The sequence below is a fragment of the Pleurodeles waltl genome, chromosome 5, assembly GCF_031143425.1.
Source record: "Pleurodeles waltl isolate 20211129_DDA chromosome 5, aPleWal1.hap1.20221129, whole genome shotgun sequence".
NCBI classification, from domain to species: Eukaryota; Metazoa; Chordata; class Amphibia; order Caudata; family Salamandridae; genus Pleurodeles; species Pleurodeles waltl.
Genome location: NC_090444.1, coordinates 529,362,539 through 529,434,627, shown reverse-complemented (window position 1 = coordinate 529,434,627; position 72,089 = coordinate 529,362,539).

The following is a 72,089-nucleotide window of genomic DNA, read 5'->3' as shown; positions in this document are numbered from 1 at the left end:
GCCACTTTAACATACCGACCGCCAGGGTGGTAACGGCTGCTGGGCTGGAGACTTCGGTCTCCAGCCCGGCGGCTGTCACATTCCCACCCTCGGGATTATGACCCTGCCTACCGCCATGGTTTTTGTGTCAAACTTACTGCAATGAAAACCATGGTGGTAGGCACTATCAGTGCCAGGGAATCCCTTCCCTGGCACTGATTGGGGGCTCCCCCACCCCCTCCCCACAGTCCTCCCCACCCGCTCCTGCCCCCGCACATATACACACCCACACACACACCCATGTACACACGTGCACACACGCATACCCACCACCACCCACGCATGCACACATACATACCCACACACCACAACACACACCAACATAGTTTGTCACACACACGCATCCACAACACACAACACTCACAATCACTCATTTACGCATGCATCCAATGCGACTCACATCCCAAAACATACACACACACCCCACCACATAAACACAATGCCCCCCACCCCCCTCTCCTGTCAGAGAACCAGACTTACCTGCTTGCAGGGGGTCCTCCGGCTGGAGACGGTCCGCAGCGCTGCCGTCAGCAGCAGCGTCCTCCAGCAAAACACCACCAGGCTGTATCATTGCTCATGATATGGTCAGCTGTGTTTTGCTGGTGTGGCGGTGCTGCTGTCAGCAGCGCCCCCTTACCGCCGTCCGCCGCCATGACCGTCGGCGGTGTTCCGCCAGATTTCTGACGGAATATCATTGGTGGTCATAATGCACGTTGATGGCTGGTATCTACAGCGGCGGTATGTTGGCGGCCGTCGCTGTGGCGGTAGGCAGTCAATACTACCAATGTTGTAATGAGACTCTATATCATTACATACTATTTACTGCCTCCTGACACATGCCCACACCCATGCTTCCAACCATGAAACCAGGGCACCACAGTTACCTCATGGTGTCTCCCACTTCAAGCAGCAAAGACATACAGGGAAAAACCCAGTGATAGATGCTCTACAGGAGACTTGATGCTCGCAGGTAATACAACCTGTGCATGAGGCTGAATAAATCCTAACAGCCTCACTCGAGAACAGTAAAAGCTGCCAGAGTTGATTGCCAGCTCCAGCTTCTGTGGCCAGAACAATCCCATTTAGAGACTGACCACAAATACTGCCCTCCCTATCACCATCCAGGAGACATGCCTGCTTATAACAGTATTGGCCCATATGCTACTGCCCCCCAAGTGGCCAGAGAGCAACATCATTCATCATCACGACATCAAACATCTCTGGCAACACTGCCAGATAATACTGTTGTATTCCCACTGCCTGCCCAATAGCAATGTGTCTACAATCATTATCTGGCATGTCTCCCTCATTTTCTTCTTTATGGTATACTGGGACCCATGCTATATCTGTTTCCCCAACATGTGTCCATAGCATAGATTAAATCACTTGTTTGAGACTTATCACCCAACCTTTTTAATTTGACTAAGCATTGTGGGTCTGCCTTTTCTCCAAGCCTTGGAAGCGCAACTATGACATTATTAATCACTTCCACTCATTGTACATTTGCTTACATCTATCGCTCCATTGTTACTGTACACTTGAGCAGATGGTGTCTGTCCCTACACCAACCCTTGGATCATCCTGCACCTTTGTGGTTTCTTTACTCCAACCACAAAACCATCACAACTGGCGAGAAAACTATTAACAAATCATGGCACTATTTAGTGGATTAAAACTCAACCTGCTTTTCACATCCATATCCATAGTGTCAATCACTATCTGAATGGGATTCCAGGAAGGACCCCCAATATGGGGCATTAACTATGCAATGTTATGCAGATTTGTAGAACACACTCTCACACAAAGGGTATCCCATCACTGATGTGTATACATCACTTCACGAGGTTGCATCACTTACTTTACAAACTCGCTATTCTTTCAAGGTATTTTATTGGTTGTAGTAGCTGTAGGGTTGGGGGCCCTAGGCCCTCATGCTTCCGAAATAAGGTGACACAGATACAGCATAGTGGGTTCGTATAACTGGCCCAGAGTACGTTCGCTTGGCCCGTTTTATTAGCAGAGTCACCTGACTGGTGACTTCTGTGATGGATTGGTGTGGGTGAGTGTGGAAGCCAGCTCTCAGCAGAGTGGCTGGTGGAAACACTAGAATGTGACCTCCAGGACACTACAGTAGCCATTACAGGTTCCAACGTCCTCATGGTATACGCATCCACGTGTATAAATGCATGTGTGCCCAGCATAATTGCTTACTCCTATTTCAGTTGACATTGTAAAGCAGTTATCAGCAGAGTATCTAAAGCAAACCATTTGAGTAAGCTGTGAGAAAGCTTAAATGTACTCTTTATTTCACGTCAATTGAGTCATTATTGAATCATTTTAGCAAATTCCTCAATGGAAGTTAACTTTGATACCGCTAGCAACCTTTGATGTAGTTTCCAATGCAAATGAGGGGGTCATGTGTAAACAATTGTTAGAACAGTTTTCGATACAAGCCAATAGAGGCATCTGTTAGCAGTCTTCAGCGAGGCCCTCAAAGGAACACATTGGATTCATCAATGAACAGTACCTACATGCTCGTTAATGCATGGCAAAAGTCATCTGTGAGCTGTCTGTAGTGCACACCACTTAGACTGTAGTTTACAGTTCCATTATTAGAAATCAATGTCCCTGTCATCTTATCAACACGTCGTTTGCTCATTTAAATCACTGCCAAAAGTAATTTGATTTAGAATTTTAATAGAGTAGCATTTGGCTCAGATGTTGACTCAAATTTACAAATGACAAACTTGATATTCCTGATAAGCCGGAGACCAACACTCAAAAAACCCTAGCAGCATAATGTGATTCTGAAAAATAAATCACTCTAGGAATCGCTTTCGGGGGCTACTTGTATTTTTGGGGCAAGAATTTTCCTTACCAAAATCCCATGCAGGGCAGCCGAAGGTATACATTAATTAACTAATTGTGGATGTCATGTCTGAAAATGAACATAAAAACCAACATAGCTCCACAGCTAACCACAAGCATGTATCTTGTATTTGCAAAACAACTGTCAATAACAAATATTCCCAATATGTGTTAGTTCTCATAGGGCACAGGCAAGGAGAGACCATGGTGCAGTAATGCTTTGTATTGGTTGAGCAAGAAAAAATGATCTATACTAAAAGGACTAATTCACACTTTCGCACATCAGGAGCATTACCCTCTGGGTGACCTTACAAAATTACACATTTCGAAAACGTGCACAACACATTAAATAAAGTGTGGGGTGGTGTGAGTTGGCTTTACATGGTATGCTCATCCTTAACTCACTTGCAGAATTACCATCACAATACAACTGTTTTAACTGTTATAAAACAGGCTCCATTTAAAGAATGTCATCATACCACGTGTTTTGGGGGGTATTTTACATCTTCCCTTTACCTTGCAATGCAAAGAACATGTTCAAAAACTGTGCATTCTGGGATAAAAAAAAAAAGATATCACTAAGATACCTCTTAAGCACTCATTCTCCAGTGATGAACCGAGGACCAAGTCTATTGCTGTTCTGGTAATTGATCAAAGCCGGGTTCTTTCGTTTAGCTTTATCTGCGTGAATTTCTGTTTAGGATTTTACTTTTTAAATGCATCAGTACATTTACTTTTGGGAGGTGTTTTGATGCCTGCCCCCTGGGACGGGTTCTGTTTCATCTAATAATTGAGAAATAAATTATCAACACAATACAAAAGAATGTCAATTCAATCTACAGTACTACAAACATTAATACAATGATACATATGTGGTCTAATACAAGAAACGATTATGTTGATGTGATAAAAATGTGTACAGAGTAACAGGTTGTTCTGCTTTAACTTAGCTGTGTGCCGTATGCTAACTTTTTATGATAATTCATGCCAAAACTTCCGTCACACCCCATAGATTCCTCTTGGCCTACAGCGCTCTGTTATGTTATATTGATTTGTATAGTGCAGTAATCACCCAAGAGGGTTTCCAGCCACTTTGAAATGTGAGTAGTTTTGTGGTCCCCAAGATGCTTGTACGAAGAGCCGAGTCATCAACTTCCTGCAGAACTCAAGAGGTAAGGAGTAGGCTCTGATGTGCAGAGAGAGTTCGTTCCATGTCTTGGGTGCTATGTAGCAACCCCCAGTTTTGATTTTGCGGATCCAGGGAATATGTGCGAGTGACAGTGATCCAGAGCATAGGTGTCTGGTGGGTTGGTGAAAATGCATGCAGCTGTTCAGGCATTTTGGTCCTGTGTAGTGTAGGGCTTTGTATGTGTGCATGAGAAGTTTAAATTGGCTGAGCTTGTGAATGAGGAGTCAGTGAATCTTCCTGAGGTGCGGTGTGATGTGGGTGCGGAGTGGGAGGCTGAGTATGAGTCTTGTTCTGGATGGTCTAGAGCCTGTGTAGGGGTTGTTTTGTGATATCTTGAAGGAGTCAGCAGAGATGAGGAATGGAAAGGCCTCCCATACATACAACAGAAAGAAATACCATTATTGGGACCTAGAATCAACAAGCATTTGTAATGCAATAGGTCTCGCATTTGCTTGAGTTAGATCTAATGACCAATGCTACATACATTGGTCAACCCTGAATCATCATTTTGTCTTTATTTCCAATGGCCCTACATATAACTAAAGCACTTCCATTTACCTTCTTCCTCTATCTGCAGCCAAAAATGAAAATGTTTCCATTTAGTATCCTAATTTAAATCTCCCATGATAATTCCATTGGAATACCACTTTCACCACCCCACCATCAGAGTTGATGGTTGTCTAACAGAATTCCCAAAACAAAAGACACAAGACAGCCATGGAGGAGTAACAAGAGGAATAAACTAGAAGGGTCACCCGAACATATCAAAAGTGTTCAAACAGTAATGGTGTAATAAGGATGTTAAGTTGGCCTGAATCATGGTCATAATTGCAATAAAGAGAGATTAATAAAACATATACAATTATCATGTAAATCCAATAAAAACCTTTATCAGAAATAACATTTTGCCATTAGACTGTAATACTCAGAATAGCACCTAGAGACCCCACAATGAAAATATCATTTGTAAGAAACATGGCCTTGTAACTATATAGTTAACCCCTGGAGAGCATAACCATTTGTGGTATTCTAGGTTAGAATGGGGTTTAGAATGTGAAGGTCTCCCAGGAGACAACGAAAGTTGGTGGACTAGAGAAGGAGAAAGAGAACAGGGAGAGAAACTGTCTGTGGGCTGTGGTGTTTCTGTATTACGAATATCTTCTAAAATAAACGTACTTTACCTTAAGAAAGATCCGTGTACTGACGAATCTTTCACTGGCGATGACGTGGGATCAATTTGTTTTGAGACGTGCTCGAAGAAACACGAAGAAACACCTCAACCAGGACTACGTAATCGCTTGCGTCTTTGGCTTCATTGCTTTTGGGCACTTGGAGCGGCTCAGCGCACCTCCGGAGCTGCTGTATTTGAAGTCCCTGGGTACTTTTGTTGTTTTCTGTTGTGGGTGTGCCGCGAGCGTGTGGAGCAGACGAACAGACTCTCGTGCCATGCTCAGGTAACGAGCACACGCGCTGTTTTTTTTCTCTCCCTTCTACTTCCTGTTTTAACGCACAAAGCGTGTCAAGCCTCGCTTTCACCCAGACATTGTGGCAGCCATCTGTTTCGAGTGGTTTCAAAGCTTACAATTGCATTTAAGTAATCATCCTGGCAGACATATTAGAACGATTTTTTTTTAGGATCAGTTTCACAATTACTGTGACTGTTTCTTCTATTTTATAGAGTTTTTTACATCTAACTCTGTAAAGATTTTACAAAATGCAGAATGTTACCTGCCCACTGTTTTTTTTGTCTTCACCTGGTGAACCACTGATTCCATGGAGAAAATGGAAAAGTGTTTTTGCACACCATGCTCAAGTTTGTGGCACATCCTTAAGTGCAGAAAGAAAAATGTCTCTTCTGATGCATTGCTTAGGTCCTGAAGGACAGGAAGTTTTTGAAAATCTACCTGAACTTACAATTGACGATGCTGGTGACCTCAATGATTTCGAAATTTGCATAAAAAAGCTTGACTTACACTACCTACCCAAAATTTCAACAGTCTTAGAGAGATATCATTTTGGGAAAAGACTGCAAAGATCTGGAGAATCTGTTGAAGAGTACATTACAGTACTCAGAAAACTAGCTTCCACATGTGGTTTTGGCAGTAGTAAGGATGAGCGTCTGAGAGATCAATTCATGTTGGGCTGTAACATCGACAAAGCAAAAGAATCCTTTTGGACTAAAGACAATCCGTCACTTCATGAAGTTGTATCTATTGCAAAAACACATGAACATAGTTTAGCTTGCCTTGATGAAATCAAGAAGACAAATTCTCAAACAAGGGATGATGAAGTCCATTATGTCAGTCAAGGATGTAGTCTACGAGATAAAATGGGCTCTCAAAAAGGAGTAAAAGATAATTTTAGTGACCCAAGAGTTAAGAAAAATGTACAGGGAAAATGTTATAGGTGTGGGGAGTTTGGTCACTATGCCAATTTCAAAGGTTGTTTAGGTTGGAAGGTTGTCTGTAAAATTTGTGGGTCATTTTGCTTCATGTTGTAAGAATATTAATTTAAAAAAGAAAAATGTTCAAGAAATAACTTTGGAAGATGAAGATTCTCCAAAAGAGTTTGTTTTACAAATAAAAAATGGAATTAGTGGGCCAGTAGAAGTTGTGTATATTGAGGGAGTTTCTATACCTATGATGTTTGATTCTGGAGCTAAGATCACTCTAATTCCTTTGAGTATTTTTGAAAAACATTTGAGAACTGGTGTTAAGTTGTTCAGACCAGATATTTCTCCAAAAGGATATGGGGGTGAACCCATTAAGCTGTTGGGTTATTTCATAGGTTCCATTCAGTACATGGATAGATTCACAGCTGGTAAAATTTACATCTCAGTAAGAGGAGATTCTCTTATTAGTTGGTCTCATCAGAGAGATTTAAGGGTTTATCTTGATCCAAATGAGTCTCCTTCAGTTAGGTTGAAAGATTTAAACTGCATTAATTCTGTGGATAAAGGTAGACCATTTTATGAACAAGAATTCTCTGGTCTTTTTCATCCTGAACTAGGCTGTTTGAAGGGATATGTTCATGAGATCAAGTTGAGGAAGGGTGTAATTCCAGTTGTTAGCAAAGTGAGAGGTGTTCCCTTGATGGTGAGAGAGAAGATGAAAAAAGAATTAGAAAAACTGGAACAAGAGGGAATAATTGAAAAAGTGGAAGCCACTGAGTGGTTGGCTCCAGTGGTGATGGCAGTAAAGGCTAATGGTGAGCCAAGACTATGTATTGACTTGAGGGAGCTGAATAAATGTGTGATAACAGATCACTATCCCTTACCTAATATTAACGAAATGTTAGCTCTTCTTAGTAGTGCTAAATGTTTTTCATCCATTGACTTGACCTCCGCGTACCATCAGATTAAACTTCATCAGGATTCTCAAGACTTGACTGCTTTCATAACGCCTTTTGGTACTTACAAGTTTCTTCGGATGCCTTTTGGTTTAGTTTCTGCAGCTGCAGTTTTTCAACGAGCTATGGAGAAAGTTCTTGAAGGAATCCAAGGAGTCAAAATATATCAAGATGACATATTAGTGTATGGTGAGAACATTTCTGAACACAACATGCGAGTTCGCCAAGTTCTTCTGCGATTAAGGGAAAGTGGCCTAACGTTGAAAGCAGAGAAATGCAAGTTGAATCTGGAAGAAATTGATTATATAGGTCACAAGATCTCTGCTCTTGGTATTGAACCAAGAAAGGGCTTAGTGGATACAATTGAGAATCTTGCAAGTCCTACGTCAAAAGAGGAAGTAATGAAGTTCTTAGCGATGGCCGAATTCTACAGTAAATTTGTAGACAACTTTGCGGAAAAGACCAAAACCATTAGGGAATTAGTAAGGAAGGGTGTTACGTTTCAGTGGGATAAAACATGTGAAGATGAATTTAAGAATGTGAAACATCTCTTGAGGTGTGCTCCGTGCTTGCAAAGCTTTGATCCAAGTCATCAAACCATCATCATGGCTGATGCTAGTGCAAAAGGTCTTGGTGCTGTGTTACTTCAAACTATAATGGTGTAGAAAAAACCATATTGTTCATCTCAAGGTGTTTAAGGGGAGCAGAATCAAATTATTCGGTAATTGAGAGGGAAGCGCTGGCTGTATTTTGGGCTGTGAACAAACTAAGGAAGTTTGTTTGGGGTAACAAATTTCTTGTGAAAACTGACCACAAACCACTGAAGGACATTTTTGAGAAAAAAGGGCTAGATATCATTTCGGGTAGGATCAGGAAATGGGTAGTGGCTCTTCAGGAATTTTCTTTTGAGGTACAATATATACCAGGTGCGCAGAATCTTGTTGCTGATTGTTTTTCTAGACTTGTGAATGAAGTCTCAGAATCTGAGGATCAATATGTTGAGAATCTTGATGAATTTGATGTTTGTCTGATTAGGGAAGGAATAATTAGAGAGAGTGAATGGAGGAGTAATTTATGTAATGATGCAGTGGTACAAAAGGTTCTTAAAAAAATCAAATATGGTTGGGATGGCACTGAAAAACAAGATCAGCATTTATGCGGTTTTTGGAGGGTCAAAGACGAGTTGTCCTCTCAAGAAGGTTTATTACTGAGAGGTACTAAACTTATTCCTCCAGAGAAATTAAGGGATGAGCTAATATCCTTAGCACATGAGAGTCATCCAGGGATCTCGAAGACAAAGGAAAGATTGAGACTTGCATATTGGTGGCCGGGTATGGATGTTCAAATTGAGCGGTGTGTTAGGAAGTGTGTGGAATGTTCCAAGGCTGACAAAACCTTGATGTGTAGAGTTCAACCCATGGTGGTGAGGGAGCTACCCAGTAAACCGTGGCAGGAGGTTTCTTTAGACATCCTGGGACCTATTAGATATTCCAGCGTTGACAAGTATGTTTTGGTGTTGATAGACATGTATTCTAGATGGCCTGAGATTGGGATCACCTCTTCAGTAGAAACTCAGGTTGTCATAGACTTTCTTAATCAGATCTTTGATAGGGAGGGGATTCCTTCTTCCATTCTCACTGACAATGGTGTGCAACTTGTTTCTCAAAACATGGAGAGATTCCTTAGTAACAAGGGAATTATACATAAGAAGGCTTCTCTCTATCATCCTGAGACTAATGGCATGGTGGAGAGATTTAACAGGGTGTTAAAGGAAACCATTCAATTGGCCCTGGCTAATAACAAATGTTGGAGAGAGGAGATTTTAAACAAAATCAAGAATTACAGACTAACTCCACATACAAGTACAGGTCTTACACCTTTTGAATTGTTTAGACACAGAAAACCTAATACGCAGATGTGTCCATCTTGGGTTAACGACAAGGTGGGGTTAGAGCAAAACCTGGGGTGTAGCTTAGAACATAAAATAGACAGGGAAATTAGGAAAACTCTTGAAAGAAAGGCGGACTTTGACAGACGGAAGGCGGTAAAGAAAATTGTGATTTCAGTGGGTGATGTTGTTAAAGTGAGAAGTCCGCGATTTGGTTTATCTAACACTCATTCTAAATTCTCTTCTCCTCTCAAAGTGATAAAAGTCATGAAGAATGCTGTAAAGACAGAGGATCATAGGATTTGGAACATTGGGAGAATTGTAAAAATCTCTGGGGATGGTGATGGAAAATCTGGGAAAGTGAATGAAGAGAAATGTGAGCAAGGGGATAGCCATACTGCACTAAGAAGAAGCTCAAGGGTCTCTAGACATCCTAAAGCTCTAGATGATTTTGTTTTCTCAATGTAAAGAATATGTGCAACAGAGTTATTTCATTACTCTAGGGAGAGTTGCATTTATTATTTTCTTACTTTATATGTGTTCTAATGAATGCACTGTATTTAGTATTATTTAATGTTTCTATTTTGAATTTCAATTTCTATAATTGTACTGTATGTTGCGGGTTTTTGTAGCATTGTGTTAAGAATACATATTTGATTTTTTTAAAATTTTGTTAATGAGGGGAAGATGTGTGGTATTCTAGGTTAGAATGGGGTTTAGAATGTGAAGGTCTCCCAGGAGACAACGACAGTTGGTGGACTAGAGAAGGAGAATGAGAACAGGGAGAGAAACTGTCTGTGGGCTGTGGTGTTTCTGTATTACGAATATCTTCTAAAATAAACGTACTTTACCTTAAGAAAGATCCGTGTACTGACGAATCTTTCACCATTCAAAAAGAAAACATCAGAAAGTAATGCACTGTTACCATTTATTTAGCCACTAAAGGGCATAGCGCAATATACATTTTTAGGGCCAGCAGGCCTACTGTAATGACATTTCAAACATTTACAACCATGAGAGCGCTTAAAAGATACTGAATGGTGAGAGGGGTTATTATTTTGTGGTCCCCACTAATCTAACCCAGTGTCGGGACCCAGAGATGATGAAGACAGAAAGAGCACGTTCTCATCAACATTTTGGTGGTGGTCTCATTGTCCTAGGATTACCATAGGTTCAGTTATGAACAAAAATGTTTTCTAAAAGTAAGGGCCTGCAAAGCATTATGGGGTGAGTTTCTCTGAATATTGTAGCATCGGCTTGCCTGCTGTGTCGGGAGAACCACTTTGAGGATTTCTGTGTTTTTGCAGAAAGCATTTATCAATTAGAAGTGTTTTTGTGAAAGCTATGGAGCGTGAAAGGGAGAGCCAAAACAAATGGGTCTGATTAGGTAACAGTGTGAAAAGTGTGACCAGCTCTTCAAAACTGCCAATGGAGTTCGCGCTGTTCTGCGCTGCAAGTGCAATGGCCACCATGGAGCACAAAGGGCAGAGAGGAAAGAAAAAAATAGTTCACCCACACTGAAGTACATTGGCAATCGTGCAATAATCCATGTAACAGGGTCAGTCTGCAAGGCAGTAACAAAACTTCCCCAAAGTGTAACAAATGTAAAGGATTTACCAATGACATCAAGGGATTTTTGAAAGGCAAGCCCACGAATGAGAAAACATGATGGGCATGAGATGGGTGTGGTTAAAATCCCACAGAATACTTATAATAGGTCGAAAAAAGTGCTTGCACGCTCGACCTAAAAATGATAGAAACTCAAGCTGTATTTTTAGGTGAGCTTCCCATTATTGAGCGCTCCATCGTAACACACAGTAAGTGACTTTTCTACATTAAACACCAGTCTATTATAGAATAGGTGCTAAGGCTGTATTGGGAACTGCAAACAGTAAAACAAGTAAGCATACAAAATCTATATCCCAAACATGACATATGTGAGCATGTATCCTAAAGTAGCGGGGGTTGATTTACAAAGGAAAACTTACTTTTTGTGTAGGTTTACAATTGTTTGCCACTCACATAAGCATTTTACGAGTAGTACCTTTACGACCGTGGAGTATCTGCACATAAAAAAATAAGACTGTCCTATGTGTTTACATTGCTGAATCCTTTACTGGAGCAAACTAGCATAGTTGCATTATTACTTCTGGTAGATTACAATCCACCCCAACTAATAATCCACTTTCTCACATCTGACATTTAACGTAATTACGCAAATGTGAAATATACATACATAAATAGATAAAAACCCATTATAAATACTTACCTGCGTGGTACTTACCTGTGTGGTAAAAAATGCAGTGCAAAGGCTACATGACCAAAAATATCCACCTGCAGCAAATAGACTGAAAGAAGTAGCCATGCACAATAAGGTCAAGGTAAGCATACATATTGTGAGAGGAGGCCTCTTTTTGCATGGTTAGCCCCCACTTTTTGCCTTATGTTGATGTGTCCTAGAAGTTGAAGTGCCCAGGCCCCCTGCTAACCAGGTTCACTGGGCCAGAACCCTTTCCCTAAATCTGTTGTGATGCTTGGCACAGTTGGATACACTCCTACATATGACTGTAAGACCCTATTAAATGGGTACCCCACTGATTGTGCCACCCTCTAAGGCCTTGCACCCAGATGCACCCAGCACTGCCAGTGCAAGTTGAGTGTACTGGGGCAAACCTAAAAAGGCAACCTCCACATTGCACACTCCCTGTGTGCCCTGTGCACCCTACACCCCTCTGGTAGGCCTTACAGCCCTAAGGCAGGGTGCACCATACTATATGTGAGGGCATAATTGCATGAGTGATATTCCCCCACTGGGTTCTTGCCAAAAATGGCACATACTGAGTGAACAGAGCAGCCATTTTAAGTGCATGTACTGGACACTGGTCAAACACGAGTTCCTCAGCTACATGATGGGTTGTTTGGTATTAAACAGCTCAGGATGTTGAATCCAAACTGGTACCAGTATTGGATTTAACCCCAAAAGTGCCCAGGGGTAACATCAGAAGTGCCCCCTGCAAAAGCAAACCTAAGTGGCATAGTTGCTGACTGGTTCCATCCAGCCTGCCACTTCCAGACAGCCAATATACAAACCTGGGGTAGAGCCATGGCTCTCTGGTTTGTAAAACAATGCCCTCCGTGGGCGGAGGAGCTAACACCCCTTCCCTCAGGAATGTGCACTCTCCTGGTGATGCGCTTAAAAAGGGCTACTGCCCTTGAAACTTGAGCCACCAGACCTGCTGCTAGCAGCAGATGGCTTCCCCTTTTACCAGCCCCCACTTTTGGAGGGAGAAAAGGCGGAAAACACACAAAGGGTAGGAGGAGGGGTTTTACTGAGCATGCACCGCCCCTAGGGGCTTGCAGGTGAAGTGGACCCCCCATTCCATTTTCCTCCATGTTGGACGCAGGAAAATATCCGATGAGTCTTAGGGAAGTGACCCTTCCTACAGGAAGTGGTCACTGTAGTGGGTATAACCACCCAAGGGTAAGTGCCCTATTGGGCTCTACCAGGTTCCCCCTAAAACGCCCACTAAATTCAGTATTTAGTGGGCTCCCCTAGACCAAGAAATTATACTAATCTGGAAGAAAAGAAGACAGTACCAAAGAACCCGCCAGGACGAGAACAGAGAACCTGCTGCACCAGAAGAGGCTCCAAGTCCCCTGCTTGTTGCACCAGAGTCCCGACAATCCCCTCTGCCGAAGAGCTGACCACTGGATAGACCTCAAAAGACCCGAGGAACTCCAGGTTTTGCAATTAGCCAATACCGCTCTCCTGAGTGGAGGTAGCACTCAAGAAACCCAAGGAAGCTGTAAGGCACCTGCAAACCAGTGAAGGAAACTCCACGGACCGGATGATATCTCTGCAACCGGAAATGGCAGCAGGACCCAACAACAGCCTGGATGAGACCTGCAAGTGAGCCAGCTTTGGTGGCACAGCACCCTCCCATGGCCGAGTTATGCCAATACCCCTGGTACTGGTCAGTGCACATTGGGCAACCCCAAAAACAGCTCAACCAGAGCTGCAACTGGACCAGGAGGAAGCCCCAGTCAAGGGACTTCAGTGAAGCCCTGAACCTTTTGCCAGAGCACCCACGACGCCCTGCAAGACCCACCAAAGAAGACTTACCTCCAGCTCCAAAAGGTCCCATTGCGTACAGCATCCAAGACCTCAAAATCACCCTGGCCACCCTGAGCCTTGCATTGTGGGATCTGCTGTGTGCCCCGGATCCCCAACCCCTTGTGACCATGACAGCCCAAAGGGACCCCCAGGCACCATCTTTAAATCTGCAAACCAGCTTCTTTTCAAAGTGTCCCCTCCGTGTGGCCCTGTGCCAGTAAACTTTCCAATGCTGCTCCCACTGGAACCAGGAGCTGCCTGAGGCTCTCCAGCTGGGACAGTGTGGTCAGTGAGACTGGTAACTCAACTGTAGGATTTTTAATGTATTTTTTAATGTGACTTCCTATTGATTGATTCGTATGATGTGTAATTGGGCACAGAAAGACTAACTTTATTAAAACCTTTAAAAGTCATATCTCAGAAAGTACTTAACGTATCTTAAACACCTTGGTCTTAAAATTATATAAAAGACTGAAGTATTTGTATAAATTTTGGTCTCAATTTATTTATTGAGTGTGTGTGGTGCATGATTGGATTTGTGAGTACAGCAAATACTTAGCACATCTCCTGGATTAGCCTAACTGCTCGACCAGCTACCTTTAAAATTGGAGCAATAGGTTGTCTAATTTTGACCTCTGGGAATGAACGTGTGGTTGCCTGGACCCTCTGCACAGTGTGCCTAGTTTTGCACACTACATAGAGGGACAGCCTCCTTCACATATGTGAGGGTGGATTTATTATTCTAAATCTTCATCTTCTTACTTTGAAAATGTTACGCAAAGCAATTTCTTGCTTTGAATGCTGTTGGAGGTCACTATTTTAAGGTCGAAATTGTGGTACCACACCTCCAATATATTAATGTCACAATGGGTCAAACATCCCTAAATTCAGCCTGAAAACAGAATTGATATCCCAGTGATGGCTGTGAACCACAGTGGGTCACAATGTGCAGCCTATCTCATTAATATTCATGAGGTAGGTTGACTTGTAACCCACTACAATTTGGCATTTTGTGAACAGACCAATTGGTACACAGATCCGTTCACCAAACACCCCACTGCTCATACAAATACCAGCTGCAAATTACAAGTATTTTGCATCCAGAGCTTTCTACCATAAATGGACTTTCCGACAACCCCTTGATACTGACTTCGAGGCTTCTGCCTTGAAATTGAAGTTTCACTAGCCAGGAGAAAAGCTCGTATAAATTATCTGGTATGGAATTTACATAGGGTAAGCAGCCTCTTGCAGACTTTTGTGGTGTGGCAACTTGCAGATCCAAGCCATGTGATTTTTTATCACGTTTTTTATTACTGGAAAAAATGTTCACCCTCATTTTCAATCACCGCTCAGTTCATCACATGTGATCACGATAAAAAAATTACTTGATGAAATATATTAAAAACAAGTGGTATCTATTTTACAAAATAATATCCTAAAGTGTTTGTAAGATATAAAGCTCTCAGGTTGGCCGAAGAAGTCTGACTTGTGTGGCGTTTCAGGCCCAAAGCTCAGATCAACATGCAGGGGCTTAGCTTGGTCAGTGTGATTGGGGGGTGTTAGCTTCAGATTTCCTGTCAATCACGCTGGCACATGATGTTAAAATACATTATACATCAAGCCGGGTGACTGAGGGGTGCCGAAGGGGCAGTGGAAAGGGAGAGGAATGAGTATTGGTAGGTGTACTACGTGAGGGAAAGCGCATTATTTAGTGAAATAACCACCATATTTGAAGTCTTTCCAGACAGAGAGGGAGTGAGTGTGTATGTGCGTTTTTGTCTGTGTGTAAAAATTCCTGTTGAAATCCCCCTCACCAGAGCCAACTAAAAGTACCTGCACCCAACTATTTATCACAAAATACATTTATTAAATGTATTTGCAAAATACATTTATTATGCGACGCCTCAGTCAACATGAAAAATATTGTGGCAGTTTGTTTAGTATTCATGACATGTTTTTAAAGATCTGTGTAAGCAAGCATAATTAGAATAAAATTAGGATATTGTGTGAAAAAATGATGAAAGAGTTGGGCTGCTGGCTGATGAAAATTTTGAATTTGAAAGGAGCAATATTCTACTCAATCAGAAAAAACAACATGTGGCTTAAAAACGTCCAAAGTTTTTCCATTTACGTCTTTCATTTTGATCTATCAAGAACATTCAAACGTATGTAATCAATTTATTCTAGAAGTGCACGCCTGCCAGATCCTGGACACACCCCGTGCTCTACCAGAATCCGACCGCTGCAGCAAAACGGAAAACATTTGGTTGGTGTGATATGTTGAAAGCAGCAAAAGAAATGATGTCATTTGTAGAAACGATGTTATTTTAATCACATCCAATTAGCTCTGTAGGTTACACTGCCAAAAAATGCTGTACATGTTGGCTGGCTTGTATTAAAGCCAAGAACACTAGAATCCATTTGAAAACATACATTACACAGTAGAAATCACAGCAGGGGTGGGGAAGTGTAAATATTTATTTATATCCACAGTACGCGAACCAATTATTATTCTCCAGCTTTGGAAAGCCCACAAGAAGTAAAAAAAAATGCAGAAAACCACTGCTTTAATGATACATCATCCCAGAGTAGAAATGCTGACAACAGACATTGGCAATGACTTATTCGGTGTAATTCTGGTCGCAATACCACTGCTGGTAAACACCAATACCCCACAATGAGCTTTTTACCAAGTGGGGTATCACTGGATCATTTTGATTTCCACAGTTCAGAATAGAGTATGCAAATCAGGGTTGCACATCAATACTCTCTATTATTCCCCATTTCATAATGGCCAAATTAGGGATGTTTAGTTGCTATTTATCACCTAATGGAAATAGCGCGGAAAAAATCTTAACAATGCAATAATTACTGTGAAAATGTGGCTTATCCTATAACAAAAATCTGTGGGTCATTCTGAATGAGGGATTTATTGGTTCTCCATTTGTTGACTGCTTTATTGATAGCAGAGTCGTTTTATTTAGGGGCGAATGCAAAGCACTCCATCCCCTGTTGTAATCTCTCTTTGGGCTTCAAAAAATGCCCATGTCATGTCAGTCTCTTTCATTGGTTCGTGTGCTAGCCTTTTAAAATCTGCTTCCTTTCATTGGTGAAAAGCATACATACATCATACCTTTTCTGGTGTTTAGCCATCCTCGCACGCACCAACCAAGTACTGAAAACATACGAGGCTCCATGTTTTCCGTCTGGTTTCTGGACTACTTTTTCTCTTTTTTCGCAGCGCGATCTCACTGTGCGGGAATCGAGCCCTTTGCGTGACATCAATCCTGTTACATAGGTAATTGCACTTTTGCCGGTTACGTAGATAATTGCACTTTTGCCGGTTACATGGATAATTGCACTTTGGCCGATAGGTTTCACTGTGAGTGAACTTTTATTTCCCTTTGAGTGTCTGCTTTGTGCTGATGGCAGCCATCAGCTCGCTTATGTGAAACTTTTACTTTTCAGTTTATATGGCAAGAAAAGTCTGGTTAGTTATATGAAACTATTTTACTTTTCATTTTCACTTTATGTGGCAAGAAAAGTCCAGTTAGAAGCTTACAATGCTAATTACTCTAGCTCGAGCAAACATGAGACCCAGTGCATTGCAAATGCTTGTTGTACATGTTGCTTATAGCTTCTGTTCGACTCTTGCCATTAGGCACACTAATTGAACTACTAAGGTACCATTCCAGCAAATATATTGACTCCTAATCTAGGTCCGTTACTGGAGGCCAAAGATAGAAAAGGCAGGCAGACACAGTAAAACTGTGCCATTTAAAACCTGTGAGTTTCACTCAGCCTACATGTAGTAAGGGTAGAGCTCAGAGCGGAAAAAGACAATTCCATTGTGTTAGACCGGGCAGCTTTTTGGCGTGTCTCCCCTGTCTTTTTGCCATCTGACCTCCTGTTTTTATGGTATATTGGACTCACTTTTGCTGGTTTATTGTCTCTGTGCACTTTACTACTGCTGATCAGTACTAATGTGCACGTGCTCCCTATGTAAATTTTTGTAATGTGATTGAGTTATCCCTGATTGGCATATTTGATTTACTGGTATGTCCCTAGTACAGTGCACTAGAGGTGCCCAGGGCCTGTGAATCAAATGATACTAGTGGACCTGCAGCACTGGTTGTGCCACCCACCTTAGCAGGCCTGTAAACATGGCTCAGACTTGCCACTGCAGTGCCTTTGTGTGCAGTTTTCAACTGCCAATTTGACCTCTCTTTCGGTACATATAAGGCACCCCCAAGGTAGGCCCTAGGTAGCCCTATGGGCAGGGTGCAGTGTATTTAAAAGGTATGACATGTACTGGTGTGTTTTACATGTCTTAACAGTGAAATGCTGCCAGATTCGTTTTTCACTGTTGCAAGGCCTATCTCCTTCATAAGTTAACATGGGGGCTGCCTTTACACCACTTTAAAGCGCGGATTCCCTTTGAGGGCAGATAGAAATATAGAGTTTAGGGTCTCCGAACTCATAATTTCAAAATACATATTTTAGTGAAGTTGGGTTTTGGATTGTAAGATTGAAAATGCCACTTTTAGAAAGTAGGCCTTTTCATGCTGAAACGATTCTGTGACTCTACCTGTTTGTGGATTCCCTGTCTGGGTCAGTTTGACAGTTGGGCCATTTACACCTCTCATCTAGACAGTGACACAACGGGAGCTGAGGTGTAGCCTGCCTATCCCAATGAGCCATATGAGCTACAGTGTGGGGAGGAGTAGTTGCGCACACCTGAAAAGACTGTGCCTGCCCTCACACAATACACTCTCCAACCCCCAGGTTTGTGTCTGTGGCATAGCCTGGACAAGGAAGGATTTTACAAATACTTGAGACTTTGCTTTGAAGTTTGCCTACTTCAAAGGCAGAAAGGGGTATAGTTATTGAACCCAAAACCCCAGACTGGTAGAATCTTTCTGGATTCAAGAAGAACATCTGCCTAGGAGAAGAGCTGAAGGAGGAGTTCTGTTCCTTTGCTGGGCTGCTTTGCTGGACTGGCCTGCAGTTGCTGCTTCTGCCTGAAAAGAGCAAAAAGGGTGAACTTTGCTGTGTATCCTGCTTGAGAAAATTCTCCAAGGGCTTGGAGTGGAGCTTGACTCCTGTTGGAAGTCTCAGGGACACCAAAGCCTTCAGTTTCCTCGACCTACAGCACTAGGAACTGTGTGTTTTGTGCTGTTCAAGAGGAGAAACAACTGCAACACCACCACCGACGCCGCTGGCCTGCACTGTGACCTGACTACGCCGCATAGAGCCACACTGCCCCGCTTCGCACTGCGAACCTGGTCTCACTGATGCAGTCATCGGACAACTTCACTGAGCAGCTGTTCGTACCGTGACCTGTGGGCCCCACACTCCAGCATCGCCTTGCTCACACTACAGCCTAGGCATCCCTGATGCCACTGTTCCTGCGGACACCAGCGCCGCTGCCTGCACTGTGGCCTGTGGACACTGCTTGTGAGGTACACGAAGCACCATCACGAAGCACCATCACGCCCCGCACCGCAGTCCCGATCACCCGACGCCAGCACCTTTGTCTCCAATGTCATCACCAGGCATCCTGCCTGCACCGTGGCCTGTGGACACCACTCATGAGGGCCACGAAGCACCATCCCAAACCACTGGGTTGGGCCTACCGACGACAGCGCTCCCGCAATGATGACGCCGCTGCCTACACCGTAACCTGGTGACACCGCACTTCGCACTGCCTCGGTACACACTGCAGCCCTCCCTGGTCTCACCAACGCCGCTGGATGCCGTCACCAAGCCGCTGCCTGCACCGTGGCCTGTGGGCACCGCACGGCACATCGTCTCACTCGCACCGCAGCCCTGATGCCATCCACGCCAGCGCTCCTGACTTCATCAGCCCGGAGTTCGAACTGCAACGTATGTGATTTCAAGGGCCAGACGACTCACGCACGGACTCTGGAACCGACACTGCAACACCAGTGACACTGCTTTACTGTGTGTTATATGCAAATGCTTTACACATTGCTTCTGAGATAAGCCTGACTGCTCATGCCAAGCTACCAATGGGGTGAGCAGGGGTTATCTTAGTGGGTATCTCACTTATGCTGAGTAGAGTGAAGGTCCCTACTTGGACAGGGTGCAAACCGACTGCCAACTAGAGACCCCCATTTCTAACACATTGTACATTGTTTAAAGCATATTACAACAATCATCTATGAAGCTAACAAAGAGCTGGGTCTATGCATAAAACTGAAGTATTAAAAACCACCTTGGCTTCCTATGCCCTTTTTGGTGCTCAAAGCATAGGATATGATACCAGCTGGAATCAAATTTTCAACCACACTGACAATAGAGAAGCAGAAACTCAGATAAAAATTGACTTGTCATCTGGCATAAAACAGAGTAGCATAGCTTCCTCTCATAGCTGGGTACCGTTTGCCATAAATAATGAGAGTAACCAGCATCTCCCCCATCTAAATTTTGGGCAAAACTCAATCTAGGGCATCACATTATCCTTGCTGCCTGCCAGGCATCTCAATAAATGATTATCTTTTGAATTCCTCCATACCGGGCTGGGTATACCATATTGGGGAAAGTTCCCAATTTAAGCCTTAGACACACGGAATGTTCCAGCTCTGGATATAGCCCATCTAAATACTTCTCAAATCTGGGAGCCAACTCTTGGGTGAGATAATTTGCTGCTAGGATCCCTCCATGTGCATTAGTTTCAAAATCCCCTTTGATATAAGACCAGTACTATTCCTTGATGAGTTCGATTGAGCCTGCGACAATTTGGGTCGAATTCTTCCAAGAATGAACTAGCTGTACTGCGATAAAAGATTCTTAAAATGATTTAGACAGTTTCTACCCCTCCCACTGAGTAATCAACCATTTCTCGACTGATTTTAAATAAATTGATGCACAGAGATTCATATGCAAATGCATCCTGTATAGTGCAGGTTTCAAGGCAGCATGCACTGGTAAAATAGACATACCCAATTCGAAATACAAGGGCAACAGTGGGGTTCCAGGTATAAGCTTTCTGCTGATAGGTCGATAAGATCACACTTAAAGATTGGCCACTCACCTTTCATTTCAGGGCAAACATTTTGCTGAAAGTCTGTGACAGGCTACTGGTAGCCTGGTCTATCTGTGCTCTCCATGTCAGCTGCTTCTGAGAGCAGATCCACAAAGAATCATACTATGAAACCCACTCCAATGGTACGCAATAGGCCCTGAATTTCCTTTTAAGTCAGGCAATGGACTTAAAGAGCATAACCTAAGTTTTTCTAGTACTTATAATTAAATCCTTCTTATTTCAGAAAACTGGAACGGCTTCAAATACTTTTTGTGAAACATTTTCAGTTGTCTCCAGTAACATAGTATTGTTTGCTAAAAAGAAGGATTGGCACCTTACCCCCTGCAATGGTTGGTATATCGATAGTTCAGTTTTGCAAATGTTCACTATATTATTCAGAAGTTGACCAAAATCTATTGGTGTACTCACACATCTTTGCCTGACACCTTGTTCAATTGAGAAAGATGATCTGTACTCATCTAAGGGCCCATTTTGGATCCTGGTTGCATTCCTGGTATGTAGTCCAATGAGGGTATTTTGTAGGGAACTGTCAACACACATCTCACACATGGAAGACCATAACTTCTTCAATTGACATGGTCAAAGGCCAAATTCAGATCCACAAAGATCAGATACATGGTATTATTCTTGAATACTCCATACTTAAATAAAGTCAAATATAGGAGTATTGCTTGATCCACCATACTGCTCCTGGACCTGAAGCCGGCCTGCGCCTTTGTCAGTATGCTATTGTTGTCCATACAGCCCTGAAGTCTGTTTAGTAGTACTTTGCGCGAGATCATCCCTGCCCAGTCCAAAATTATACTGGGCAGTAAATAACAGGATTGTACCTACTCCTTTTTTATGTATTGGTACTAAGATCTCCAACTGTCATGTGGTACATCTAGTTAATGTTGTTTCAGAAGTGTTTAGAGTAATAGTATGAAACTGCTTTTGGCATCACTGATATAATATAAGAATCAACAATATCATTGAACAAAATTATTGTGTAAAAAATATTGTGGACAAAAATATCATTTTCCTATCCTTAAAATGGTAAGTACAAAATTATGGACAGAAATATTGTTTCACAGTAATATTGTTAAAAACATACACATCTTAAATATTTTAAAATATACCATTGATATAATGTTAATTAAATACATCTCACTTACACTTAATACTATATATACATATATATGTGTGTATGCTTGTATGTATATGCACGTATATCTGTATATAATGTAACACAATTAAATATAATTTTTGTTATTTATTCTTTAAATGTACTTTAAAAATCATTTATATATATATTTTACATATATATATATATATCACATTATTACATGGAACAGAAAAATATTGACAAGTCAATCCCAAAATATAAAATACTAAAAACTTTTAAACAAAACGTACAATTAAGATTCTAAACCAATATCAATAAAAAATAGCTTTAACCAATAATAGACAATGTATTGGAGTATTTAATAATTACACATTGATCATTATCATTGAATTACCGTCCTACCCTATTCTCTTTCACACCAAGTAACCAACAAATAAAATATGACTAAAATAAACCGGTTTTACATAATGTGCATAGTTAATAATCAATCCAATAATTACTAACACATTATTATTTGGTAGTTAAATATTACTTAATTACCTCCCCAAGATATACGCCTACAAACCCAGCCGCTGGCACCTAAAGCATAACTAAAATATATGATTAGTATCTAAATTACATTATCAATAATCAAAAATCAATTAAATAATTATTAATAAATTATAAATGAATTGTTAGTTAAATAGTTCCTAATTTACTTATGGCCCTATACCCCTATAAATGTAGAATAATAAATCATCAGTACATAATATACATAATAGGTATCAATCATATATTTATTTAAAAATCATTAATTAACAAATACATTATTATTTAATTAACTCCCCACTCTATCACTATGCAAACCCAACAACTTGCTACAGTAATGTAAATTAATTTTAGCAATTAAATTATAAATTTCAAATCCATTAAAATTACAAGCCATATTAAAAAAAAAAAATAATAATTAAACAAACAATTTCTAAAACCAAAAATGTATATATAATAAATAAACTAAAACACATTAAATTAATCAAAAAATGATATTCTTTACAACTATATTTTTCTAAATGCTATATACAACAACAATTCTCTGATCAACGATATTACTTACCTGAAAAACCAATATCCGTGACAATATTTCTGCATCATATTTTTGTATCACAATAATTGTTTTCCGATATTTGTTTCTCCTCCGACATTTACAACTTGATAGCTTGTCCAAAAACCCTACTTTTGTCACTCCCAGCAGGTACTCAGCAGCTACTTAGCCTCCACTGACATTAATTACGTCCCTCAAATCCAAGATGTTTTCAGTCTGAGTGAGGAAGCAACAGTGCTTTTACTCCTGGAAAGAAATTTGATTGTAGTACAATCTCTTGGAGCTGCAAGCAAATGATGTGCAATCACACTACTTCTGACCATTCCAAACGGCCGCCATATTCCTGCATCTCTCATGCCTGATCAATCTACTGACACCAAATTCAACCACCAGATATGGAACATTTAAAAAATCTCCCAGTTTAAGATATTTATGTGACAGCCACTGACTACTGTCCAGCCATGTGAGAGAAGGGATATATGTTCCACTCATATCCATTTTCTCCTAAGATGAAGGAACTTTTACTGCTTCAAGCAGAGTGATAAAGAAAAATCACCTGTATTGAAGAATCTAACTGATCCACATGTCTGTGTAGCTTAGAATAAAGAGTGGATCTACCAAAGATACTAAGTAAAAACAATGGAGACTTTTTTATCACATTAGCTTACGTAGCATATTGCCTAAAGGAAGATAACAATTTGCAAAGGAAAGGCCAATGAGTGTAGAATAGATATAAGACCATTGAGTTTTATGGTGTGGTTCTTAGCCTTATGGATTATGAGAAACTGGTGGCAATTTGGTATGCATCATCAACAGGAAACTGGACTCAGCAAAAGAGTTCATGCACTTAATTCTTGTTTGTTCCTTCCAAATATTAAAGGGCACCTTAGAAACTAAGTTGCAGATTGTTAGAAATGGGTTCTCCAGTTGGCAGAGGTACACACCCTTGTCCAAGTAGGGACCACAATCCTAGTCAGTGTAAGTCACACACAATCCAAATTATCCTGTGCCCACCCTCTGGTAGCTTGGCACTGAGGAGTCAGGCATCACTTAGAAGGTGATGTGTAAAGTATTTGTGCAATAAATCATGCAGTAACACAGTGAGAACACTACAAAAGACACCACACAGGTTTAGAACAATATAAGATATTTATCTGATTAAATTAAGGTCAAAATGATCAAGATTTGTACCCTGTATGCGTCAAGATTACATGCACGAAGACCTCAGAGGAGTAGATGCATGGAAAAAGTAAGGTGTGTTACAGATTTTTGGGCACGCACAGATGATAAGTCAATTCTTTTCCATGTGGCAAGGGCTTTGCGTCGAATTGTGTGCACACAGGCTTGAATCCTCGTTGCAAGGCTGGGTCTTTTGATGCCCAGGACGATGCATAAAAATCCTGGGCGTACAGGACGAAGTCACCTGTGCTGCGTCAATCCTGTGGGTGATGCGTCGGAGTTTCTGTCGCTGGGCAGGTGCTACATCGATTCCTCCCACAGGAAGTCAGGCTGTGTCATTCCGGCTCAGCAATGCATCGATCGGGTGGGCTATGCGTGGAAGTTCCAGTCACAATGCTGGTGCTGCATCGTTCTCCACTCGGGGATCCGGGCTACGTCGTTCTGAGTTGGCGATGCAGTGATTCTTTCGCCACTGGGCAGGCCATGCGTCGATTCCAGCAGGCTCTGCATCGATTTTTGCAGCAAAAGGAGTTTCCTTGCAAAGAAGTAGTCTTTTTGGCCCTGAGACTTCAGGAACAGGAGGCAAGCTCAATCCAAGCCCTTGTAGAGCACTTCTCAGCAGAGAAAGAGGCCAGCAATGCAGCAGGGCAACAGCAAGGCAGCAGTCTTTCACAGCAAAGCAGTCCAGGTGAGTCCTTTGGGCAGCCAGGCAGCTCCTCTTGGCAGGTTGCCAGATCTGGGTCAGAGTGTCTGTTCCAGGAAGTGTCTAAATTGGTAGGTACTCAGTTTATATACCCAAAGTGCCTTTGAGGTGGGGAGACTTCAAAGAGTGGTTTTGAAGTGCACAAGGACCCCTTTCAGTACAACCCTGTTTGCCAAGGTCCCAGTAGGGGTTTGGCAGTCCATTGTGTGAGGACAGGCCACTGTCCTTTGAAATGTGTCATTCCCTCCACGCTCCCAGCCCAGGAAGACCCATTCAGTATTCAGATGTGTGCAAGTGTGACTGAGCATCCCGTATTTGTGGTTGTCTGGGTGAAATGCACAATGAAGCTGTCAAGCAGCCCAGCCCAGACGTGGATTGGAGACAGGCTGTATGGCAGAGAAGGATGTAAGTGCAGAGAAATGCTCACTTTCTAAAATCAGTATTTCTACAATAATAATATAAAATCCAACCTCACCAATAAGTAGGATTTTGTATTACCATTCAGGCCACACTAAATATGACCTGTCTACCCATTTCTGATCAGAATCTACCACTCAAACAGTTTATAAGGGTAGCCTTAATGTTGGTCTATGAAAAGAGCAGCCCTCTCAGCAGTGAAAAACGAATTCAGGAGCTTTCCACAAATAGGACATATAACACACACAGATATATGTCCTGCCTTTCACCTACACAGCACTCTGCTCTCTGGGTTACCTAGGGCCTGCCTTTGGGGTGACTTATATGTAGAAAAAGGAGAGTTTAAGGCTTGGCAAGTACCTTTAAATGCAAAGTCGAAGTGGCAGTGAACTGCACAAACAGGCCTTGCAATGGCAGGCATGAGACACAGTTAAGGGGCTACTTATGTGGGTGGCACAATCAGTGCTGCAGGCTCTCTAGTAGCATTTAATTTACAGGCCTTGGGGACATGCAGTGCACTTCACTAGGGACTTCCAAGTAAATTAAATATGCCAATTGAGTATGAGCCAAAGTGGAGATAGGCAGGCAAAACGTTGGGGGGGAACACCCTAAGGCTGTCAGGTGTAACAGAGATTAGCTTGAACCTACTCCAAGAAAGTGTTGATACAGACTGATGCCTGAGACGAACATATCAGATCACAGATTGAATTGTGTCTCTGTGCACCAGCATCTTGGATGCATTAGACAGTGGATATGCCATCACATTGTTTCCCTCCAAGAGCATCTGGGAAAGACTCTGATAGAGGAAGAAGCCCCCTATTGATGTGCACTAGGGAGAAAGCAAACTGCTACAAGTGCTGATCCCTATCCAGAACTCACCCTTAAGGACCACAGTCTTAGTTACTTTATGTCTGTTAAGATGCTATGCTGTTTGTGAGAGTAACCTAAACCTGTTACTACGGCATCAAAAGGAAGCGTGAGCTGAATTCTTGCAACTGCATTATGCTCTTCTTGCACATCTTCCCAACATACCACTGAGAGACACTGTAAAAAAACCTTAATTGAATGTATTTTCTACCATAGTTAGATGTTTGTCATTACTGAGCAGTTTTTTTTTAAAAAAGGGTTTCACCTTTGAGAACGCTCATGGTGATTCCAAACACCATTGTGTTTTACTCAACAATAGAATCTTTTGTAAATAACAGTTGAATTATTTGTAAAAAGTAATGTTTTCTGGACAATAACATTATTGAGTGATGTTTAAAGGATTCCCGGGGTTGCACTTTCAAAGTTTCAAAACTTAAATCACCCTCCAAGAGTAAGACCTGAGCACTGGACCTCACTTCTTCCTGAAAGTTAAAGCCTACATTGGGAAATCATGGCATTTCATTAAACTTTTCAATACTACCCTGCCTCTAAGTTCCAAATATATCAGTCAATAACTGTCATAACCTTCTTATGGCTATTGCTGTCAACTGAATAACTTCTTGTTGGATCGATTTTTCTATACGTCCTCTTTATTTTTAGTGGAACCATATATGTGACAGTCATAACATTGATCTTGTTTTTACTTTAAATATTAAGAAAAAAATTGGAATTGATATGGCAAGGTTACCCTTCACTCCTTATTTATCTAACAGCTTACCTATATAATTTAATTTAATACTTTAAACAACTATCTGATTTACTACTTTTCTAGTCTACTTCTTTTCTTATTCTTCCCTTGTATCACTTTGTCTTACTTTTCCTTATTCATACTCTCATACTTTCCTTCTTATAAAACATTCTTTTATGATTCTAAAATTATATTGATCTTTCGTCTTATATATTTATTTTTCATGATCTTCTACAGTGTACTTCTTATCCTTTTCTTCCCTTGCATCCTTTCTCCCCTTTCTCTTTCTTAGTCACATTATTTTACTTCACTTCTCATAAAGCTTTGTTTCATGATTCTAAAATGATACTGATTGTTCATTTTATTTTATATATTTACTTTGCATTCCCTTATAACTGAGTTGCTCTAATGGAACATTTTCTAATTATATGCCATATACTTTGTGTGCTTGGTTCATGTGTTAATACAAATTCTATAAAAATATTTGTCCCAATGATTGCTCTGATTTGGAAAACCTAAGACATGTCCTGGATCTGAAGAACTGGACTAACAAGTATGAATATTTCACAGACATCATAAGATAAGAAAGCCACTCCATCTACATCTTTTCATGAGATTTCTAAACCCAATAAACATGTTTTTATAAGAGTCATACATCCATTAAACATTTATGATTTAGCCAAACCTTAACCATATTTAATTTTTCTTTATTGGCCTTTCAAAAAAAAAAAGGGAGAGTAGGAAAAGCAATCTATTGTGAAACTTTTGCCAAGCCTCTCTCTGGCAAAGTCAATGTCAAAAGTTTAAATAGGTGCAATGTTCCTAGAAAGAAAACATAGGGCAACTAGATGTACAAAGTCATGCATTGATAAAGTTGTGCCAAGCTACTGGGATTGCATTTTCCTAATCTATATTTTCTAAATTCAATCAATCCATCATATTTTAAAAAGCATATAATTAGAATACGATTCTCCAAAATATGTGAACAAAAGGTTAATTGGCATGTTAAATATTGTAATTCACATTTTAGAATTACCATAATCAAAAACAACACATAACGGAATTGTGTAGATTAATAATTAAAAATATGTAGGATTACGAAACAAAATACAAAATATAGATACAATTGGAATCTATAAATACATGGTATTCAATATATAATTGTGAACCCAGTGTTAGATTCTGTAAAATGAGAATTCAATAATTGAGGATGGATTCAGAATAATAACAAGAAATAGAGTAGAATAAAACAAGAAAGAACAGAAAGAAAGAGAAAAAGGGAACAAAGGGTAGATAATAATATCCATGCACTTAACAATTTACATAATTTAGGAAAATGAAAAAGACATTAAGTTTAAAAGTATGTAAGCTATATTAGGATTTATGCATGAATAACTATTTAAAGTGGGTTCAATACATAATTTTGTAGACCATCTTTTATGGAATTAATTTATTTATTAGTAAAAAAAATTGTTACTTGAAGTCAGAGTATATCTGTTTTGACTTTATCGGGGCTGATATTTAGTCTGTTACTGCAAGTATGCTATCCCACTAAGATAACTACATCAATTTAGTAGAGTCTTTCCAACAAGATGGGATTTACTGGAATCATCAGGAATAGACAGGACCTTAAGGGTAAGGGGCAAATTAATTTACAGAATTTCATGTTACAATGTTTTCTCAAGAGAGAATAAGTTCACATTTTAACACAAAAATATCATATTTAATAAGAACACTAAGAAGGCCACACTGGACATTACCAAAACAAAAAGGTAAGATAAACTCAAAGAGAATGGTTCTCAGTGGCTGGCCAAAAGGCCAAAACTAACAATAAGAGACATAATAAACCTAGACAAATGCCATCTTTGCACAGAACTTGAAAAAATATTGTAAACCTTCCTCACATTTTCAGATGTTAGTGATCTTACATGTTCTTACTCCAAAATAATGACAAATCATTGAAGATGCTCTGGCCCCTAAAATCTTGACAAATGTGAAAAACAACTGTGCCTTGTGATTCTACAAGGCTGATTGTTTTTCAAAATATATATATTATCATTCTTTATGTAATTTTTCAGATCTAAAGTAATGCAAATCAGACAGCAAATTAAACTTAGAATGTGTTTTCTAATGAGGTAAAACCATTTCAAGATGGCTGCCATTGTGCACAATACACACACATAAGCACCATGATGTAGATTTGTGCATGTGTGCTGACATGATGTGGATACAATTTTAGCATGTTTAATTTATCTTTTTTACGATGATGGATACCCATCTTGGAGCCGTAAATTAAAAAGAAAGAATAAAAGGTGAGCTGAGGCGCATTTTAAGGATGGAGTAAATTGGAGATGCCTCAGAGAACCACATTTAAAGTTATGGTTGTGAAATAAAACAAAAAAATACTGAAATTCTCAAGTTATGGTTTGAACCACTACTAACTTGCAGAACAGACACACCTAAAGCAAACATATCACACACAACAAAACCAATTTTCAATGAGTTTCTCTGGCTTTGTTAAGATAACGATAACTTCACTTTAACCTTTGTTTTTCTCAATGTAATACATATATCAAAAGGTACCCAAGACAATCCCCATTTGCAAATCACTAGGCATAGAAATTCGGATGTGTCATGCACAGTTTTCTTATCAATATTTTGACTGCTAATGTTACATTGTTTATATCAATGATGTTATAAAAGATGACATGAGTGCTGTAAAATCTGGGGTAACTAGCAGTGCATGGCAAGGGAGAGAGCTGTAGTTATCTTAGGGCACGAGTTATAGTTATTTGAAATAACTATAACTGGTGAATTTCTAGGTTTTTGTACGAGTAAATTCAGAACATAACTATAAGGCCACTATAACTTTTGTTTTTTTAAGTGAATTTCTAAATTTTTCTTAATTCTTTTTTCTAACTGTAACGTCCCTGTAACCTTTGATTTTTTTCAATTAATTTCTATTTTTTTAGAGTAAAGTAATTTTCATTTCTACACATTAGTCCAACCACTGTCCTGCACATGGCAGCAGTTGGCCACAGGGCCTGGCCTGCGGCCAGTGCCTGTGGCCAGTGCCTGTGGCCAACCCCCTATAACCACCAAACCTGTGGCCAGGCCCTGCAGCCAACCCCCTCAACCACCCAACCCTGAGAGAGAAAGTGAGAGACTGATAAAGAGAAAGTGATTTAGACTTTGATGAATTATATACTTAGGATGAAATATTTCAAGACAAATTTAAAATAAAAATGTTTTTGTCAATTAAAAAGAGTGAGATCACCTTTCAGTATGTAACTTAAATATTTATAGTTAGAAAGAAATTAAAGTAGGGAACGACCACAGACTCGCCCAGAATAGAACCCTTCACTTTTAGTGTGTATATCTGAGACCTTAGTCACTAGGCCAGATGTGACTCCTAACTGTGCAGTCTCCAGTCTTAGCTATGACATTCAACTCACAGATTTTAAGGGGGAAAAACACTTCAATGTTCTATCACTAGGAATGTTTAACAGTTAAAACTCTAGAAAATAAACTTACACATTGCCAAGCGATACTAGGATTTGAATCTTCAGCCTATTGAGTGACAGCACAATACCTTGACCATTAGGCCAGAAGTAACTCTGTTCTGCTCTGCATCCAAACATAACTATAAGATTCTTACCAAACATCTTGCTAATTTGACTCTTTGATGTCATAATACGAAGACACCATTGCAAAAACAATCTCTCTCCCTCTTCCAACCCTCCATGGGATGGAAGAGAGAGAGAGTAACAGGACTGTGGGGGGATCCTGAAGACCCACGCTGTCTGGGACGGCTTCCCGTGTCCAGTGGGCCCCAGCATTGCTCCTAGAAGCAGAGAGCTGCTTTTCAAAGGAGCTCCCTTCTTTTAGAGCAATCTTTTCAAATATGTGTGCAGGGAAACAGATGAAAACTTCACTTACCGCAAGGTCAAAGCAAACACTCCGCTCACAGCAATTGAGAGCTGTCAAGCAGCTCTCGCTTGCTCGGAGAGGAGTTTTCCTCTGTTTCCCTGCCCACAGACATGTGGGCTGGGAAACAGAGGAAACTATTGTGTTTAATCAAGGGGACTTGAACTCCCTTCAGATAGCAAGCCAAGTTCGCAACCGAGGCATTACAATCCCCATGCAAGGACAGCTCCTTACAAATCATCGAATGGCTGACTGAAGTCTTGCATTCACTTCTGCTAATAAAGACCTCTTTCATGCCATTGAGGCATTTGTATGAGAAGGGAAGCTCCCACACCTCATGGATGTAACTATCTCCCAACTTTTCATATCTGCCTACCGGAACATATTTCAAACAAGAAGTGATTTGTAATGTAGAAATAGGCAGATTAATAACCCTGTGTATCAACCACTCTGCTGAAGGAATCTCGGCAACGGTAAAAGGCAATTTTTCTTTCTTTTCAATGTTAAACATGACATAAGCCGCCTCCTTTTTAGCCATTAGTTGTTGTTGTCGCGTTAAATTAAAGGAAAAAAAATATATCCCTGGCACTGATGTGCTGCCACGGAACGCGACCCGCCTTCAATGTCTGAAGTGTCCAACCCAACTGCATAATGGACCTGGTCTGACTCTGTCCATGGTATAAAGAAGACATATCAGATCGTATAATGTCTATAGCGGTAGAAACAATGTTGTTAATTGTATGTATCCGTTCGGACAAAGTGTGAATCCCATTATCCACAACAGCTAATGCCTTTTCCATATATTCCTGATCTATCTGCCTTAACCGGGCTGCAGACTCTTGTTGGGAAAGTTCCCATATTTCATTGTACACCTCATACAAGAAACGCTTCCTACGTGGTATCTTTGGGCCTGACAAAAAATCTTGTAAGTCAGTGTTGTTAGACAGGAGACTGAGATGTGTCCTAACTGCATCTAGTGAGGATGGTTTTAACCATTGTTGGCACAATTTTCCTACACTATATGTCGTAATTATGTCAACATGTTCTGGAGATATATAGCGAGGGTCTGACCTACTCGTTCGGAAACCCCCGAGGAGGTGAAAAAACGTTGATGACACCCGTTGGTATCTATTGGCCGTAATGACCACCCGCCTGGATGTGTCAGTGAAGCATTAAATGTACCATTCTGGACCCACTCATTAAGCTCACTAAAAGTTGCATTTGTGTACTTTTGCCAGTTATTAAATTTTGCAGGAGCAGGTATACTGGGCATGTTTAATTCTCTAATTGTAGCTAAGCCTAAGCAACTGGTCTGTTGTACTGTTTCATTTAAAAAAATAATTTGAACGGGGATGAGACATGCTCTAAACAATGTTTCTCTACCCTTGGTCTGCCAATTTTTTGTTCCCCAAACACTTTTCAAATCAACATTTTTTTACCAATATTAATAACCTTCAATTGATAACCGGGAAACAAAGGAGTCCGAATATATACATTTTGTGTTGGTCAACAACATATGTTTATCCCTAGTCGGAGTTATCTTAAAATAATATGACTCAGCATTTTTTTGATGATGCCCAGAAAAATACGAACATTTTTCAAAATACGTTTTTGAACTCCCTTGCGGGTGAGTTGGGCAGTGTTCCCATTGTTATATAATCAAATATCGTTTTTGGACTGCTCGCTTTATGTATGAAGTGGTGCCCATAATAATTATAGGAAAACATGTCACCATAATTGTCTTTAAACTGGTAAACATCCTCATTTTCATAGACAGTATAATATTGCAATTCTGTCATCATTGAATCAACTGTTTTCACATCCCAATCATCAGATACAATGCCTTGTATTACTATATCATTCATGGATAACTTTAACACATACGGTATTTGAATTATTTCAGTGGGACCATATATATCAAACATTACTTTATCCCACACAATCCCATCTGGAATTGGCACTGCAGAAATGTTCACAAAGGACAAGTCTCTTCGAACCTTATGTGATGAAAAATGTGGTTTCAAAACCTCCTCCACCTGTTCAACCGCTGATCTCTTGGGAAGAAAATGACCATGTATTAACAGGAAAAAAGTAATGACAAACCCAATCCAAAGCAAAAAGGCTAGGACAGTCAAGGAAAGCCACACATAGTTCCATGGAAAAATGAAATACGTATCTTTAAGCCAATGTATCAGCTTATGTGCACCTAACAGGTCAGCAGTTGAAGAGGCAAACAAGTCCGATAGACCGCTGTTGTAGTCGGCAAAATAACCAGAGGCAGTTCGTGCAAAAGGCGTTGCTGTAGTCAATGGAGAAGTTGGTGTTTCCTGTGGTGGTACACAGTAGACAGCACCATCCGTCTGGTTTTTAGTCATAGTAACATGATCAAATGTTTCTAAGTTGCATGTTGTTAGTGGAACCAATGCAAGATCATCATCATCCACCCTCCCCAAGCTCGGAGAGGCATCAGTGTTGGTATAGACAACTTGAAGCGGAACTTCTTCTCCAGTAGTGAGAGGGATTCGGGAACTACTGGACGTTCCTCTTGGTTGGCTGTGTAGAATCGGCCACATGTTGTAACATGAGATTGTCAATAGAAACAAAGCGATTTTCTTTGGCCCCTGGCAACGGTGGTGGAATAACAGTTCTGGCACTGTGTATCCCCAACACAGGGACTGGTGCTCGATAAGAAGGACCAAATTATTTTTTCACTGCGACCTTTTCACGCACAAGATCCCCAACTCTGGGAATCCAGCCGGTAGGTGTTACTGGCACATCCTTAATTCCTGTGGAGGCAGCACTTTTAGAAGAGTTATCTTCACAGAACTGCTGTAATTCCTGTAAAACAGTGACATGATCATTTATGTCAAAAGGTGTTTCTGCCACCTCCACAGCAGGACCATCAAGATACGGAACAAACATTTGTGTTCCGAACAGGCACTCATATGAAGTATGACCCCCCAGGGACCTTCTAGGCAGGTTATTTAGTGCTCTCTGAACTCCATACAGGTGGGTTAACCAACTACGACCCGTACCTAAGACTCTGGCCATTAAGGATTGCTTTAAATCGCGGTTTATTTGCTCCACGACACAATTTCCCTCAGGATGAAATGGAGACGAGTACTGGAGCTGGACCCCCAATGAAGCCATGGTGTCCCTGAATGCCCTTGAGGCAAAAGCAGGGCCAGGGTCCGAATGGAATGCCACAACTGCATATGTACCGACAAAGACTCGCAAATCTTTAATAACAGCCCGGGCGTCAGCAGAGCGTTGTGGCCACACCCGCACAAATCTGGAGCAAGAATCAACAGCGACTAGTATATATTTGTATGCACTATCAGGTGTTGATGGACCGCAATGATCCAAGTACACACATTGTAATGGTCTATTTGAGATTAAGAGGGGTGTCTGCGGCGGGCGCTTATTTGTGGAAACTTTAATTTTTTGACAGATGTCACAACAAAGGACATACTGCTTAGTTTCTTTATAGAGACCAGGCCACCAATAACGGGCCTGCAAGAGTGAAATTGTAGCCGCCACGCCTGCATGTGCAGATGCCACCCCTTCAGGCGCTGCTTTAATCAATTGTGGTCTTACATCTTTATTGGGGATGTTGCATAAGCCTACGCCTGGAATTTTAACTTCAGCGTTCAGAATACTTCCCATCAAGTATTGATATTTATTAGGAAATCCTTTAGGATAAGGCGTACCATCAACCGTAGCTTTTATGGCAGCCATAATGCCTGTGTCTGGTTTGGAACTCGAACGAGTCACTGCAGCTACAGTTCATCAGCCAAAGTATTTCCAGAAAAGTGTATCCCAACGCGCTGGTGTCCAAGTGTATGCACAACATGGACTTTGGGTAGTGTCTCTTTCAGGTCTGCTACCTTCCCGCACAGTAGTCTGTGTTTTATGGTGTTGCCTTTCGAATCTCTGAACCCATTCAAGCGCCAGTAATGCAGGTATTCATTAAAAGACTGGACGCAATAATATGAATCACAAACAATCAGTGTGAACTGTGTCGGATCTGTATGTTCTAGTGCCAATAGTAGAGCTTTTAGCTCAGCCAATTGTGCTGTACAATCCCCCCCCTAAGGTCAGTGTATAGGTATGTTGGGGACAGAATTCCTCCCCCTCCATATAGCCGCTCACGACCGCACATGCAGCAGAATATTGATGTTTAGTTCAAATCGCTAGTTGCGCAGAGCCATCGGTGTACATGACTACATGATATTGATCAATAGGCAAGGTGTCAGCAGGAACTGGATATTCTACTTCATTTTGTAGAAATTCTTGAGTTTGTAACTTTGGGTTGAAAATGTAGTCTACATCAGTGGCTGTTAAAGACGTAGCCCATCGTATCCAACGTGGATGAATTGATTTTGCGTTCGGGACGCTAGCTTTTGTAACAGCCTCAAGGGCCGGAATAGGAGAAACAACAATGATTCATTTTCCTTGGGCAAGAGGTCTTTCTTTAATAACAGCCATCTGTACAGCAGTGAGAATTTTCTCCGTGGGTGCAAAGCGTTGTTCTGCAGCGGAATACAGGTGTGATTTGTATGCAATCGGGACTATTTCACCTTCATTAAATGTGACATATGTAAAACCAATGGCCCCAGCTATCACCTTGATGACAAAATGTGTCTTATTGTCCCATGTGTGTAAATGTTGTGCTGCTAGCATATCTGCCTGTAACTCTCGAAGAGTATGTGTATGTTCAATTGTCCAGAATTTGCTTGAAAAATCCGGACGTATTAACTCATTTAAAGGTTTTATGCGTGTAGCATAATCAGGAATGTATGTTCTGCCAAAATTTAGAAAGCCCAACAATGATTGGAGTTTCTTAATCATATTTGGCGGTTGCAATTGTGCACAATTTTCTAAAAATTGTGGCGCTAGGCTCTTCCTTTCATTCGACAGCTCACATCCCAGGAACAGGATGCTGAGGAAGGCAAATTTTGATTTTTTGAAGTTAAATTTATAGCCGAGTTCGGAAAACCCTACAACAATGCGGGCTACCCGTCTTAAATGTCATCCGTGAGATATATATCGTCCACATATGACAATGCTTCAGGGTCTATCTCGTGTAAAATAGCAGTCACACGAACTGCAAACAGTCCTGGGCTGTTCTTATAGCCCTAAGGCAAACAACAGAATTTTTTCTGGGAGCCTAGTGCCCTAAAGCTTGTTAAGTCTATGCTTTCAGGCGCTATATTCTGCCAGAAGAATCCATTCGAGATATCCAAAGTCGTTTTATATTTTTTCCGCACAATGTTGCTCATTAGTGCAGTGCTATGTGAATTTTGTATAGCATATGTATGTGTATGTCTGTTTAAATGTCTGTAGTCTAAAACTATTCTGTATGAATGGTCCGGTTTAGCTATAGGGAATAAGGGGTTATTCATCGGTGAGACACAGGATTCAATCACCCTCTGGTATTCTAATTGTGTAAGTATTTCTCTCACCGGTGCCCTTGCTTCATGTTTTATTGGATACTGTGGTTGTGGCTGAGGTTCACCTTTAATGGGAATTACATGGTATGGAGAATCCCTGTCCCACCCTATGTGATTTCTATATAACGCAGGTGCTTGTGCAAGAGCCCATTCTATAGAATAGGACTCAGCGAGTTCCTCTGGAACAAGGGGCGAGAAGGAAGGTTTAATAACCTCCTTTCCAGATGGGCAGGTGCAGACAAAATCAGGCGGGCAATCTTGTTCGGCCAACAAAATATCATGTATTTTAACTACACGATCCCAAAAGATTGCATGTATGGTGTGTTCAATGTCTCCTTCTAATTGTAGAGTTACTCTATACACCCTATCGGATTCGGAGACACGCATATCCGCTGTTTCTACTTGTATAAAGTCATCAGTTGCTTTCACCTCCAGATGCTCTAGAAGACTTCACCAAACTATTGTGACCTCTGCCGCGCTGTCTAGCAGTGTTAGAGCCCAGTTCTTGTTCTTCAAGAGGACCCTCTTCCTGAGTGGCATGTCTAACTGAGACAGCTGCCACTTTTTTCTTTTTGAATTGTTGTTTTTGTTGTACTGGTTTCTCTTCCTTCTTAACAGAAACCTCCGAAGAGCGTTGTGATTCCTGTCTCGGTTTCACGTACTCTGTTCTCCGCTCTGATTGCACACCTCTCTCATTTCTCTTTTCCGATGAGTCCTGAAAGGAATGAGATTGGCGTGTATCAGAATATTGATATCTATCAGGCGTTTTTATATTCTCTCTATTTCTGAGATTATACCTATTTTGTGGGGTCTCCGTGCTTGGAGATTCTCCCCTTTCTTTTTTAGGTGTTTGTTGTTTTTTCTCCCAGCGTTTCTTATTACCCTCAGGTTGTTGTTTAGTATTGTCTTTATTAATTTTACACTGAAATTGAGGTTTTTGTGGTCTAGCCCCAAGGTTATCTCGACCGATACTGGAATATGTTTCTGCTATTATTTTAGGCAGTTCTCGCTCCTGATCTTGTTGCGGAACATCACGAAGACGCATGTGCACTGCAAGTGCAACTGCTTCCCCTTTAAGGTTACTTAGGATAATTGAAGAAACTGTGGCAAAGTTCCCCATCAGTTGCATTCCCAAATCTAGGGCCGGGGCAGCCCCGTATTCATCTTGAATTTGTTTAAGCACTTCCGGTAGGTTGGCTAGTGTCGGTGTACCATGTGCCGTTGTACAGAGCGCGGCAAATACCGTGCCCCATGTATTACAGTGTTCAACTGTAGGAACCATCCCAAAGGGCAAGCACATAGTTAATATTCTATGTTTATCCTGAGGTCCTGTATGGGAATTAGCATAATAATTTTTTATGCTAGCCAAAACGGAGTCTCCTCTCGTTTGGCTGGGACTTTACCCATAATCGAGTGTACAGTCACTGGATTTATACCTGGTGTTACTGCATGTGGTTGTGCTGGAGCAGCACACGCTGGGTTTGTATTTAATGTCTGCATCATAAATTGTACTAATCGTCTATATATTGCTGTTAATTCAGTATATAAGTGTCGAACCTCAGCTACCGCCATATTCGCAACCGCAGGATGAAGTGTATATGTGGCCAATAAAGGCCAGGTAGGACCATCATTACTTAGTGAACCTAACCTGACTGGTAATATCATATGGGGTAGGGCGCCATCAACCTAATTATTATGTTCTTGATAAGATAGAGGTATCTCTAAGTATGCGTACGCCCTGTACTGCCCAGGCGCGTTCGCAACTGTATATGTATGAAATGTATTTGTGTTCCCATCAACTGATGGAAATGTGACCCAAGAGTAAAACAACACTGTTCTATAGGCTGCTTGAGCGTCCACCACAAATGTGACTGGACCTCCCTGTGCTGTAAGACCATGTGCTAGTAAATGTGTTGTAAGTGGTTGTCTCATGTTAAGAGCTATTTGTAAAGCCTGGGGATTCGCCATTATAAAAGCACTAAGGGTTGAGAGAAGGCACACCAAGACAGGGTTTTTTTCCTTTTAAGGTTCAAGCTTGAACAACCACCTGCTTAAAAATAGGGTTACCTATACTGTGGTGGTGGAACTCCTCAGTACCACAGACGTCCCCGTATGCAAAACTGAGGGGTCATTATATAAAAATGAGACCGAGATATGCCAGTGGACCAGAAAATTAGAGCCTGAACAAACATTGGCGGCGCAGACTGGGAGCTGCATGTTTAACAGCCTGCGGTCAACCCCCGTGTTGGATTAGCATATAATAATGAAAATTGCTTTACATTAAAAAAAATAGAAAATCACTGAAAACAACAAAGGTTACAGGGACGTTATAGTTAGGAAATAGAATTAAAAAAGCCATAGAAATTAACTCAAAAAAACAAAGGTTACAGGGAGGTTATAGTTAGGTTTTGAATTTACTTGCACTAAACTAGAGAAATGCAGCAGTTATAGTTATTTCAAGTAACTGTCACTTGCAGCCTAAGTTAACTATAACTTGTGCCCTTGACATGCACTTCTCATTACCCCAGATACTACAGCACTCATGATAACTTTTATAACGCTAATAAAAATATCAATGAAACACTAAAAGTTAAATTATTGAAAAAAGTATGCAAGGTGGGGGCATGAGTTATTGTTACCTTAGAACGTGAGGTATAGGTACTTGAAATGACTCTAACTTCGGCAAGTGGCAACAAGGATATAGGAAACTAAAAACAGCTTTTTCTATAGAAACTAGGTCCTAACTATAACTACCTAGTGGTGACCACCACTAGATTTGATATATATATATATATATATATATATATATATATATATATATATATATATATATATGTATATATGAGTGTGTGTGTGTGTGTTGCAGAACGGCCAGAGCTGCTGACTGGGAAACAAGGATTGAATCTCACATAGGCTCAACATCCTGTGAATCTGGGCAAATTACTCAATCTCCCGGTGCCTAACAAAAAAATAAATGAATAAGTCCTTGTGTAATGTAACTGGCACTCATGTAAAGCGCTCCAATACCTTCAGGTCGAGGTCGCGCTTTTTAAAACTGTAGAAAAAAAAGAAACAGTCCAAAAAGCGCTCACTCAGGCAAGATACAATGCACTAACAATCATTTAGTCACAACATGGAAAAGATGGGTTATGGCCATGAAGACTGAGGGGATATTTACAAGCCCCTCAGCACTGCCATAGAATACTTTTTTTGATGCTAAGGCTTTTCTAACGTGCCATAAACATTGCACCACTTTTCGACCCTTGCACCACATTATGCCTGCATCAAGCAAAATGTATGCAAGGGGGGTGCTCCTGCGCAGGGAGGCCCGAAAAAATGGCACAGTGAAATTTACAACATTTTACTGTGCCATTTTTTGTCATTTTTAACACCTGCTCAGAGCAGGTGTTAAAATGACACACTCATTATATTCAATGGGACTCCCTGTGCTTTGCTGCACTAGGGTCAACATTTTTGATGCTAGTGTAGCAAAGCACCACTATAGCGTCAAAAATTTGGATGTTATTGTGTTAAAGACTATCATGGTGTGCCGTATTGTAAATACGGCGCACACAAGATGTCATTAGGTGCCAGTAGGGGGCCACAAGAAAAGTGTTGCATCATCTATGATGCACCTCTTTCTTGTAAATATGCCTATGAATGTAAACCACGCCACAAACTGAGTCCCATATTTATACCTTTTTTGCTCCGCATTTGCATCATTTTTTTATGCAAAAGCGGCGAAAACTACAAAATGCAATTAGATTTTGTACGTTGGTGCTGCTTTTGCGTAAAAAAAGGACGCAAATGTGGCGCAAAAAAAGTATAAATATGGACCTGAATCTTTAATGGCCGCATCTAAGAGAAGTAAAGTGCGCTTATTTGCATGAAGAGCAGCAGAGAAATGTTTAGTCCCTAAATTAAACATCATTTATGGTGGAAACAAGTACAATTTCAAAATCATGTTTAAAGACTTGTTAAATACTGTCATGTGAATGTACTGCATAAAGGATTAATACACATGAAATTAACTAAAGGAACTGCCATAAAATACCATTGAGGTTTTTAAAGTCATTTTTGCGGGATAATCCTAATGATCTCTTATTTGAAGTTACTTTTTCTGAGCATCAATGTTTATGTGCAAGAAAACTGACAAAACACGTACCAAAGATATAGTACAGTATTTAACAGTAGTATAAATCTTTTTAACATGTTAGGGCAGTAATTTATGTTGTTTTCTTTACACTGGTTGCAGTGACAGGAACACGTCTAAGAATTCTGAGCTGCTTTTAAATCTCAGTTTCAGAAACTCTAATTTCAAAGAACTGAAGTCTTTGGCGGACCCATTTCTCTCTTAACACATACTACAAGGGCCAATCCTGCACACATCTCCAGTGTTAAAAGGAGCCGGAGAACTCCATGTTCGATTCATCATTTCCAAAGAAAGGTATGCAGAGGTCTATCTGTCATCAGTCTATTTGAGGGAAATAAAGCGTCACTAGAAATGGAGACGGAAGCTGAAGTAGTTCAGAAATAAAACGAACCCCCAGCGCTTTATTTTTTTGTTATTCCAAAACAGGATACTTTCAGATCACATCTCAAACGTCACAGATGCATTCATAAAGTGTTATGTTTTGAAATTGTCTGGAAAAGGAAAGAAATGAGTGAAGCGTTGACTCCTTCATAAATGGGAGTCGGAGAAAGGAAATTAGCAGATTTTTGCTCATACAAAGAATGGTCAGTTTCCTGAACCTGTGCGTGGATGGTTTCTCAAACATATTAATACTATAAGAAGCATAATACATATTGAAGTGGGTGAAAAGGGTAATGGTTTGGACTGGTGTTAGTGGATGACTAGAGGACTCAAGTTTGAAGCGGATGGATATGTACCAGTCGCATCGTAACGGGATCATGGGTTTAAGAGGTTGCATATATTTAAAACAATGCAAGCATATTGCACAGCATAATGCAACCCCTTGATGTGGCAAAGTGAATTGTGTGTGTCTGTGTGATTTTTTGTGTGTGTGTGTGCGCATGTATAGCCCACACTGTGAGGACCGGTTCGGTATTCATAGCGAGGGTAAACATTGTCAGTTCCATACAAACACTATTCTTGTAAGGACCTGCGCATTAGAAGGACCGGTCCCCACAGTGTGTTTAGGTAGTTTCGAGCAAGTGCATCAAAAAAATTAAAGTGCAGTTATATTTTCCTCTGTCGGCATCATAACATTCCCTACTATCAAAGCGCGCAAGGAGTTAGAATAGCAAATACACACTTCATTGTGTGTGTGTGTGTGTGTCTGTCTGTGTCTGTGTGCGGGTGTGTGTGTGTGGGAGTGTGTGGGTGAAGGCCAGGGGAGGATGGAAAGGGGCCAGTTGTGGTTGCAGTGTCTGCCCAGTGCAATTCTTCTAACATTAAGATCCCCTCTTGCCAGACAGAGTAGGAGCCAGAGACAGACATTTTACCTGCTTGTACATTCAAGATAAAGATGCTTCCCTTTATTCCAAGATAGTAATCGAGGTGGTCCACTTAATATCAGTTAGTGTACCACCTCTCCATTCACTTGACGTTAGGAGTACGAGCATATTATTTGGAGGGTATAATACTCCAAATCTTCCATCCACCTAATGCTAGCTAATTCTCCAGAAGTCCATCCACTTGATTGCCGCTACTGTTTCAGACCTCCACCCACCTGATGTCAGATTCTGCTCTAAACCTCCATGGAGAACTACTTGGTCAAAGATGGATATCACCTGTTGATCATAAAAATATTAAGGAAGACATTTTTGATGTGCAAGTTGCCAAGTTAGAAAGAATTTTCAGTATGTGAGAATGATGTTAATCAACTATATGTGTCAGAACCTTGTTCACAGGGCTACGCGAGAAGCAGGAGCTACTGGGCCCAACCGTCAGCGTTGAGGCGTTTTAATCCTGACGTCCTGGGGCCTAACCTACTATTGATCCTGAGTAACTGGGCCAAGTACCACTTCAGCACTTGACTCTCAGTGGTAGCATGGATTGATCAGTCCTAAGCTTCTCGGGAGGGAGGCTGACACAGGGGAGGTAAATACAGGCTCAAAACTCAAAATGCATTCAACAACATCAATTAATGATTGTCCAGTCAAATACCTGCTGTTATGAAAAAATGAGTATTTATATAGGAACACAATTAAAAAATACAATGTTCATAAACATTATATGCAGTCCCTTGAGCTCAGGGCTCTAGTGTTTTATAGGCTGGTCAGTGAGTCCCACTCCTCTCACGTTAATGGTAGTGGTTATTCCCTGTTCAATACAGGTGACATTCAGGTTAGTCCTACTGGTAGTCCAAGTCTCAAGAGTCCCACTCCGACTCTATTAAAGCCAAAAGTATTCCAGCACCAGAGCGCTATATGGCAGACAAGTTCCTTTGGGACTGGCTGGTGCAGAAATAAGTGTTACCCACACCCGGAGGATCTGAGTGACCGAAGTCTCTGAGCGTGACCCCTTTTCTAGTGCTAAAGGAACAGCGACTGTCTCTGATAATTTCCTCAAACTTGCCCCAGGAAGGAGAGCGGCCAAGTGCCATTGACTTCCTCGCACAAGGTACTGCGAAGGCATCAGCCATAGAGTCCTCAATACTCCTCTACTGCTGGTAAGTTTCTTGGGATTCTCCCCCAAAGGTGGGGGCTTGCTACACTCCTGGTGCTGATCCTCAATTGAGGTATGGGCCTCCTTGGCCCACTACTGTGGCCTCCTCCTCACAGCAATGGTCTCAGCCAGACCACACTCCTAGCTGCGTCCCGGTAGCCCCTCAGTCATGCAATTTCATCGTCATCAGTCCGTATACGGCTATGGCTTGATTGGCACAGTATCAGTCTTTACGGTGCCCACACCTCTGGCATCCAGGTTCACAACATAGCTTTGTGTTTGGGCTGTAGACCGATTGGCATTGCAGCACTCTTCACGGTACACCCACCTTGGATACAGGGTAGCTCCTCAAACAGGCTATGGCCTGATCGGCACAGCAACACTGTACATGACTGTTGTGGGCATTGGCTGAGTTCAGGACAATGCAAGGTAATGGGGGTGCTTGCTCTATGGAGGGACAAAGGTTTTCCAGAAGAGGAGTTAAATATATTCAAAAGAGTACCTGAGGACTGGAAGGAAAGGAGGGCTGAAGCAGGTTGGAAAAGACAGTGAATTGGAAAGTGGAAGTCTGCAGGGAAAAACTATGCAATTAACTCAAGTACAGATAACGGGAAGGTAAAAGCAGAAAAATGATAAGCAAAGTATCATAAGTGATAAGCTGTCTAATCCTCTGAAGTGATCTATTTGTGAAGGGAAAAAAGATCTTACAAGAAAGCAAGGAGCAGATTAACCTCACAGAGTTCAGAGAGACACGCAGCAGCTCCTATGGAGAAAGTGCTCTGGTTGGTTCTCTGTGCCAAAGGCATTAGTCTTGGAGTCTAACTGGCACCCTTGGAAGTATTGAAATTCAGAATACTGATATAAATACACAAGAAGACAAAGGAGATTAGTAGAAGGTACAAAGAAACAGGAACTGGGCTCAGGGAAAATATGGACTGGAATAATAGTCAGGAACATGACAAGGCTACACAAACCTGAAAATAGTGGAAACCTGCACCAAAATTGAAATAGGACAGGAATATGCAGTCAGAACAAGAACATAGGCATACAAGATAAGGAATCTGCATGTAGAAGTCAGGTTTCGATATGTGCAGGCAGAACTACAAACTGGGCAAACACAGGAACAAAGAGGCAGGATAAACAAGAGAAAGGCAACAGACACAATAATCAGATTATGAACATGGAATCAAACAACAATAATAGAAATAGAAATGAAAAAGCCAGTAGAGTAACAGTGGTAGAATCAAACAGAGCTCAAGGAGACTCAGCATAAAGGTCGGTTCCAAACCACTGCAGCCTGACCAGGCAGAAATATCAGGAGGCTCAGGGGAGGAGCACAGGTGAAGGGAGACAGCCAGGTGCAAGTCATCAACCAGGTGCAGGGAATCATAGAACCACCAATGAAAAAAAAGAAGAGCTGGGACTTGGAAATGGAAACCAGTAGACACAAGACAAGACACAAGAAATCCTAGAAAGGAGTACATCTCAGAGCCAAGCGAGTGGAAAGTCCAGAAGACAGGCATAAAGAAGTATGAAAGGCTGTGAGATGCAGGAGTCAAGAGATAGAAGATAACGCTGCCACCAAGATGTGATAGGGAAAGGGTTTGCAGACAGAAAGGACTACATGGACCATGATCCATCAGGAAGGAGGTGTGGAAGCCTGAACTGGAATATGAATTGTATCTAGGAATGCAAGGTGTGGAAGTGTATATAATCTTATTCAGGATTAAAGGCAAGCCCATGGGGCATTCCGTGAGTGGCACATAGTGGCTGGATGGTAAAATCCTAACAATGGCTGCCCCACCTGGCAAACAGGGTGACTGACTTATAGCCTGCACATGGGCAATGACCTGAGCTGTGCAGCAGCTGCCTCTCATACCTTGCTACAAGGATTCAATCAACATGATCCCCCACTGGACCTTGCTACCTCAGTACTCTCCTCTTCCTCACAAGGCACACTGGTCTTAGCAAGCAGGCAGGAGATGGTGCTCCAGCCTGGTCTTAAATTCCCTCGGTGATGTCCCCTCACCCATATGGGGAACCTAGTACCAATCTGAGAGCCAGACAACACAGGCCATAGGAATGACTTGAGGTTTATACCTGGGTGCTAGTCTCAGTGATTCATGTATCAAATGTTTACTCTAGGGCCTCAGCCCTACTCTTTGTGAATCTTGTATGAGTGCTATGTCCTTCCTAATACCACTGACCTCTATAAAGCAAAGAGCACCCTTTACAGTGCATCGAAATACCTGGCAGTTTTTCCTTCCTCCATTGTGTCGCACCCAGCTCACAGGAATGCAGAAATCCACACATCTGTCTGGGGGGATTCCTCTACCACCTCAGGTTCCACCAGTTTGTCCTGGGTCTCTCAAAATGGAACCCAGAATCTTCTATGTATTGTACCAGTCACATGCACGCATAAGCCCAACACATGCATACAATATACAGGCACTAGACAGCACTGCACCATCCCTGTCCTGTATTATTCACAGGCACACATACACTCAGCACATGTATAACACACATGCACTGTGCAGCACTCTACACCAAATTGATGTAAGCCAAGGGTGAGCTAAGAACACATCAGTGTAACTTTACATGTGGAAGCCTGCATGCCTTATCCCAGTGACACAGGTAAAAAGAATCTGTTCACTTCTACTAATCACTACACAGTATGCTGCCACCACCACACTTATGCCGCCTACCTCCTGGCAAACGCAGTAGCCTTTTACCATTGTGATGGTAGCACTTTGGGTGCCCCTTCTGGTCCAAAAAAGGCCACAATCCATGTGACAGGCCTATGTCATGGCACACACACATGATCTGTGTTTGCCCACGACAACAAAAATCAGCATCAGGGATCCAGACATCATAACAACTGGGGCACTCAGATTAGGGGTGCACATCCATCACCATGGCTGGGACTTTTCTATCTCAGCAGTATTTCTTCTTTACTGGGGCAAAAGAGGTATGCTCATTTGGGCAAGTATATTTATTGGGGCCACGGAATAATGGTGGGAGAGGACACAAAGTAGAGTAATGTTTGTGCACTAAGATGGGTTGCTTCCCTCACCCACCCATCCAGGTTTCAATCCCTTCAATCCCCTTGTACCCATACTAAATTTCTGATTCCCAGATATTCACTTGCGGATAGAATAAAGTTAGTAATTTTGAGAGGCGTGGCTGTGCATGGCGAAAGGTAGAGGTTAGATGTGTGCATCAGATACAGAATAAGATATGTGCTTTATTTTTTGACTGCCAATGACTGCAAGGACCAGCCAGCATTGGGGCAGAGTCAGAACCTCCCACATACCTGATGCAGCAGTATAGAGTACATTTAAGTAGCCAACTGCGCAGGATGTGCACTTTGTTTTCATGTTTTTAAGGAATACAGGGACAAGGCTGCATTAGGAAGGAGGAGGTGTGATTTCCTCCACACACCTGATACAGCCCTATGAAATTCATTTGAATAGGGCTATGCACAGGCTAAGACCAGGCCAAGACCAGATCTGCATATGCCTATCAGAGTCCAGAAAAGGTTGGGGTGACCCATCTCTTTTGGGTCCTGCTTATTTAATCTTTTTGCCTCTCAGAATGAGCACAGTTGTTAGATGCAGATCATCTGTCACCTCCTCCTCTGGTAAGGAGCACCCTGTTTTAACTTCAATTGTTAACTTTTTGACCAGCCATATGGGGGTTATAAACAGATACGCTGTGACTGGTAAAGAGAGATTAGGCACTCCTCGGAGTGTTTTGTCAGGAGTTTCCATAACTATGCCTGTAAACTTCGCTCTTGTATAGCGCACTACTCACCCGTTAGGGTCTCAAGGTGCTGTACGCATACCGCCGTGGAACCCCTCCTTGCTTTTTCCCTGTGAGGTGCCCACTCCTGGACAGCCCCAGGGTGAAGGCAGGCATCCAAGCGCTGTGAGGGCCGTTGTGGAGATTAAGCAAGCTTTTGCCCAGAGTTATAGAGTGGGACCCATTAATTAGATTAGGCACTAACGTGAGAATTATCTGGTCTAAAGGAATTGAGCCCAAGTGCCGCTGAGATGGGAAATTAACCCTGGCCCCGGGCCAGATCTCTGCTCCAGGGTCTGCCGCTCTAACCATTGTGCCACACTTCTCCACTGCCTGTAATTACTTCTGTTTTCCCCAAATCAGTGGTAAGTGGACCATTGATGGTTGAGATTGCTTTGGCAATTACTAATCCTTGTTTGTTTGGGGAACCTCTGACAATCAACATTCTTGTGGCATCAACCAAATAACTTCTCAGCTCAGCCCCAGCAAAGAAACAAAAAGATGCCTGTGTTCTACACTCAAGAAAGCCAAAGCATTTTCCTAATCCATTGGCACCCCCATACTTACCACTGATTGTGCTCCAGAAAATACCTGGATGGCTGAGAATGATATATGAGAAGAGCTAATCTTTAACCCTTTCGCCGGTAGGCTTTTTCTCCCCCAGTTCTGAGCCCTTTTTTGGATCTTTAGTATAGTTTGCACTAAGGGGTCCTTAATGTTTTGTCCGCATAAGCCATCCATGCCATATTTGCATCCTATTTTTAAGACATCTGCGGTATTCTCAGGATACCAAGGGTTTGTGGATTCCCCTGGAGGGGACAGAGAAATAGCAAAATTAAGCAAAAGTTTGAGTTTTTTAAATTAAAAAAATAGGGAAAACGTGCTCCAGATAAAAGTGTCTGTTTTTTCTCTCCTAAAAATGGCATCCACAAATGGTTTGCTGTACTAAAGTCACCATCTAAAAACCTAATTTTGTACCACAGATGTGGCATTTTTCTAAGGGTGTAGCCTATTTTTGCTATTTTTGTGCTCTCAACCGACTTCCAGTTTGTGGTGGAAACCAGTGTGAAACCCAGTGGTGATTCAGAAAAGCTATAGATTTCTGTAAAGTAGATGAAATTCTGAATTCAGCAAGGGAACATATGTGTAGTACCTTTACATTTTTCTCAAGGAAAATAACTGTTGAAATGAAGAAATATTCAAAATGAGGAGTAAAAAATGGGCATTTGTGACAACATTTTCATCTGTAACTTTTTGTCACAACGGCAGATTGACAAAAGCTATATGCATTACATCTGCTAGACCATTTACGGGGGTATATGGGATTTGCAGGTTCTTCAAGAAACCAAGCTACCCAGAACAAATAACTGAGCTGCACCACACAAAGGCTTTTCATTGAGTATAGGGTATAGACCAATTCTTATAGCAAAATAGGCAGATTGAAGAATGGATATTAAGGAAACTTATGTATTTCTGAAACGAGCACAAGATACAGATTTTAGGAGTACTAGCATATTATTTAGAGGGTATTTTTCAAAATGTCATTTTTCTTATACACTGGCTTACATTTGGCATTTGAAAGGCACAATGTAGTGAAATCCAATTGATAATAACAAATGTTCTACTATTCTATGCTCCCACAAGCCTCCTGAAACAAATGGTACCTCACTTCTGTGGGTAGGCCTAGTTCCTGTAACAGCAAGTGGCCCAAAATACAACATGTATGCAGCTCATTTTTCCAACAAAACCTGACCCTCTTTTTGAGATGTGAGGAGCTCTAGATTTTGGATCCTAGCTAAACCGGCACCTATGCAAACCTAGCCAACCTGTAAATTTCTTAAAACTAGACACCTAGGGGGAAGCCGGGGCGGGTCTTCTTGAGTGGCTATCACCACATTTTCTGTTTTACCCAGAATCCCTTGCAAACCTAAAACTTTTACTAAAAAAACAAATGTTCCTATTTTTTCTGTGATGGAGAGTTCTGGAATCTGAGGGGAGCCACAAGCTTCCTTCCACCCAGCATTCCCCTAAATCTCTTGGAAGAAATGGTACCTCACTTGTGTGGGTAGACCTAGTGCCTGCAACAGAAAAAGGCCCAAAATGCAAGATAGATGCAGCACATTTTTCCAATGAAAACGAGCCCTCTTTTTCTGATGTGGGTCGCTCTAGATTTCGAACCCTAACTCAGGTGGCACATAGGGAAACCTAGCCAACCTGTACAATTTTGGAAACTAGACACCTAGGGAAATCCTGGATGCCTTTAGTTTTTGTTTACCGGCAAAGCACTGCAAACCTCCAATTTTGCCTGAAATCACACATTTTCCTTACATTTCTGTGAGAGAAACTTCCGGAATAGCAGGAATCTGCAAAATTCCTACCAGCCAGGATTACCCCACCTGTACCAATAAAAACGCTACCCATTAGTGTGGCTGGGCCTAGTGCTGTTACAGGAACGGATCAAACCATGGACCATAAGAGACCATGCATGGAGACTCCAATAGACCACAGTTGTGCCCGTTATTGTTGGTTACACAACTCAGGGAGGCCAAGAGAGCAGCCATCACAATTCACATCAGCTCAGCATCCAACCGGACAACAGAACTTTTCAAAATAATCAAAGAATACTCCAACCCAGCAGCCACAGAGAACACCTATACCTCTCCTAAGAACTCTGCAACACCCTCTCAGACTACTTCCACAGCAAGATTGCCACCATCTATAACAACTTCAGCCCCCAAGCCACAATATCCTACCTCAGTGCACACAAACAGCACTATCTCCACGTGGCCACCGCTCACCACTTATTCCACCTCAGCCATCATGTCATCCATTCACTCCAGGCCACCAACGACCCATGCCCCCACCACTTGTTTTACCTCAGAACCATCCTCATCAGCACAGAATCCCGCAGCATCCTCAACACCTTCATCACCTCTACAGTTTTTCTGAACAAATGGAAACATGCAGAAATTAAAACCCTCCTGAAAAAACCCTCTGCCAACCCCAACAAACTCAACGTTACCGACTCATCTCACTACTCCCTACCTGGCCAAATTACTAGAGAAGGCCATCGGTCAGCAGCTATCTACAAGAAAGCCCCCTACTAGACACCTCCTAATCAGGTTTTCCTTCCTACCACAGCACCGAGACCGCACTCATCACCACCACTGACGACATCAGAGCACTCCTCGACCACACAGACACTGCTACCCTGATCCTCCTCGACCTAATAGCCGCGTTTTACACCAACTCCCACCACATCCTCATCAACAGACTCCACAGCATCGTAATACAAAACAACGCCCTCAAATAGATCACATTCTTCCAGATATGATGTATTCAGAGCATCCGACTACCCCCTTTCACCTCCTCACCCAAGAGCATCATTTGCAGCATACCCCAAGGTTCATCCCTTAGACCCACTTTGTTGAACACCTACATGACCCCCCCAGCCAACATTGTTAGATCTCACAGACTCAACATCATCTCCTACACAGACCATACTCAACTGATTCTCTTGCTTACTGAAGACCCTCCACCACTAAAACCAACTTCCGCAATGCCATGACCACCGTAGCCGGCTGGATGAAAAATAACTGCCTAAAGCTCAACTCTGACACAACAGAAGTCCTGATCTTCAGAAAAAAGACCTCCATTTGGGAACATAGCTGGTGGCCAGCTGAACTCAGACAAACTCCTACGCCTACAGACCATGCTCGCAACCTTGGAATCATCCTCTACAGTGAGCTGACCATGAAGCAGCAGATCAGTGCAGTCACCTCCTCCTGCTTCCATACCCTCTGCATGCTCCGCAGAATCTTCATATGTATCACAGCCAACACCAGGAAAGCCATCACCAGGCCCTTGTCACCACCTGCGTCAACTATGGTAACGTCGACTATGGCCACGCTCTCTATGCTGACCTGTCCTCCCAGCTTCTAAAGAGACTCCAGACTATACAGAACACTGCCACAAGTCTCATGTTGGACCTTCACAGGCACACCCACATCACCTCCCTCCTCAAAAACTTCCACTGGCTTCCCGTAAAGAAGAGATGTGATTTTAAGGTCCTCATCCATGCCTACAAACCCCTACATGTTCAAGGACCAGACTACATCAACCACGGTCTACACTTCCACCAACCCACCAGACACCTGCGCTCTTCCTCTTTGGCCCTCAGCTCTCCCGAATCCTGCACATCTACTGCGGTGGCTGCTTTTTTTCCTACATCGCCACCAAGGACTGGAACGACTTACCCCTCCCCCTCCAAACTGCTCTGTCACTGGCAGAATTCAGGAAGAGTCTCAAGACCTGGCTTTTCAACAGAGACATTGCACCCCAGTGCCCAGATACCCCCAGAGGTGACAGCGACATGCTCTACAAATGACTGATTGATTGATTGATTGATTACCGCAGCTGCTCCGGGGGGGCAGAAAGACTGTGCCCATTTGTGGGAGGCTGGCGGCATTGTCATGCCCATTCTGGGCAGCCCCCATCCCTATATTTTTTTTTTTTAAAGCCCTTGTCGCTAGTGGGCCAGATAGTGAGCTATAGCCCCCATTAGCCCCCCCCCGGGGGTGGGGGCAGAAAGGTTTTAATCCCATTTATTTGAGGGGGGTGCAGAAAGACTGATTTTGGCCAAACTAATGTTGGGTATTAAAAACCCTTGCATAAGGGGCTGCTACCCCCTACTGGGTGTCTAGTGGTGGATGCCTGCTTGAAGATCACACTCCTTTGGAGCTCCAGAAGAAGGAATACACTAGGGAGGGGTACCATTGGAAAGGGAAGATTCTCCCCTTCCTAAAGATACCTCTCCCGTCTGCATCGGTGCTGAGATAGCCCCACAAGCACTGATGCAAAGAAAGTGAAATGAGATGATCGGCTCATTTCACTTTTGTTTTCAAAGAAATTACATTAGCGAGCCAGGGGCGTTGATTGTCATACAAAGAAACAAACCAAGAAACAGCTCTCCCCCAGCAACTGCAGCTGTTTCTTTGAGCAGGAAATCCCCTGCCTTCCCCAGAGGGATTTCCAATGCCATGTGCGTGGACGGCTCCAATCCGTCCAACACACGCAACCAGTTAATAAGCTTGATAGTTGTTTGACTACATTGACATGACTTGTTAAGAGTATGTTTGACATATGTTTGAGTATGTTTGAATCTGTTATGGCACAGTGAGTGAAAATATGTTTTCTCTATATAAAATTACTGAGGTAGTGACTACATGAACATCAGTTCACGCTTAGGGCTTGTCAAATTATGTTTTATGGTTAGTCATTGGCTTGGAAGGCATCTGGGTGCATCTTATCATTTTCATGTAGAAATTATTATGGTTAGAAGGGTTCCCTGAATAGGTACTGGACACAAGCAGGATGAGCGCAATTGCACAGTGATCAATTTCAGAGAAGCAGGAAATATATTATATAGGCTGATCTGTTTCCCTTTTATGCTGCAGCAGGCTCGGGCCCTTAAATTGGGTTACTTCTACAAGCCAGCAGCCTGCAATAGACCACTGGCTACACAACTACATAGGATCATTTGAATGCTGCTTGTTACTCTTTCAATGTTTACGCTTCCAGTAAATATACTTCTTGAACAAATTACACTGATTGATTTACTTGATAGGAGAGCACAGGATTGCAGTTCATTACATGAGCTTTCAATAGCATCATCCTTTGATTTAGTGTGCTTATCCCATTCTATGTTTACCAAAACTCAACCACATAACCAAATATATGACTAATATTGTGGCCCTTTTTCTTAAAGACTCAATTAACCTTGGAATGTGTTTCTTGAAATGTGGGTGGTTTAAGTACTAACCTGGATAAGTCACTGAGTCTTGCTTACTAAGCAATACAATTTAATCTGTCTTCAAGAAACATGGGCTCTTTGGATATATCCAATGGTAAATGGTCATATTGTCTATGCTATTCTAGTCATTCTATCAAGGTCAGATTGAGTCAAGGGTGGTTTGCTTTAGTTGGTTTGGGCTTTATTTTTGGGGAAAGTAAATTGGATTTGCTTTGACTCCCACATATGCAGTTGCTCTGTGTAGAGTGTAATGGACGACATCATATTTTGGTAGTTAACGTTTATAATAACTCTGACCATCAGAATATTGATACAATAAAATATGTTGCCCTTGATAAATGTTTAGATGCAAAAAAACCATAAAAAACAAATAATGGTTTGGCCGGGGGAAGTTAATGCTCGTCTTTACCCTTCAACCTCTGAGGATGTTTGAGAAGTATCAAGTCTAAATGGAGAGGATCAATCCCATTTACTCCATGATGCATATGGTAAAGCTTTAAATCATGTTCTTGTTAAACATAATGGGGGTCATTACGACCCCGGCAGTCGGTGCAATAGTGGAGGTATTACTGCCAACAGGCTGGCGGTACCTATCTCCACTAATATGACATTGGCGGTTTGGCCAAAGCCAAACCGCCAAGTCAACACACCGACCACCATGGCTCTAACGCTTGCTGGGCTGGAGACTTCACTCTCCAGCCCTTCGGCCATCACTAGGCCGCCCATGACATTTTGACCCCGCCCACCGCCATGTTTTCTGTGGTTTCTGTACCGCCATGGAAACCACAGCGGTAGGCACTGATAGGGGCCTCCCCCGGCCCCTCCCCAGAGTCCTCCCCCACCCTCCCGAACCCCCCCACATATACACACACACATGCACATACATACACACCCTAACACACACGCATACACATATTCACCCACGCATGCATACATTCAGACACACTCACTGCAAAACTCACAAACATACATCCAGGCACACATGCAAGCGCACAACACAACGTGCACACACACACACAAATGCACACAACACCCCCCTCTCCTTTTGGAGAACCCGACTTACCTGCTTGCAGGCGGTCCTCTGGCAGGAGACGGGACACAGCGCTGCTCCCAGCAGCAGCGGCCGCCAGCAAAACACCGCCAGGCTGTTTCATGGAACATGATACGGTAGGCAGCGTTTTGATGGCGTGGGGCTACCTTACCGATGTCCGCTGCCATGATCGTCTCCAGAATTCCGCAAGCCTTCTTGCGGAATTCCAGCTACGGTCATAATGACATGGACGGTCAGTAGCCGTCGCCGTGGCGGTAGGCAGCATTTGCCGCCAATCTCATAATGAGGGGCAATGTTTTTTTGCTTTTAGTGCCTGAGCCCCCCCTCTGTTTCTTCCTTGGCATCAAACTTTACTGGAAGAGGACTATTGATGTTATCATCTTTTCTGAAGATATTAGTGCATCTGCATCTATTTTTACTGTCTCCATTGGTGTCAGTGATCATAATGTCCTTTCTGTATCTTTCTTGAGTCCACTGAAAATAAAGGCATTGCTTAATTAGAATTCTGTTAATCCATCTCATTAGCTATGCGATTTATTGATCTCAAACAAGGCAGAAATATTTGATTGTGTAGATCAATATTAATCAAACTATGGGTTGGGAGCAGATTTTTGACAGGTTGTGAAAGTCCAAGAAATAAAGAGAGATGCCTTAAAACTCTGGGACTGATGTAAAAAGGTAAACTTACACTTTTGTGTACATTTACAATTGTTTGCTATTCATACAGGGATTTCCAAGTTGTATCTTTATGGTTGCAGAGTCTCTGCACATAAACATACATATCTTTTTATGTGTGGAGACTTTACACTCGTAAATATACAACTCATAAAATACCGTTGTTAATAGCAAACAGGCCCACTGTATTTACATTTTCAAATTTGCTGCACTTCAAAGACAGAGGTCAAATGTAAGGCTATATCTTCCGACAAATTGCTGCTTATATTTTAACACATTAGGGCACTCATTATGAGTATGGCGATCTGTGGAACGTCGCAGTGAAGGTGGCTGTCAGACCAGCGGTGAAGACCGCCATAATACGAGTCAGGGGAAGGCAACTGCAGAACACAGCCAGATTTCCATCCGAACCGCCAGTGTGGATGGACCAGTGCAGCCGGCGGCACACATCTCCAGGCCGGCGGTCAGGCATTTCCCATGTCCGTACTACGAGGCTGCGCACTGCCAGGATTTCTGGGGCAGTATCACCTCCATGAAAAGCATGGCGGAAAAGAACAGCATAAAAGGGAACACTCACCTTCAGGAACACAGGCACATCCGAAGGTGCCATTGCATGTGAATTGCAAGTCTTCCCAATGCTCATGCTGGCCATTGACTTCCAGGACCAGCGACGCCGACCAAGACACTAACCGTAAGTACACCAGCCTAGCACACACTGGAGAGAAGGACATTAGTACCCACACACAACACACACACATGGCATGAAAAGCCACGCCCACAGACATACAAACACCCATACCAACACACACACACACATACACACATGTCAAATTGCATAACTACGACACAGATATGTGGAAGGAAAGCCAGCACAAGGTTGTCTCTATTGACACCAATGGTGTAGTGGTGCAGATATAATAAATAACTGAAACAAATATAAACTATGTACAATGATGCCCAAGGGCCAATCAAAAATTGTCCATTGTGCCCCAATAACACAACTTGACTCATGACTGCAAAATGCTGGCATCCACAGGGCAGGGGTGAGGGAGGGTTTGGGCTTAGAGGGGGGTCCTTTGGGCTGGGCTTGGAGGGGGGTCCTTTGTGCTGGGTTTGAAGGGGGCTCCTTAGGCTTGCCCCTGGATGGTGGTGGTTTAGTCAGGAGGGGGGTGGTTTGGAAGTGGAGGGAGTGGGCTTGGCCTTGGCTGTGGGAGGGGTAACTGTGGACTTGGTAGGGATGGAAGTCTTTGGCGGGAAGGGGCATGGTGCTGACCAGTGGAGGCCAGGGAGGTGGAAGGCAGAGGTCTGGGAAGGGTAGCAGAGCGCACTGGGTGAACAGGGACTGGGCCGGGGGGGGGCAGGGAAAACTCTGTCAGGAAACGTTTCTTAGGGGCAGAAGGTAGATCGTGGAAAGGACGTTTAGGAGAGGAGGGAGAGGGTATGGTTGAGCGGTGTGTAAGTGGAGGTGTTTGTGGTGTGTAAGTGGAGGTGTTTGTGGGTGTGTGCCATGTGTGTGCTGGGTGGGTGTTGTGTGGGTGAGTTTGGGCGTTTAGGTGTACTGGGAGGAGGGGTGGAGGAGATGCAGGGAGATGGCAGGGGGATGTGTGAGTGAATGTTGGGGTGGTGTCTGCAGGTAGGGTGGATGAGCTCCATATGGGGGTGTTGATTGGTGTGGTGTGTGTGCGTGTGGTGTATGAGGTGCACGTATAGGGGTCTGATATTGTGGTGACAGTGAGGGAACATTTAGCAGGATCTGGGACTGATGAGGTGTTGACTGGAGGTGTGAGTGTTGTTGTGACTGTGAGGGGGAGGTGGTGGGGGAGTCGGTGAAGGGAGTGGATGTTGGCATGTCTGCATGTTAATGTGGTTTGTGTACATGGCGGTGGTGGCATTTGTGGTGTGTGTGTCTGCCCTTGCGTACCGTGTCTGTTGATGTGGATGCATGTGGGTCAGTAAGTGTACCTTGGATGGGTGAGGGGAGAGGGATGTAGGTTTGGGAACAGGTAGCTGGAGGGGGGCCGGAAGAAGATGGGACACTGGCTGCCGTCAAGGAGGAGGCCTGAAACAATTTCTGCAGGCCAGAGAGGGCACCATTAATGCCTTCCAAGAACTCATTGTTCGCTGCATCTGGGATGACCTCAGGAGGTCAATAGCCACCTCATGAAAGGCAGCAGGGCTGATTGGGGCAGGGTCAGAGGTGCCTGTGGCGAAGGAGATGCCCACTCTCCTGGGTGAGCGGGCACAGGCAACTGGGTGGCGATCTACAGGGATGGTGGTGCTGGTAAGGGAGGTGGTGGACAAGGACGGTGCTGGGATGGTCCCAGATGGGTCCGCCACTGCCAGGGAACGTCCATTGGAGGAGGAATCCAAAGATGGTATTGTCGATCCTGTCTCCCTCGTGGCACTCCCTTGCCCTCCATCCCACTGGTCCCCTTGGCTCCGCTGGTATTTTCCTTCTGGGTCCCATGGGCTTCAGCATCCCCACTCACCAGTGCCCCTTCTCATTCGCCTGATGATGCCGATGCACACAAAGACAGAGGAGGAGAGGGAGGGTGGGTGTTTGGAAGAGAGAGAGACAGAGTGCAATCAGTCAATGCCAGCACAACAGTCATACAGAGTAACTACATCATCTTCTGATGCCATGCCATGACACTCCCTGCCCTAACCTACACATGCTACAACAATGGAACACCAAGGGGGAAAGCACAGCAATGCACATGTATACCGCTGATGCTGATACAGATGCAATTGTGTACGTGATGAGAGGCATACCCGCCACATCTGCCTTGGTCCTGCCCTCTTCACATGCTCATAGAGACACACTATTCCTGGACTACAGAACCAACAGAATCCTGCATGGCTAGTTGGCATGCCAACTAGGCCATTGTCCAATTGCACAGTGACATCCTGGCTCACCCTACCTCACTACACATACAGTACCTGGCAGCAGAATGAGGACTCAACAGTCACCTTTGGCATAGTCGTTTGATCAACTGATTACAATGGCCTGTCACCACATTTGCTATGATCTTGTTGACATGTACTACCTAGCACATCTTGGTAGTAGGTGGCAACACAGATACCGCATTAGAGCTAACTGCACCTCCATTCACAGAATGCATGGCCACACATCCATGATGCAAATCCTGCCTGGCTGGTCAATACTCATAGTGAACATAAATCCACCTAGTATGCACGCTATAGGTTCCTAATAGTGCACACCCAAAGCCACTATGGCAACACATATCGTGAGTGAGAGTGTGTACTCATCCCCTCGCAGCTGCTGTGCTGCCCTCAAGTGCCCATCCACCTCAGGGTAGGCCACCACCAAAATTCAGCCCATCAGGGGGGTCAGGGTCCGATGGGCACCCCTCCCATGTTGGGAGGACATCCCCAGCTGGGCCTCTGCCGTCTTCTGGGCCCAGTGTCTCAGGTCTTCTCACCTCTTTCTGCAGTGGGTGCTCTGCTGGGCATGGACCCCCAGGGACCACACTTGTTTGGCAATGGCACGCCATATCCCTTTCTTCTGATGGGTGCTGACCTGCAAGGGTGACACAGACAGAAGGCCAAATTAATGTACAGTGGCATCACAGGGACAGCAGTGGACAGCACACATCTCATGACCACACTCACATGTCATCAGTCCACGTAGGCTCAGACTCCTCATCCATGTCTATTATCCAGTCATTATCCAGTCACAGAGACTTGTCCCAAGGCCCTCATCCCCATATGCACCACTCAAAGAAAGGACAGTCACTTTGGCCTCACCTGCTGCTCTGGAGCCCGATACAACTGTCCATACAGGGTTAGGACCCCTCCATGAGCTTCTCCAATTCCTCTTGGGTGAAGGCTGGGGCCCTATCTCCTGCAGGACGTGGCAACTTGGCTACCAGATTCAGAATACAGCAGTAAATGCAATGGAGGTCATCTGTGCACGACTGTCAGGAGTGAAGTGAGCATGAGCACATGAAATGGTGGTCACGGCCACTGCATACATCACCGTCAATACATGCAGCGATCACCGTTGGCTCCTGTCTCCCATAGGCAACCATGTTAACCAATGAGGAGTTGCACGGAGGTTTAGACAGCCCACCGCCATGACGTGTTACGCCGGCGGGATGAGCCCACTTCCATCTGTCCATTGCATGCAGTACAGGCGGCGGCCATTTTACATGTGCAATGTGTTTTGAAGGTGCATTTAAGGTGTGTCTTGGGTGAAATTTGGTGACCTGTGCACAGCTGAAATACACCCACACAGTCAATGCTGCACATCATAGTTTCTACTCCCTCCCATTTGCAGGTACGGTAGAAGGTTGAGGATGAGGAATGCTCAGGTGTACAGGCCCCTAGTCGATCTTGCCACCCTGGAAGAGCAACACGTCATACAAACCTATCATTCAAACCGTCAGACCATCATGGAGCTGGTGACCCAGTTGGAGCCGGAACTATTGCCTGCCATTCGTCATCCTAATGCTATCCCTTGCACTGTACAGGTGTTGTCAGTCCTCCACTACCTTGCCTAAGGGACCTTTTAGATGACAGTAGGTTTGGCAGCAAGGATGTTACAGCCCATGTTCAGCAACGTCCTGAAGGATGTCCTATGTGCCCTGCTGCGACATATGTGCAGCTACATCAGTTTCCCACATCGTGTTGATTTGCCCACTATGAAAGCTGCCTGCTATGATCTGGCACATGTCCCTCATATGATAGGGGTCATAGATGGCACCCACATTGCCCTGGTGCCACCCAGGAGGAGTGAACAAGTGTAGAGGAACTGTAAAAACTTCTATTCTACCAATGTGCAAGTGGTGTGTCTCACTGACCAATATATCACACAGGTGATGGACAGGTTCCCTGGGTCTGTGCATGACTCCTACATTCTGTGGAACAGCACCATCCCACACATGATGGCTCCAATACAGAGAGACCGGGATTGCCTAATTGGTATGTATCCTTTGATATCTGTGCCCCTCTGCTCTCAGCACTCTTCACAACCTACGCTACACCCTCCTGGTCCTGACATGGCTCTCACCTCTGTGCACACAGATGACTCTGGCTATCCCAACCTTCTCTGGCTACTGATACCCATGAGACATCCGACTACAGCTGCTGAAAACAGGTACAATGAGGCCTGCAGTAGTACAAGATGGGTGGTTGAGCTGACCATTGGTCTACTGAAGGCCAGATTCTGGTGTCTGCACATCTGCAGAAGTGCCCCACTCTACACACCACAGAAAGTGTGCCAGATCATTGTTGTTTGCTGCATGCTATACAATCCTTCCATGAGACTTCACTTCCCATTGCTGGATGCAGAGGAGGTGGCAGCTGTACCAGTGGCTGATGAAGGAGACATGGTGTAGGAGGCTGGCCTGGCTTATAGTGGGTACCTGATGGTACTTACACCTTGTGCCAGGTCCAGTTATCCCTTATTAATGGATTAGTAATGTTCTAGCAACTTAGGCTGATAGAGGTAGCTATAGCAGAGCAGCTTAGGCTGAACTAGGAGACATGCAAAGCTCCTACTATACCACTTATATCATATAGCACTATATCATCAGAAACACAGGCCCATATTTATACTTTTTAATGCAGAACTGCGCCGATTCAGTTGTGCGTCAAAAACTTTACCACTGGCTAACACCATTCCTACGTGCCATGCGGGCGCCTTATTTAAGGAATGATGTTAGCCGGCGCTGCAGACTGGTTTGAGTAAAGAAAATGACTCAAACCAGGCAGCGCCGGCGTAGGGGAAAATGGGGGTTGTGCGTCAAAAAATGGTGCAAGTCAGGTCTGAGGCAAAAATCATGCCTCAAACCGGACTTGCACCATTTTTTGACGCACAACCCCCATTGAAATGACTCCTGTCTTAGCAAAGACAGGAGTCATGCCCCCTTGCCCAATGGCCATGCCCGGGGGACTTCTGTCCCTTGGGCATGGCCATTGGGCACAGTGGCATGTGGGGGGCCCAAGTTAGGCCCCCCCTATGCCACTTTAAAAAAAATTAAAAAATACTTACCTCAACTTACCTGTACTGACCTGGGATGGGTCCCCCCATCCATGGGTGTCCTCCAGGGGTGGGCGAGGGTGGCAGAGGGTGTCCCTGGGGGCAGGGAAGGGCACCTCTTGACTCCTTCCGAGCCCACAGGTTCCTTAATGCCTGCCCTGACCCAGGTGTTCAAAAACGGCGCACATCAGGCTGTGTGCAGTTTTTTAAGGCCCACTCACTCCTGTGTGTCAAAATGACTCTGGAGTATAAATAAGGCGCCCAGGCCTTAAAGTCACTTTTTGGATGGGAACGCCTACCTTGCATATCATTAACGCAGCAGTTTCCCACCTCAAAAAAATGACGCACACGGTGGAATTTTGACATCTGCGGGGTCGGGCGTCAGAGTTTAAATATGGGGCAAGGTTTGGCCGAATGTGCGTCAAAATGTTTGATGCACATTCAGCACAAACAGAGTATAAATATGCCCCACAATACTCAGAGTTACTAAAAATAAAGGTACTTTATTTTAGTGATAATATGTCAAAAGTATCTCAGAGGATATACTCCCTTAGGAGGTAAGCAAAATACACAAAATATACACACAAACCAAAATCAGGTAAGTAAACAGTTAGAAAATTAGTGTAAACACTGTAGAACACAATAGAATGCAATAGGAGACAATAGGCCTAGGTTCAACACAAACCATATACTCCAAAAGAGGAATGCAAACCACAAATGGACCCCAGGCCTAGTGTAGTGTGTAGAGGGTCGCTGGGAGTGTAAGAAAACACTAAGGTTGTCCAAGATACCCCAACCCAAGGCCCTGAAAAGTAGGAGTAAAGTTACCACACTACCCCAGAAAGACAGTAAAGTCGAGAAAGGGGATTGTGCAAAGACAGCAACTGACTGCAAAGCACTGAAGACGGATTCCTGGACCTGAGGACCTGTTAAGGAAGGGGACCAAGTCCAAGAGTCACGCAAGAGTCCAGGGGGGGGAGGAGCCCACTAAACCCCAGATGAAGGTGCACAAGGGCTGCCTCCAGGTGGAAGAAGCTGAAGATTCTACAACAACGGTAGGTGCCAGGAACTTCTCCTTTGGAAAGAAGATGTCCCACGGCATGCTGGAGGATGCAGAGTTGTTTCCATGAAGAAAGACCGCAAACAAGCCTTGCTAGCTGCAAGACTCGTGGTTAAAGATTATGGGTGCTGCCAGGGCCCAGGAAGGACCAGGAGATTGCCCCTTGGAGGAGGAGACAAAGGGCGCGCTCAGCAATAGAGAGTGCCCACGCAGAAGTAGGCAGCACCTGCAGAAGCACTTGAACAGGCATTCAAGAAATCTGAGCATGGCAGTCATCTCAACACAAGAAAAGAGGGTCCCACGAAGCAGAAGATCAACTCAGCGAGTTGAGCAATGCAGGACGGAGTGCTGGGGACCTGGGCTGTGCACGAAGGAAGTCTTGCAAAAGTGCACAGAAGCTCTAGCAGCTGCAGATCACGCTGTGCACAGGATTACTGTCTGGCATGGGGAGGCAGGGACTTACCTCTGCCAAATTTGGACAGAAGGACCACTGGACTGTCGGGGTCATGTGGATCCAGCTCCTGTGTTCCAGGGACCATGCTCTTCAAGATGAGAGGGGACCCAGAGGACCAGTGATGCAGATGTTTGGTGCCTGCGTTAGCAGGAGGGAGACTCCATCGACCCGCAGGAGATTTCTTCTTGGCTTCCAGTGCAGGGTGAAGGCAGACAGCCCTCAGAACATGCACCACCAGGAAACAGTTGAGAAAGCCAGCAGGATTAGGCGCTACAATGTTACTGGTAGTCATCTTGCTACTTTGTTGCAGTTTTGCAGGGGTCCTGGAGCAGTCAGCGGTCAATCCTTGGCAGAAGTTGAAGAGAGAAGTGCAGAGGAACCCTGGTGAGCTCTTGCATTCGTTACTCGAAGACAAACCCACAGGAGAGACCCTAAATAGCCCTCAGAGGAGCATTGGCTACCTAACCAGGTAAAAGCCTATCAGGAGGGTCTCTGACGTCACCTGCTGGCACTGGCCACTCAGAGGTCTCCATTGTGCCCTCACACCACCTCTGCATTCAAGATGGCAGAGGTCTGGGACACAATGGAGGAGCTCTGGGCATCACCCCTGGGGTGGTGATGGACAGGGGAGTGGTCCCTCCCCTTTCCTTTGTCTAGTTTCGTGCCAGAGCAGGGGCTAGGGGCTCCCTGAACCGGTGTAGACTGGCTTATTGTTGGAAAATGGGTTATTGGTAAGGGCAGGTAAGTACCTACCCTTAGCAATAGGCCACTAACCTCCACTTAGGTCCAGTTAGGTCTCTGTAACTTAAACCCAGCTCAACCCTTCGTAGCTTGGCAACAAGCGACAAGGCTTAACTTAGGAGACAGAGTGTAAAGCATTCCAATATCACAAAAGACTAATTAAATAAAACACAGGAAACAGTTTAAAAATCCAAAACCAATTCATAAAAATATACAATATATGTTTATCTTTAAAATGACACAAAAACGAATAAAATCAGATAAGGGGAACCGGAGATATGAATTTTTAAATAATTATTGTTTTTTTAGCGCCTAGAAACAAAAAGCGCTAATCAGGTCATCTGGTTGCACCTCGACCGGGGCAAAGTCAAAGTTTCAGGCCGACCACGATGGAGCCCGGCTCGGCTACAGGCCGCGGGAGGCCTAGGTCAAAAGTTTACCTTCGCACTTAGTCGTTTTTCGGAAGATTTTTTTCAGCGGAACAAACCTGCCAGTCCAATCCGACCTCCTGGAACTCTTCTCCGGATACGCATCGCGTAGTAGTAGTTTTTTTGAGGTGAAAATCCTTCGACCGGGGTAAACCTGGATCTTGATCCGACGTCCTTGGAGCCCTCCTCGGATACGCTGGCTGGGAGGTCCCGGTCAACTTTCTACGTTCGGACTTAGGGGGTCATTCCAACTTTGGCGGTCGGTGTTAAAGCGACGGCTAAACCGCCAACAGTCTGGCGGTAAAAAAAATGGAATTCCGACCCTGGCGGAAACCGCCAACAGAGACTGCCACTTCAACACACCGCCCGCCACGGCGGGACAAACAAACAGCGTGGCGGTCACCGCCAACAGACAGGCGAGAGTCAATGTACCGCCCACCCCATCACAACCTACCAATCCGCCACCTTTTCCGGGGCGGTAGTGTCAAAGCCCAGCTCACCTGAGTTCTTGTTCAGTTCTGATGGAGGTTGAAGACAATCCGACCCCACCCTGAAACTGCTTGTTCCAGCACACTAGTTTTTAAAACAGTGCACTAAGAACAGAAGCTCAAGGGAAGGGGGGAAGTGGATAAAATAAAAAAAAGAGAGACAACACCGTTCTTGCGTTTCCACTGTTGAAGTGCTGCACAAATCTGCGGCCCTTTCTGACTTCTGTAGAAACTGGTGCCTAATGAAACATAAACAAAGAACAGATAAGTGCAACCTATTCCTAAATGGGTTCCTGACTATCCCTTTATTTATTGGAAATTCTCTTCTAAAAGTACCTCTTGGATCCTGGTCTCTAGTTTCCAGGTTTGGAATGTGTTACTGCTCTGGGATGTGTTTTCTATTACTGTTAAGCTTCTAAAAAATTAAACAAACACCGTTATCAGAATTACCAATATCAAACATTCATCATAATATAACTAAAGCCTAAATTCCCAATAGCAGACTCACTTTTCGCATATTTCCAGAATCTTTTATAAAACAAATACTGTACTTTTACATCAAAATACAGCATGTAATTTGTGCAAGTCCTTGATTTACTGTTTTCCTTGCTGTCAATGGTTTCCACTGTTCGATTCCCAAAAGTTCCATGAAAAAAAACAATGTCCGCTTCACAAAGTCCTGCAAAATAATCCTGCAACAAAGAGCCTTAATCACAATGCTCGTGGAAGGCACTTCGCCTCAAACTGTCTATACACGAATCCAGAAATTGCCGTCAAAGCTCCCTCAGGTAATAAAAAGTTTTGCACTTACTTGTTGCTGGCAAGAGATACTGATCAGTCTAACCTTGTCTTCTTTCTCTTTTGCAGGTTACTCGTAGGAGAGAGGCTGAGGCAAGGAGGAACCGGAAACCGGAAGAAGGAAGAGCCAGCAGCTGCGCCAATTGAAGTCAAAGAAAGTCTGTAAAGAGCAGGAGTGCCAGCGCCGAGGGATCTGTTCTCAGGTAAGCGGGAGGTAGACGAGCACAAGCACTGGGTGAGGCTCGGGGGATGCCTTTTATAGACAGGGCTGGGTGTGGTTCGAAGAGCTGGGTGTGGTTTGAAGGGCTGGGTGTGGTCCTCACATGCTGCACATGTTCTTGGAAGGTGTGCAGAGCTGGGTGTGGTTTGAAGAGCTGGGTGTGGTCCTCACATGCTGCACATGTTCTTGAAAGGTGTGCAGAGTTTCAGTTATTATGCAAATGAGTTGGATTAACACATGGCCTAGGGAGGAGTGTTTTAAAGAAGCCTTGGTAAAAGCAAGGCCCAATGTGTAAACAAAACAGCACATTAAACAACATACACAGAAGCCTAGGGGGGGGGGAGGTGAGATAACAAGAAAGGCTTTGAATAGTAAGTTTAAAAGGGAGATATTACAGAACCCACTAGTGCAGTGAGAGGGGACATGCTCTTTGCTGTGTACAAACCCTAACAGTTGCCCCCCTCAAAGGCCCTCCTACAGGACGGGGTTTTCCTGGATTTTTTAAATAAAACCGTCTAATCAGCTGTGGGGCATGTACATATGATGCTGGTTCCCATGAATTCTCAGATTCATCATATCCTTTCCATTCTACTAAATAAAACAGACGTCCACTAATTCTTTTTGAGTCTTTTATGCTTTTCACTTCATATTCCAGATTTCCTTTAATTGGTATGGGTGGAGGTGGTGGTTCAGGTCGGGTTTTTGAGTTGTACGGCTTAAGCAAGGACACATGGAATGTAGTATGTACTGGATATTCTTTTGGTAAATCTAATTTTACTGTTACCGGGTTTACTATGGCAGTTATACTAAAGGGTCCAATGAAACGTGGTTGCAGCTTTCGGGATCCCTCTATGTTTAGGTTTTTTGTGGAGAGCCATACCTTGTCACCAATTTTATACATTGGGGCCTCAGACCTGTGTTTGTCTGCTTGTCTTTTCATGCTTTCCTTGTACTTTAATAAATGTTTCCTGGCTTTGTCTTGTATGTCACCTAACTTCGTTAGTCTATCCGTTACTGTAGGCAACAGGGAATCTTCTAACAAAATGGGTATAGCTCTTGGATGATACCCCTGCAAGAAATAGAATGGTGAGCAAAGTAGAGCTGAATGCTCAGTATTATTATAAACAAACTCTGCTACAGGAAGAGCTTCCAACCATTCACTAGAATAATCAGCCAATAAACAACGTAGCGTTTGAAGTAAGGTTTGGTTCAGTCGTTCAGTCTGTCCATCTGTCTCTGGGTGGAAAGCAGTGGATAAGGCCACATCTATTTTCAGTTTTTCACATAATTTTTCCAAAATCTGGAGTTGAACTGGCTCCCTCGGTCTGACACCACTTTGCTTGGCAAACCATGTAAACGCACAATTTCCCTTATAAAAATATCAGCAAATTCTGCTGCCGTGGGTAATTTCCGTAATGGTACAAAATGTGCCATTTTAGATAAAAAATCCACTATAACCAACACTGTTGTGAAGGATTTTACAGGTGGTAAACCTACAATAAAGTCTACGCTCACAGTGTGCCAAGGTTGTTTGGGTGTTGGCATTGGTATTAACAAGCCGTCAGGAGCCTTATGAGAAGATTTATGTCTTGCACAAATTGGACAGGTAGTGACAAATTGCTTAATGTCCTTTCTTATAGTGTCCCACCAAAAGTGTTTTTGCACATTTTCCAGGGTTTTTACCCAACCAGGATGACCTGCCAACGGTGAGGCGTGATGCCAAATTATCACCTGTGTTTGTAATTCAGAGGTGGGCACTAACAGCATGTTGTCGTGATACAATAAACCTTGTTGTATTGTGTTATGGGAATCCTTTAACCAATCCTGAGGTGCTATTTGCATGTGTGCATTATATAGATCTGTGATTAAATCCTTCTGTTGTACTGGTGCCAACAACTTTTGGGGAGGAATAATGGGTTCTCCTATTTTATCTTGTTTCATGTCTGAGGTATGTCCGTATCTAGATAACACATCAGATTGAATTTGTTGTGCACCTGGTCTATAGGTTATAACAAAGTCAAATGTGCTAAAAAAATTTAACCAGCGCATCTGACGTGGTGTTAGTGCTTTAAGTGATCCAAAAAACTGTAGGTTCTTATGGTCAGAAAAGATTGTAACTGGGTACTTGGCTCCCATTAAATGGTGCCTCCATTCTGAAAAGGCTACTTTGATAGCTAGTAGTTCCCTTTCAGCCACAGTGTAATTTTGTTCAGCTGGTAATAACTTTTTGGAATAGAAGGCTATAGGATGTAACTGGCCATCTACTGCATCTCGTTGAGAGAGAACTCCTCCTAAAGCTACTTGTGAAGCATCCGCTTCAATAAAAAAGGGCAAGTCAGGATCAGGATGTTTCAGAATTGGGGCTGAAGTGAACTTTTGTTTTAGGAGTTGAAAGGCGTGTGCCGCCTCATCAGTCCAAATAAATCGTTGCCCTTTACGCAACAAGGTAGTTATTGGGGTTGCAATGTCTGCAAAATGTGCAATAAACCTCCTATAAAAATTGGCGAAACCCAGAAATTTCTGAATATCTTTTACAGAGGATGGTTCTGGCCAATCAGCAATAGCACTGATTTTCTTTACATCCATAGTTATTCCTTGAGGTGACAGGCAGTATCCTAAAAAGTCCACCTTGTTGACATTAAAAGTACACTTTTCTAACTTAGCAAAAAGATGATTTTCTTTTAACTTTGATAATACTGCACAAACATGTTGGGTATGTTCTTCTGAGTTCTTAGAGTAAATGAGGATGTCGTCTATGTATACTATGACACAAACGTCCAGGAATCCGTGTAGGACCTCATTTATAAAGAACTGAAAGGCCGCAGGGGCATTACATAACCCAAAGGGCATTACTGTGTACTCAAATAAACCAAACTTTGTCTTGAAAGCTGTCTTCCACTCATCCCCCTCTTTTACTCGGACCAGGTGGTAAGCTCCCCGCAGATCTAGTTTAGTGTATACAGTAGAATGTCTTAATTGATCCAACAACACAGGTATTAGAGGAAGAGGATATTTATTCTTTATTGTAGCCTTATTTAGTCCTCTATAATCGATACACGCGCGCAGGGATTTATCCGGCTTCGGGATAAAAAAGAGTGGAGATGACACTGGAGATGTGGAATGACGGATGAACCCAGACTGTAGTAGGTCATCTAGGTAGGTTCTTAAGTATTTGGTTGCTTCGTCAGTCAAAGCATATACTCTGTTATTAGGTAAAGGGGCCCCTGGGAAAAGATCTATACGTCAGTCATAAGACCGATGTGGGGGCAGCACACTAGCCTTTACTGGATCAAAGACGTCTTTAAAGTCAGAATATTCAGGAGGGAGACTTGGTTCATCTTGTGTAACGCTAGCACAGTGTAATACTGTGCTCTGTTCTGTACCTGCTTCTTGATAGCAATTGGTTCTACAGAAAGAGGAATCCAAAGTAACAGTTCTATTCACCCAATCAATTTTTGGGTTATGAGTTGTTAACCAGGGTACCCCGAGAATCAAACCAAAATTAGGAGTATCTATCAGATCAAAGCTAATAACCTCTGTGTGCCCGTTCTGACAGACCATAACAAGTGGACTTGTTTGTTTTGTGATTAATCCAGAGGTCAATTCTGACCCATCCACTGCACATACTGCTTCTGGACAAGGCTTTAGGCACATAGGAAGTCCTAAGATTTCAGCTAACTTATTATCCACAAAATTTCCTGTCGCGCCTGAGTCCAGTAGGACAGGGAGAGAATGCCTCACTTGGGTAGTAACAATTAAAACGACCTGAATTATGAAATGTCTAGGTATGTGCGGTACCCTGAAGGCTGCAGCATTAGAGGTTTGATTAAGATGTTTTCTCGAACAAGTAACCTCTCCCCTTGTCGAGCTTAATCGTTTCCCGATTCAGTTGAGGAGGTGGAGGAAACAGCACCCTTTCGTGGAGTTTTAGGCTTTACTGGACATTCTCTGGCAAAGTGACCTGCCCTGCCACAATATAAACATAATTGAAATGTTCTCCTTCTTTCTTTTTCCTCTGATGTGAGTGGACCTCTGAGTGTCCCTATTTGCATAGCCTCTGGTTCAGGGAGTTTATTATCTGTGTCTTTCTTCTCGTGTCTAATAAAAGTTAACCGTGATTCCAGTTTGTATTTATCTCTCTTTCTTTCTCCTAGTCTATGTTCTAATTTCACAACTAAATCTACAAAGTCTGAATAGTCTTTTGGCAAATCAACGATATGAGCCAGCGCGTCTTTTAACTCGTCTCTCAAACCTTTATAAAAAAGGGAGACACGCTTTTCTTCTGGCCACTGTGTCTCGGTGAGTAAACGATTAAAACTAGTGAGATAGGTCAATAAATCCTTGTTACCTTGTTTAAGATTTAAAAGCTCATTATCACTTGCCTGCATGAAAGTGTGTTTTGCAAAGAGGCTGGTCATGGTACGTTTAAATTGATTCCAATTATGGAGGATGGGATCATCTCTATCCACGAAAGGAATTGACCAGTTGGCTGCTGTGCCACCCAAATAAGACAAGACGAATGCCACTTTCGTATCATCAGTAGGGAACTGTTGTGGCTTACAAATGAAGTGTAATTGACATTGATTGATAAAAACATGGAATTTGTTACTATCTCCATGAAAACGTTCAGGTGCTGCTAAGGGCACAACATTAGGAACATTAACAGTAACCTCAACTGGGGAAGGCAAAGTTGTATGTTTTGATGGCGCCCCTGTCTCTGAGGAGGTTTTAAACAAAGGCGTAGAAGCTGTGTTCCACTGAGATCCCCTAAATTTATACCTGCTTAAATCCTGTTTTAAAGAGGTATTCTCCATCTTTAATCTCTCTATTTCCTCTTGCATATGTTGCAAGATGCCAGACACTGATTCATTATGAGCCAAGTCCTCATTTAGGGCCTGCGCCATATCCGTGACGTCAATGCCCTCTATTTCTTCCCCGGTATTCATCGTCCACCAGAACTGAAATTTTTTTTTTAAGGCTTGTGCTTCTGTCAAAGCCCAGCTCACCTGAGTTCTTGTTCAGTTCTGATGGAGGTTGAAGACAATCCGACCCCACCCTGAAACTGCTTGTTCCAGCACACTAGTTTTTAAAACAGTGCACTAAGAACAGAAGCTCAAGGGAAGGGGGGAAGTGGATAAAATAAAAAAAAGAGAGACAACACTGTTCTTGCGTTTCCACTGTTGAAGAGCTGCACAAATCTGCGGCCCTTTCTGACTTCTGTAGAAACTGGTGCCTAATGAAACATAAACAAAGAACAGATAAGTGCAACCTATTCCTAAATGGGTTCCTGACTATCCCTTTATTTATTGGAAATTCTCTTCTAAAAGTACCTCTTGGATCCTGGTCTCTAGTTTCCAGGTTTGGAATGTGTTACTGCTCTGGGATGTGTTTTCTATTACTGTTAAGCTTCTAAAAAATTAAACAAACACCGTTATCAGAATTACCAATATCAAACATTCATCATAATATAACTAAAGCCTAAATTCCCAATAGCAGACTCACTTTTCGCATATTTCCAGAATCTTTTATAAAACAAATTCTGTACTTTTACATCAAAATACAGCATGTAATTTGTGCAAGTCCTTGATTTACTGTTTTCCTTGCTGTCAATGGTTTCCACTGTTCGATTCCCAAAAGTTCCATGAAAAAAAACAATGTCCGCTTCACAAAGTCCTGCAAAATAATCCTGCAACAAAGAGCCTTAATCACAATGCTCGTGGAAGGCACTTCGCCTCAAACTGTCTATACACGAATCCAGAAATTGCCGTCAAAGCTCCCTCAGGTAATAAAAAGTTTTGCACTTACTTGTTGCTGGCAAGAGATACTGATCAGTCTAACCTTGTCTTCTTTCTCTTTTGCAGGTTACTCGTAGGAGAGAGGCTGAGGCAAGGAGGAACCGGAAACCGGAAGAAGGAAGAGCCAGCAGCTGCGCCAATTGAAGTCAAAGAAAGTCTGTAAAGAGCAGGAGTGCCAGCGCCGAGGGATCTGTTCTCAGGTAAGCGGGAGGTAGACGAGCACAAGCACTGGGTGAGGCTCGGGGGATGCCTTTTATAGACAGGGCTGGGTGTGGTTCGAAGAGCTGGGTGTGGTTTGAAGGGCTGGGTGTGGTCCTCACATGCTGCACATGTTCTTGGAAGGTGTGCAGAGCTGGGTGTGGTTTGAAGAGCTGGGTGTGGTCCTCACATGCTGCACATGTTCTTGAAAGGTGTGCAGAGTTTCAGTTATTATGCAAATGAGTTGGATTAACACATGGCCTAGGGAGGAGTGTTTTAAAGAAGCCTTGGTAAAAGCAAGGCCCAATGTGTAAACAAAACAGCACATTAAACAACATACACAGATGCCTAGGGGGGGGGAAGGTGAGATAACAAGAAAGGCTTTGAATAGTAAGTTTAAAAGGGAGCTATTACAGAACCCACTAGTGCAGTGAGAGGGGACATGCTCTTTGCTGTGTACAAACCCTAACAGGTAGCCCCGCCGATAAAACGGCGGAAACAGCCATTTCGAACGGAAAACGCTCACCTCCATACACCCCACGAGGAATCTGGACAGCATGGAACCCGAACTACACATCCTCCCAGCGATTGTCTACCTGCTCCTCTACCAGGAGCACGAACGCCGGCGCAGAAGACAACGGTGAGTACTGCACCTATGACACAGGGGAGGGGGGAGGGAAAAAATTACGGGGACACACCTACGCGACACACCCACCCCCACCCTCACCCACTACAACACACACATCAATGCATAGCAATACATCACAGTTACCCCCCCCAAATCCCCTGGAAGAATGCAAAGACAAAAGGAAATGATTCTAAACATTGGAATATATTGTATCACTGGCTTAAAAATATATCACACATCTAAAACCTTTATATACATAAATTTTAAAGTCCGATCATTGTAGCAGGCATTGTCCGTGGACCACTGGGCCCAAATCACATGGGCAAAGCCCACACAGGATACCTGACTCCAACGGAGAGAACACTGCAGGGGCATCAGATAGCAAAACTACAGGCACCTCAGGGGGAATGGAAGGGGGGGCACCTCAGCCAGATGAGTCCACGACGCCAGATCCACGATGGGCCTCCATGGCCACTGTTCCATCCTGGGGAGTGCAAAGCCACAGTCTCTCAAGTCTCTACAGTGGGTGGTTTGCCCACAGTTACATCCTGGGGAGTGCAAAGCCACAGTCTCACAAGTGGATAACAGTCTCCACTGGTTCTGGAGGGGGACTGGTGCCCAGAGTGCTTTGTGCAGCCCTGCCCAACACAGAGGCGGGCCTGCCCCTTCCGCCAATGGGCCAGCGGTGCTTGAGACGGTGGTGCACAGTGCAGCGGTGCTTGAGATGAAGGGCCCTGTTCAGCGGTGCTTGAGACGGCGGTGCCCTGTTCAGCGGTGCTTGAGACGGCAGTGCACAGTGCAGCGGTGCTTGAGATGAAGGGCCCAGTTCAGCGGTGCTTGAGACGGCGGTGCACAGTGCAGCAGTGCTTGAGACGGCGGTGCCCTGTTCAGCGGTGCTTGAGACGGCGGTGCCCTGTTCAGCGGTGCTTGAGACGGCGGTGCCCTGTTCAGCGGTGCTTGAGACGGCGGTGCACAGTGCAGCGGTGCTTGAGATGAAGGGCCCAGTTCAGCGGTGCTTGAGATGGCGGTGCACAGTGCAGCGGTGCTTGAGACGGCGGTGCCCTGTTCAGCGTTGCTTGAGATGGCGGTGCACAGTGCAGAGGTGCTTGAGATGAAGGGCCCTGTTCAGCGGTGCTTGAGACGGCGGTGCCCTGTTCAGCGGTGCTTGAGACGGCGGTGCACAGTGCAACGGTGCTTGAGATGAAGGGCCCAGTTCAGCGGTGCTTGAGACGGCGGTGCACAGTGCAGCGGTGCTTGAGATGGCGGTGCCCTGCTCAGCGGTGCTTGAGACGGCGGTGACCTGTTCAGCG